Source organism: Vombatus ursinus, unplaced genomic scaffold, assembly GCF_900497805.2.
Source record: "Vombatus ursinus unplaced genomic scaffold, bare-nosed wombat genome assembly UNPS02014811.1, whole genome shotgun sequence".
NCBI lineage: Eukaryota > Metazoa > Chordata > Mammalia > Diprotodontia > Vombatidae > Vombatus > Vombatus ursinus.
This window is the reverse complement of record NW_020954589.1, coordinates 18,399,775-18,464,687: the sequence shown is the minus strand read 5'-3', so window position 1 is coordinate 18,464,687 and position 64,913 is coordinate 18,399,775. Positions and strand designations below refer to the sequence as shown.

Below are 64,913 nucleotides of genomic sequence, written 5' to 3'. Positions count from 1 at the left end.
AAGGAAGGAAGGAAGGAAGGAAGGAAGGAAGGAAGGAAGGAAGGAAGAAGGAAGGAGAAGGAAGTAAATATTTATTAAAGGTATACCATGTGCAAGGCAGTTATGCAAAGTGGATAGAGTGCCAGACATGGAATTAGGAAGACTCACCTTCATGAGTTCAAATCTAGTCTCAGGTACTTTCCAACTGTATGACTGTGGGCAAGTCACTTAACTCTGTTTGCCTCAGTTTCCTCATCTGTAAGATGAGCTGGAGAAGAAAATGGCAAACCACTCTAGTATCTTTGCAAAGAAAACCCCAAATGGGGTCAGGAAGAGAAGGACACAACTAAACAACAACAACAACAAGACTGCACAACTAAGTCAATGTCAAATTTTAAATCCAAGTCTGAAGACTTTCCACTATATTATGCTACTTCTGTTGTAATTACTACTATCCCTTCTAACTCTCAATCTATGACCCTACATTTTACTTCCTTCTCCTTCCTTCCTTCTTCCTTCCTTCCTTCCTTCTTCCTTCCTTCCTTCCTTCCTTCCTTCCTTCCTTCCTTTCTTCCTTCCCTAGGATATGACTGAAAAAATTGAACAACGACAAAATGTGCCAGGCACTGTGCTGAGTGCTTTACAAATATTATCTCATATATTTCCCCCACAACCCTGTGATGCATTTCTCCCCATTTTACAGTTGAAGAAACTGCAACAGACAGAGGTTAAGTGACCTGCCCAAGGTTACATATCTATTAAGTGTCTAAGGATGGGTTTGAATTCAGATCTTCCTGACTCCAGGCCCAACACTCTATGCACTGTGCCACCTAGATCGTCCTTAATGTTCCAACTCTGATAAGCAATGATCTGAGGATTCTCAGGTGCCATTTGTATAAAGTAAAGTTGGTGATAGTTGTCTAAGAAGCACATTTATAACCACAGGCAAGCAGTGAACGGTACACATTAATAAAGTGCCAATGGAATTCAAAGTAAAGGAAAGGTCATGATAGGATGGAGTTAATCAGGGCAGGCTGCTTGGCAGAAGTGAAACTAGATGAGCTTTGAATGAAGTTATAGGCAAGAAGCTCAACAGGAAGGAAAAATTCCTAACAGCTAGAACTATCTCAAGCAAAATGGGCTGCCTTGGAAGGTAGTGAGTTCCCCATCACTGAAAGTCTTTGAGGGGAGGCTGGACTGCCACCTGGGGATACTGTAGAGTGCTTTGGAGAGAGTTGAACTAAATGATTTCTCACATCTCTTTAATTTGTGTGGTACTATGATTCTATGGCTTCATGGAAAGGAGGAAAGACCTTTTTGGGCAAAAAGATAAAAGTTCTTGAACTATATACCAGTGGTGGCCAAGCCCTGGAAGGTCCTACCAACTGAAACAGATCAAGTCAAGTCAACATGTATTTATTAATCCCCTATGTACCAGGCACTATACCAAGTGCTGAGGATACAAAGAAAGACAAAAGGCAGTCCTTGCCCTCAAGAAGCTCACAGCCTAATGGGGGAAATAACATGTACAAATTATATATATATATATATATATATATATATATATACACACACACACACACACACACACACATATATATGTATATATGTATGTTTATATATATATATACATGAGTGTGTGTATATATATATATATGTGTGTGTATATATATATATATATATATATATATACAGGATAAATAGGAGATAACCGAAGAGAAAAGTTGCTCACAGCACATACAGACCCAACGATGGACGGCATGTCTAATATCCAAAAATAAGCCTTTCTAAGTGGCTTATCACCAGACAATTGGCCACCAAGTGATAAATTCTGGGTCATAGCAACTCAGAAAAAGTCTGCTAAAATATGGAGGGGTCATAACCTGCCTCAGTAGAGAAACACACTGACAAAATCACAAATTTTTGAACTATTAAATACAGTCATCACATTGTGCCCATTTGTTGTTATTCAGTAGCATCCAACTCTTCATGACTCCATTTGGGGTTTTCTTTGTAGAGATACTGGAGTGGTTTGCCATTTCTTTTTCCAGCTCATCTTACAGATGAGGAAACTGAGACAAACAGGGTTAATTGACTTACAAGGTAACACAGCTAGGAAGTGTCTGAGGCCGGATTTGAACTTAGGAAGAAGAGTCTTCCTGACTCCAGGCCCTGCACTCTATCCATTGTTCCACCTAGCTGCCCATTCTGCTCATGTCCTGCCTTAACATTTCTATCCAACCAGTTGCCTGTGGGTGAGGGTTATTGTGTCTGTCTATGGCTGAACCTCTAAGAGAGCAGTCCACTATGTCAGGGAGATTGTTTTTAGAGTGCCTAGCAAAGGACTGTGTACAATTGGGTACTTAATAAGAGATACTTCTTGATGGTAATAATGATAAAGAAAAGAATAATAGCTCCTATTTCCATAACATTTTTCTTATAACAAGTATAACAGAGCCTAGAACCAATTTCTCTTGACTTCAAATCTGAGACTCTTATGACAATACTAATACTATACAATCTCTCTAGAGATATAAAATTCTCTCTGGACATTGTGGACAGTGAGGTGGTTCAATGGATAGAGCACTGGGCTTGGAATCAGGAAGATAAACTCATCTTACAGAGTTCAAGTCTGACCTCAGATACTTACTAGTTGTGTGACCCTGGGCAAGTCACTTCACCCTGTTTGTCTCAGTTTCCTCATCTGTAAAATGAGCTGGAGAAAAAAATGGCAAGCCAATCCAGTATCTTTGCCAAGAAAACTCCAAATGGGGTCACGAAGAATCAGACCTGACTGAAAAAATGACTGAACCCTGGAAATTACACTGAGTGAGATATATAGTAGGACTCCTGTCCCTGGGGAGAAGGAGTTAATGTCTAAGAGAGACAGTCATAGTAGTAATGACCATGATTCCTGAACAGCTGGTTGAAAAGTTAAAATTTCAGTTGACAGGTTAATTGTTTACAAAGGTCTTTACAAACGTTAACTCATTTGACCTTTATAACAACCCTGGGAGGCAAGTGGTGTTACTAATCTGCATTTTAGATATCTCACAGCTAATAAGTATCTGAGGCTGGATTTGAACTTGAGGCTTCCTGACTCCAGGAAAACATTAATCCATTTGCCACTTAGCTGCCTCATTAGATAACCAATGGAGTGTGGGGGGGGGGGTGTTCAAGGAGGATTTGTGCCTCTTGTGTGAGGGCTTGCTGGGCCCTTTTCAGGGCTGCTCATAAAGCTTTGGTGACCACCTTTACGCCGCTCTCACCTGTTGCTCTAAGAAGCTGTAGTATGTGCAGTAGCCACACCCTGGTAAAAACCATCTTGGCTAAACCAGGTAGAAGGTAACTGACAGTCTTCAAAACTGTTGATGAGTTAGGAGGCTGTCTACCCCAAGCATGTGAAGGTTTTCCCCCCACCCCCACTGGAATGGGCAGATGAGAACAATTTATTCCGACAGCCATGAAGGTGCCTAAAGCAGGTGATGTGAAGTGCTTAGAACTTGGGCAGACATTGAAGACCCCAAAGTCATTTATTGCATCCTGGGCTATCGCCAGTCCTGACTTTTGTCTTGCCACTGGACTCAGTGACTCTGGAAGAGAGAAGCTGATGACTTTGCATAACTCTGCTTCACTTAAATCTAATTCATGTGCAAGTCAAGATAGCACCCCATGACATCATTGGTCCTCTTCAAAAACAGAGGGCAAACAACAACAGATAACCAATACTCTTGACTTTTTAAAAATCAAATTTCTAGTTATTTTTATAATGTTAATTGACATTTATAAAGCACTGAAATGTTTGCTATTATTGTTCAGTCATGTCCAACCCCATGGACTCTGCTCTATCCACTACTTTTTTTTGATAAAGATGCTAGAGTAGTTTGCCATTTCCTTCTCCAATGTGTCCCCATTTTACAGATGAGGAACTGAGACAAATAGGGGTAAGTAACTTGCCCAGGGTCACACAGCGGATAAGTGTCTGAGACCGGACTTGAACTTGTCTTCCTGACTCTAGGCCTGGTACTCTATCCACTGCACCATCTAGCTACCCCCACTTTAATGTTTACAAAGGATTTGGTACCCATTTCTTCACTTGAGCTGCTCAAAAACCCTATGAGGTAGTAGATGCTACTAGTAGCATAATCCCCATTTTACAGATGGTAAACTTGAGGCTTAGAAAGCCATTTAGTAGCTTGCTTCTTATCATGTGGCTAATGTGTCCAAGGCAGAATTTGAACCCAGTTTTTCCTGACTGCAAGTACACTGTTCTACTCACCATACGAGCAACCGTGTACCAACAAACCAAGTTAGTTCTCCATTATCTTTGCCTGGGTTATATCCTTTGTGGGTTCTAAAGGCAAATGTTTTCATTCAAAGCCATCTTTCCCCACCTCTCTCCTTTTCTGAGACATCTTTCCTCATCGTCTGTCTGTTGGTGTGTGCTAAGGGAATGCAGACTCATTTTAATATCAGCCTGAGCCTAATCTTGTTAGAGAGGTAATCTGGTTGTTCTTTAAATGCAAACAAACACACCAAACCTCCCAAAGAATCCATCAAGCCTATTCCAGCTCTAAACAGAAAAGAATTTTGGACTATTTTGTGTAAATTTTCTATGTTGGTGGCAGTCTTCTGGAGGACCATAGGATCACAGATGGAGAGTTCGATGAGACTCAAAAGCCATCTAGTTTGACGCCCTCGTAGCAGCTGACTAACCCTAATTATTTTTCTTTCCCTTCCAGGCACCAAGGCCCAAGTGACCAGACCATGGAGACCCTGCTCAGCAGCCTCCTGGCATTTGGCATGGCATTTGCTGTCGTTGATGCCTGCCCCAAGTACTGCGTCTGCCAGAATCTTTCTGAGTCCCTAGGGACACTGTGTCCCTCCAAGGGGCTTCTTTTTGTGCCACCAGACATCGACCGCCGGACGGTGGAGTTGCGCCTAGGTGGCAACTTCATTATCCACATAAGCCGCCAGGACTTTGCCAACATGACAGGGCTGGTGGACCTGACACTGTCCAGGAACACCATCAGCTACATCCAGCCCTTCTCCTTCTTGGACCTGGAGAGCCTCCGGTCACTGCACTTGGATAGTAACCGTTTGCCAAGCATCGGTGAGGATACCCTCCGTGGCCTGGTCAACCTTCAGCACCTCATTGTCAACAATAACCAGCTGGATAACATTGCCGATGACGCCTTTGAGGACTTCCTGCTGACCCTAGAGGATCTGGATCTCTCCTACAACAATCTCCGTGGGCTGCCCTGGGACTCAGTGCGACGCATGGTCAACCTTCATCAGCTCAGTCTGGACCATAACCTCCTAGACCACATTGCTGAGGGCACCTTTGCTGACCTCCAAAAGCTAGCCCGCCTGGACCTCACCTCCAACCGACTGCAGAAGCTGCCTCCAGACCCCATCTTTGCCCGCTCCCAGTCATCCAGTCTGACTGCCACACCCTTCACCCCACCCTTGTCTCTCAGTTTTGGGGGGAACCCACTGCATTGCAACTGTGAGCTGTTATGGCTGAGACGTCTAGATAGGGACGATGACCTGGAGACATGTGGCTCTCCAGCCAGCCTGAAGGGCCGATACTTCTGGCATGTGCGTGAAGAGGAGTTTATGTGTGAACCCCCTCTCATCACCCAGCATACCCACAAACTGCTGGTGCTAGAAGGCCAAGCTGCCACACTCAAGTGCAAGGCCATTGGAGACCCCAGTCCTCTAATCCACTGGGTGGCCCCAGATGACCGCCTCATTGGGAACACATCCCGAACTGCTGCCTATGACAATGGCACCCTGGACATCCTCATTACCACCTCACAAGATTATGGTGCCTTCACCTGCATCGCTGCCAATGCAGCCGGTGAAGCTACAGCCACTGTGGACGTATCTATTGTCCAGTTGCCTCACCTAAGCAATGGCACCAGCCGTACCACATCCCCCAAATCTCGCCTCTCTGACATCACCGGTTCCAGCAAGGCTGGCCGAGGGGGAGGAACTGGAGGTGGTGGTGGAGGAGCAGGGGGTGGGGAGGCCTCCAAGGGGCCCCCGGAGAGAGCTGTGCTTGTGTCCGATGTGACCACTACTTCAGCTCTGGTCAAGTGGTCAGTGAGCAAATCGGCTCCCCGGGTGAAGATGTATCAGCTACAGTACAATTGCTCAGATGATGAGGTATTAATCTACAGGTGAGCAAGGGGCTGGGAAGAGAACTGCAGGGGGGGAAAAAGGGGGAAAACAGGCTAGGAGGGCAATGGAAAGTCCATGAACCAGGACAAATCATGCTTTGTTTCCTCTTGTCTTCATCAGCAGTTTTTATAGCTAAAATCGGAGTAAAAAGAACACCAAAAGCAGTTTCCAAGAGCAAAAAAAAAAAAAAAATCATAAAAGAGCACCAGAGGAGAAGTTGTGGAAGGGGGAAGTAGCCCCGTCACATTGTCTGAGTGATTTGTGTAGAAAGGGAAAGGGAAGATGACTGTGTGAAGAAAAGATATTATGGGCTGAGTAGGTTCAAGGGAACTACAGACTCTTACTAATTCCTCCCTTCTCCCTGTATTCAGTTCAAATCTTCCCACTTTAACAACAGTCAATGACAAACTGTAATCTGTGGAGAGGAGGTAGGTGATCAAGATGGTGAAATCATTGGAGATCCCGCCATCTAAGGGTAAATCAACAGAACCTAGGATGTTCATGCCAGAATAGAGAAGACATGGAGTTGGGCATGACAGATGTCTTCAAATATCCGAAAGGTTATCTATCTCTCACAGAGAAAAGGGATTAGATTTGTTCTGTGTAGTCATTGGGAAGTGATAGCAATGAAAAGAAAAAATATGTAGTTACTAATCTCTTTGGAATGTCAGGTGTGGTTCTACTACTGGTTCCTAAATCATAGTTAATGTTTCAATGAAGCATAAAAACTCAAAATCATCTAATCTAACCCGCTTCAACACCTCCCTTGCCTTGCCAGGGTCAAATAGGATATTTGTAATATACTTAACATGGTGCCTGGCACATAATAGGCACTTAATAAATGCTTGTTCCCTTCTCTCTTTCCCTCACTCCCTCCCTCCCACCCTGTTGTGGAGGATTTGAAGTGTTTATTCAAAGTCATGCAATGAATTAATGGACTCTTTTATTGGAGGTAAGGAGGTCAAGACCTTGGGCAGCTAGGTGGCACAGTGGATAGAGTGTCAGATTTGGAGTCAGGATGACTCATCTATCTAAGTTCAAATCTGGCCTCACACACTTTCTAGCTATGTGACCCTGGGCAAGTCACTTAACCTTCTTTGCTTCAGTTCCCTCATCTATAAAATGAGCTGGAGAAGGAAATGGCAAACCACCGTAGTGTCTTTGTTGAGAAAACCCCAAATGGGGTCATGAAGAGTCAGATATAACTGAAACAACTAAACAGCAATGGACCTCGAGAGAAAAAAACAATCCCTGCTGCCCCTCCCCCATTCCCACCTGCTATCCAGGCCACACACACACACACACACACACACACAGAAAGAGGTACCTGTTACAACTATGGGATAGGGCTCTGCTGGTCAGATCTTATGTTGTTTTTCCCCCCCTGATACATCATATTCAATTACCTGCCAACCAGTTTATTAGTCATCTATGTGAAGTGTGTTCTCTCTTCTTATCCATCTCTTTCCAAAAGGAAGGAATCTGATTGTGAGAGTCTCTAGTTAAAGAGATGACTGGACCAAGAGAGAATAATTTTCCACAACAGTGAAAAGCATGTCTCAAGTGTGTATGTGTGTGTTTGTGTGTATGTATTTGTATGTATACACACGGATATATATGTATGTGTATATAGATTTGCATGTGTATGTGTATGTATAGATAGATATCTATATCTATAGAAAAAGAAAGAAATATAAAAAATATAGATGCAACTCTATAATGGTATGGTCTTAGGTCGCAGAGGATAGGAGCTAATGGGTAAGAGAAGATGGAATGGAAGTTGGGGAAGGAGGGATGATAGTTATTGAAAGTACAGGCCCCACTTAGATCACAGAATATTAGAATGTAAGTTCACTGCAAGTAGGGGCTGTTAATTTTTTTGTATCTGAACAGTGCTTGGCACATAGTAGGCAGTTAACAATTATTTATTGATTGACTGATTTCTAGAAATTCAGAATTGAAAGGAATTTGGAAATAATCTAGACCAGGGATGGGGAGCCTGTAGCCTCGAGGCCACTACTCCTCATCCAGACCAAGCTGGCATATTAGGAGTTAGAGTTAGAAGGGACTTTAGAGGTTATCTAACCTAATGGCTTCCAAACTATAGTGATGCCCTACTTTTCCTTCTTTCTTTCTTTCCTTCTTTCTTTCTCCTCCTTCCTTCCTTTGCTTTCTTTTGCTTTCTTTCTTTCTTTCCTTGTTTCTTTCTTTCTCCCTTCCTTCCTTCTGTCCTTTCTCTCTCTCTTTCTTAATTTTGTTTGTTTATGCTGAACTTGATTACCAAGTAGAATGAGCATTTTCATTCACATAGTAGAGCAGAAGAGGATGGTACTTGAAACTTCAAATCTCTGTTCTGTACAGCTGACTTTTCTTTTTAAGTATATAATAAATAAGCATGTAATGTTAAAAAGAAGAAATTGAAGAAAAGTTAGAGATAATTCCTGCAATACAGGCTCATTAGATAGTTCTCCGAGAGGGATATGGATACTCTATCTCCTTTGGTTAATGATGCAAAATCAATCAATACATATGTACATACATACATTTATCAAACAGGTAAATGTTAATATATAGGCGATTTGCAACCACTTAGAAAAAAAATGTGATAATCAATGTGAGCCAGAATGGATTCACTCAGAATAAAACATGACAAAAAATCTCATTTTCTTTTCTTGATCAAGGGAATATTACAGACTGAGTGTATTCTAAATTCAGGGAGGCATTTGACAAAGTCTCCTGATATCTTTGTGAATGAGATGGAGTGGCATGGACCAGATAATAAAATAATACACTTAGGTGTATTAAAATGGTTTATACCAACCTAAGAGGACATATCTGATGGGGCATTCTGTCATTGGCCTTGATTTTGTCAACATTTTTGTCAGTAACTTGGATAAAGATAGAACATGTTTATCAAATTCAGAGATGACAGAAATTCAGAGGGATGTGTAACATATTCATTGACAAAATCAAGAGCCAAGAAGACTTCAACAGGATTAAGTGATGGGTAGAATCATAGGAAGCAAGATGTAGTTTAAAGGTACTATTGTATAGGGAATAAATTGGTAGACATGGAGTCAGAAAGACTTAGGTTTGAATCCTATCTCAGACACTTAGCTGCTATGTAATCCTGTGCAAGTCACTTAACCTTTCTGAGCCTAAGTTTTCTTATCTGTAAAATGAAGCTCGACTCCACCACCTCTAAGGTAATTTCCCACTATAAAAGTATGATCTCATGATCCTAATAAGATGAATTTCAACAAGGATAAGTGTAAACTCTTCCATTTTGTTTGGGAAAAAATTACATGAGAATGGAGATAATAATAGTACCAACAGCTAGCATTCATTTTATTTATTTAATTATATTTATTTAATTTATTTATTTTATCCCTTTAAGGTTTGCAAAGCATTTTACAAATATTATCTCATTCAATCCTCACAACAACCCCAGTAGGTAGGAACTACTGTTATCCCCATTTTATAGATGAGGAAACTGAGGCAAATAGAGTTTCAGTGACTTGCTTGGGATCACACAGCTAGTAAAGTATCTGAGGATGTATTTCAACTCGTCTTCTTGACTCCAAGACTTTGTGCTACCTAGCTAGCTATTCAGATGGAGCTTGACCACAGTTGTGAATAAAACTAGTTGCTTTTAATTGACTGTGAACTCAAAATGAATCAATGGGGAGTGGACAGTAAAGTTAATGTTATCTAAAGCTCTGTTAACAGAAATAGAGCATCCAAGGTAAGAGATGATATCCCACTTAACTTCTGTGATCAGACGACACCTGCAATATCATGTTCAGTTCTGGGTTGCATATTTTAAGACGAGATTGACCGCCTAGAAAGTATCCAGAAGATAATTATCAGGTGAAGAGACACAAAACCATACTACATAATGAACACTTGAAAGCACCTTGGTACAGTAGGTGGGGCACTGGTTTGGGGGTCAGAAGACCATGGTTTCATTGCTGACATCATGCTTATTATCCATGAAAGCTTGAGCAAATGCCCACACATCTCTGAAATTCAGACTCCTGAGCCGCAGTGAGACAGTGTAGTACAGTGGAAAGAGTGAATCTTTAAACTCAGAAGACCGAGGTTCAAATGCTACCTCTGTCATTTACTACTTGCCTGATACTGGGTCACCACATATCATGCCTCTGACTCATATTGGCTGTGTGATCCTGATCAAGTCACTTTATGATCTTCTTTTCTGAAACTGCTCCAGACCGTCCGCGCTTTTATATCCCCAGCCCAATGAATGCCTTTTCCCGTGGGAGATGTCCCTATGACCCCTTCCTCTAGCTGACGTGAGTAAATGGTGAGTAAACGGGCCAGAACAGCAGGGTGGCAGACATTGCTTGAACCAAAGACCACACTTTCTCACAATTAGAGAGCCTCAACAATGTAATGTGCAGCTGTTTCATCAAGGAGTAGGTCCCTGTCACTGGGATGTATAAGCAGAGACTGGACCATCTGTCAGAGATGCTGCCAAGGGGATTCCTGCTCCGGGTGGAAGATGGAGCTCTATGACCTCTAAAGGCTCTTCCCACCTCTGAGATTCATAATTATATGATTCTTTCCCCACTCCTCAAACCTCTAACTCAGCTGCTTTCCTGATCTTGGACCCAGAAAGATCTGTGCTCAGGTCCTTCCTGAGACACATCCTGTCTATGTGACCCTGGGCAAGTCACTTAATCTCTTAATGCTTTAGGCAAATCTCTGAGAATATTAGTTGCAAAGAAAGTATCATTGGTAGAGGAAATTCATTGGACCAATGACATCACAGTATAATAATGCACTGTCTGCATCACAGGACTATTGAGAATAAAATGCTGGAGTGTGGAAATGTGGATTAACTCATGCAGTGCTCTCTTTCCCATGATTTCAAAAGAATTTTATTGTTACTGCAAATATTTTCAAACTCTACTGCCACATACTCTGGGGCTTTCATAGCATCCGCAGTCATTCTTGAGTTAAGAGGGGGCACCTCTTTTTTGCCTAGGTGTCCATCCATCTCCTCAAACTCACAGAAACCTGGTTGCTCCCAAAAGTCACTGGATAATAATAATAAGGTGGCATTTACATGGCAACTGTAAAGTTGGCAAAATGGGGGCAGCTAGGTGGTGCAGTGGATAGAGCACCGGCCCTGAAGTCAGGAGGACCTGAGTTCAAATCCGGCCTCAGACCAAACACTTGACACTTACTAGCTGTGTGACCTTGGGCAAGTCATTTAACTCCAACTGCCTAAGAAAAAAATATAAATAAATAAATAACGTTGGCAAAATGCCTTACAAATATTTCATTTGATCCTCCCAACAATCCTAGGGAATAGGTGCTATTATTATCTCCATTTTACAAATTAGGAAACTGAGGCAGACAGAAGTAACTTTCCCAGGGTCATACAGCAAGCGTCAGAGTCCGGATTTGGATTCAAGTATTCCTGACTCTAGGTTCAATGTTCTATTCACTGTCATCTTGCTGCATTCTAGCTCCATCCCTGGCTACCATCCCTGGTACTCTAGGTACCTACTCTAAAGCTCCAACTTGCCAGGCCAGGAAAGATAGGCATGCTTCTTGCTCCTCGCTACTGTTTCCAGACTCTCTCATTAATAATAATATTGTTATTATTAACAACAATAACAACTAGCATTTATACACTTAAAGGTTTGTAAAGTGCTTTACAAATGTTATTTAATTTGGTCATTACAACAACCCTGGGATGTAGATGGTATTATTATCCCCATTGTGCAATAGAGGAAACTGAGGTAGATTGAGGTTAAGTGACATATCCAGGGTCACATAGTAAGTATCCAAGACAGGATTCAAACTCAGATCTTTCTGACCCCACTGTGCCACCACTATAACAACAACAAACATTTATATAACACTTACTACCTGCCAGGCACTGTGCTAAGCACTTTATAATTATTATCTCATTGGGTTCTCACTAAAACTCCAGGAGATAAGTGCTATTATTATTATCCCAATGTTATAGATGAGGAAATTGAAGAAAATTGAGATTAAATGACTTGCCCAGGGTCTTACTTATGAGTAGTGTCTGAGTCCAGATTTGAACTCTAGTCTTTCTGACTCCAGGCCTAACACTGTGCTATTCCCACCATTACTCCATAACCTTTCCTTATTTCACTTTTTCCTCTCCCTCACTCACTCCATAATCAATCAGTTGCCAAGACTTTTCACTTCTAGCTTCACAACGTCTCTCGCACTTTCTCTCTACCTACATGACCACCACCCTACTTCAGCCCCTGATCGCCCATCACCCAAATTATTATAACAGAGACTCCCTGCTTCCAGTGTCTCCTTTGTCCAGCCCAAGCTCCTTTTGGCTGACAGATTGGTGTCTTGAGGCAAATCTCTGACCATGTTCTACTCCCTTGCTTAAGAAACCCCTGGATTGGGGCAGCTAGGTGGTGCAGTGGATAGAGCACTGGCCCTGGATTCAGGAGGATGTGAGTTCAAATCCAACCTCAGACACGTAACACTTACTAGCTGTGTGACCTTGGGCAAGTCACCTAACCTCCATTACCCCCCCCCAAAAAAAAACAACCTCTGGATTGCTCTAGGATCAAATATAAACCCTTCACAGTCTGGTTCTAAATTCTATTTCCAGTCAGACTGTACATTATTCCCCCTAAAACACTTCAAATTCCACCCAAACTAGTCTAGTTGTCCCTCATATGTGAATGGCATCAGGTTGTCCCCTAATGCCCGGGGTGCATCTCCTCCTCTCCACTTCTTGGAACCCCTTTAAAGGTTAGGGTTAAGGGTCAACCCAAGTGCCACCTTCTTCAAGTGGACTTTCTCATTTTCCTCAGTTGTCATGATCCCTAAATTATTTTGAATTTATTTTACATATGTCTAAGATTTATCTGTAAACGTGCTGTGCTCTCTCAGTATATAAACTCTTTGAGGACAAGGATTGCCTCACTTTTGTATTTGTACCCCCAGCTCTTAGCTTGCTTACTTCATTGCTTGATGGTTCACCCAGAAAGGGAGCAGTCAGGGGATCTGCTCAAGGTTGGAGATCTATTACTTTCTTCAAAATGTCTTTCCCCAGCCTTATTAATCTTATTACCTTTTCTCTAAGATTAACTCCAATTCATCCCATCTATAACTTCCTTTGTACATAATTCTTTGCGTGTTTTCTCCTCCATTAGACTGGAAACTCCCTGAGGGCAGGGGTTATTTTTTTGTCTTTCTTTGTATCTTCAGCATATGACACAGTGTGGGGCACAGAATAGGCATTTAATTCATGTTGTTGTTGTTGTTGACTTGACCATCACCAAAACATTCTCCCTGACCATGGAATATCCCATGATCCTTTGATGATTCAGTCTAGTAAAGGAAAGGAATGGCATACAATATCCCAAATCACAGAGAATATAAAAGTCATTTATATTTACCTTTGGAATTGCATAACATGATTTCTTTTCCTTCTTGTTTTGTTTTGCTTTTTGGCAGCTTTAACTCCTTAATTATCCATAGCTATGCCTGCTTTTTTGGATGATTTTACAATGAGCATAGCTTGCCAGGTCAGGGAAGAGGCAGGATAGAACTAGGGTGGAGGAAGGGTGTGGTTAAAAGTAGGGCAGGGAGGGTTCCCTACTGTGTCTGAACACTTGGTGTAGATCATCTACAAAATAAGTAATTTGGAGTTGGTCGCATAACAAGGAAGTGTCAGGGCCTGGACCTTTGATGCTGAGAACCATGCTGTGATGCTGGAGGACAACATCTGGAAAGACAGTAGTGTTGGAGGATGGATGGGAGGGGAACTCATCCAATCTTTCTGAGAGGGGAGGGGTGGGGCTCCATCCCTGATACACAGAGAAAGTCAAGTGAAGTGCCCGGTGTGTCATTATCAGCTTGAGTGATATTCACAAACACTTGTCTGTGAGAGCCTTCAAGAACATCTGTCACCAAGCACATTGCTAGAACGGGCCCCAGGAGAGCAGGGAGAATGAACAGCAAACGCATTTTAAAAGTACACTTTGGCATTAGCAGGGCTCAGCCTTTGTTGTCATCAACACTGAATATTGGGTGAGAATGTTATTCTCCAGGGAAAGAAGTGGAAGGTGAGGAATGATACTGGTCTGCCCATCATGACTCTGTCCCCCATGCTAGAAGGTAACACCAGATCACCCCTCTCTCTTCTTCCAGAAATGATCCTGAAATGTGTCTCACTCCAATTCTGGCAGGAAATCAGGCCACTGCTCTTCTGAATCTGCCTGGGAAAGGCAAATAGGGAAGGTTTGCCCTGAGCCGATGTCTTATTTCCTCCTGGTAGAGCTCAGCCCTCATCCGTTACCCCTTCCCACCTCCAGGGATCACACTGTTGATGCCACATTTGATGCTGACACCTGGTTGGCTTTAACTCTATTGTAACTTAGAAATCTCAAGCTCAAGTGAGACATAGCAACAGGAATTATAGGCATCTGCCCCTAGTATATAAGCTTTACAAAGTATGGCTTTCACACCAATAATGTAGCATAATCTTCATAACACCCTCATGAGGCCATCATGGTGTATGGCACATGACCCTATAGTCAAGAAGACCTGGGTTGAAATCCTGTCTCAGACACATTTTAGCTGTGAGACCCTGGGCAAGTCACTTGACCTCTCTAGGATGGAGTTTCCTCATCTGTAAAATGAAGGGGTTGAACTCTATGATCTCTAAGATCATTTACAACTCTAAATAGATATTATACCCATTTTATACATTAGAAAACTGAGGCTGAGGAAGGTTAGATAACTGTCCTAATGTCACACAATTAGTTAACAGAGTTAGAATGAGTGCTATTTCCAAGATACAGTACTCTTATACCATTAGTAATTAGCAACTAATGAGCTTCCTAGCTAACATGGGGCATGAGGCAGGTGAAGGATGGTTGGTGTACTCTGACCAGGGATTTACCTAATGGGAGAATCTCAGGGAGATTTTACAGCTTTCTTCTCTTTGATTCAACCTATTCCATCAGCACCAAAAATAGGGGGAAAACCAGGAATCTGTTTTGCAAACAGGGCCCAGCTGTGGGCCATGTAGCTGCCTTCCCATGAGAATACTATTTCATGCTCCCAGCAAAGAGGAAGGATGGGCACAGAGAGGATCTCAGAACACTACCCTGCCCTGGGGAAAAGAAAGGAATGTCTTTCATCAATGCATTGATAAGTCAGTGAGTTTGTATTTGGTAACCTCCTGTCTCCCTTTCTGTGCCTGGTTTCCTGAATACTGGGATCTGAATCTACCATCCACTTTCTTTTTTCTTCTTTTTCTTTTCTTTATTTCTTCCTTCTATCCTTTTATTCTTTCTTTCTTTCTTTCTTTCCTTTTCTGCCTTTTCTTCTTTCCTCTTCCCTCTCTCCTTTCTTTCTTCTTTTTTTCTTCCTTTCTCTATTCCCTCCCTCCCTCCTTCCTTCATTTCTTCCTTCCTTTCTCTCTCTCTTTCTCCTTCCTTCCTTCCTTCCCATACCATTCCAGCCTCATTCTCTCAGACCTGGCAAGGTAGGAAAATGTTTAATAAACTGATCCCTGCTATGGTATTAGCTGATGTTGAATCAAGAAACTTGAGATCTCAGGGCAGCTAGGTGGTGCAGTGGATAGAGCACCAGCCCTGGATTCAAGAGGACCTGAGTTCAAATGCGACCTCAGATACATAACACTTACTAGCTGTGTGACCCTGGGCAAGCCACTTAACCCTATTGCCTAGCCAAAAAAAAAAAAAAAAAAGAAACTTGAGATCTAATGTGCTACTAACTCCTTGATTCACTTTGGTCAAGTAACTTCGTCCATATGGGCTTGTGTTTCTTCTTCTCTAAAATGAAGGTCTTGGACGGGATGGTGATTCAAACATTCTTTGTTTTTTGGTTCCATTGTAAGGATTTAAGGTACTCATAATATTTAGAGTTGGAAAATACTTTAGAGTCTATCTAGCCTAACCTGGTCATTTTATAGATAAGGAAAGGGGGTCAGAGATGTTACTTGTCCAAGGATACACACCAGTAAATGGTAGAGCCAAGATTCTAATCCAGGTCTGCTGAATCCAAATTTCATTTCATGCTCTCAGAATGCTTCCAGGGACATTCACATTTCCATGGGGAACCCTGAAAGCCCCAAAGGTCAAAAGCTATTTGAAAACCCCAAAGGAATAAATTGCTAATAGTGAAATTTCAGGTACTGTGACTCAATTAGGTGAGGGATATTTTTGTAAAGGAGTCCTCTTCACATCAAAGAATAGATATCTTTCTGTCCTTCCTGATAAGGTCAATGCTACCAATTCAAAACCCTCATCAGCCACAAGAAGAGGGCCATCATTCAGTCATATATGACCTGGGTGTCAGTAAGGAGTGATTAATTTCCTGTGTCATTCTCTGTTTTGTTTTGTTTTTTTTTCCAAAAAGTTCTGGCTGGAGAAATAGCTGAAGATCAAAATAATTAGCAAGTGCAAAGACACAACAGAGTGACTGAAACCCTTTTCTTTTGAAAATGTTCTCCTCCCCCTCCTATCCCCAGGAATCAAGCACCAGCCTCTCATTAATTTTAAAATGTGTTTGATTAGTTTGGGGTTTTTGTTGTTGTTATTTATTTTACACTGGGAAAGTACCAAAGGAGTGTTTGCTGGCAGGAAGAGATTGGAACCAAAGGAATCTTTGAAGGGAGGATGGGTTAGGACCCAAGGAATGTTTGAAGACAAAGGTGGGGCTAGATCCCAAGGAATGTTTGATGACAAAATATCCTTGGAACTCAAGAAGTGTTTGGGAACTTAAGAGGTCAGTGATTGAGGGAAGGGGGCAGGGAAAAAGCAAGGGTTTGGGTTAGAATGATTATTCAGACTCAGCATGGTATAATGGGCAGGGGACACAGGTTCTTGTCCCAACTCCGCCATTAACTCATTATATGGCTCTGGGCAAGTGTCTACTCCCTTGGTCTCAGTTTTCTTCTAGATAAAATGAATGAGGTGGACTAGACAATCTCCAAGGTCCCTTCAAGCCTTAATGGTCTATGATTTAATAACCTCCTTCTCTGAAATGAGGGACATTAAGTAGATAATCTCTAAGATCCCTTCCAGCTGCAAGATTCTATGATTTTTTATTCTTTCTCTCTCTGCTCCCTTCTTTGTGGCTCCATGACAGACATCATTATCTCTTCCACATTGCAGGGGTTAGGGGCACTTGTGATCTGGAAAATTTGACCCTCCCTTCATAACAAAGAAAAAGTCTGAATTTTTTTCTTTTTCTTTTATGGGATGTTTACAATACCTTATTGTAAAATTTGGGTTAAGTATTTGGTCATGGGTTCTGTGCCATCCGGTGGCCTTTGAGTGTCATCTGTGGCTTCTGCAAAATTCCCAAAAAATTCCCATTTAATTTCTTATACTGACTCGAGATATATCAAAACTGTGATGGAGGAAAGACTCAATGTGGAAGAGATAATTGTACATTCATAGGATCATAGATTTAGAAGTGAAAGGGACCTGAAAATCCATGTAGTCCAACCCCCTCGTTTTATAGATAAGGAAACAGGAGCTCAGAAAGATTAAGCCCAAGACCACATAGCTCGTAAGTGGTAGAACTGAGATTCAAACCAAGGTGTTCCAACTCCATACTCAGCCCACTTTCCATTTCCCATTGCTTCTCTCCAGGAAGCACATTGTGAAATGATTTTCCTGTTATTACAATTAGAAATTCCTAAAATTTTAGTAATATAAGGGATCTTAGTGGTAATAAGAAGGCACCTGGCTGTCCGTGATAAAACCTAGCCACTAGTTCCCAATGAACAACAACCTTGGGTCCCAGGATTGTTAAGCCACTATCAGTGATATTTAAAAGATGGAAAATGGGAAAGGTACAAGATTAGAAAAGATTTTAAGGTGGGGAAAAAGGGAAGAGAACAGAATCTACAAACTACAAGCCAGTGAGCTTGACTTTTTTTTTTTTTTACTGAAATAATTCTCTAATAAATCATTAAAGTGATGGTTGTTGAACATGAAAATAGAGAAATGGTTACCAAGAGCCAGACTGTTTTCATCCAACACAGGTCATTCAAGACTAATCTCAGTTCTTTTTTTGTATTGGATTATTATTATTATTTTTTAATGAGGCAATTGGGGTTAAGTGACTTGCCCAGGGTCACACAGCTTGTAAGTGTCAAGTATTTGGTCTGAGGCTAGATTTAAACTCAGGTTCTCCTTACTTCAGGGCCAGTGCTCTATTCACTGTGCCACCTAGCTGCCCCTTGGATAGGATTATTAAACTTGTAGATGGTGGATGGGGAGGGAGACTACTATGGATATAGTTTACTTAGATTTTAGCAAAGCTTTATAGTATAGTACATAATATCTTTTACTATTCTATGGAGAAGATGGAGAAGTATGATTTAAACAAACAGTACATTCAGATAGATTCAAAACTAGTCAGATGAACTCAAAGAATAGAATTGTTAATGGTTTAATGACAGTATGACAGGAGCTTTCCAATGGAGTACCCCCAGCAAATTGTGCCATTTAACATCTTTAGTGATGACATGGATAAAAGTATAGATGATATGCTTATAAAATCTTCATGCAAGACAGTTCTAGGTAGGATAACTAACACATTGTGAATAGCCAAGCTCCAAAAGGATCTTCATAGGCTAGAACATTGGGTTGAATCGAATAAGATAAAATTCAATAAGGAGGAGGAAAGGTAATAAGGGAACACTTTCTAAATATTAAATTATTATAATATAATATACATATTATATAAATCAATATTAATATTACCATAGACTTGTTGGGTTCCTCCCCCCAAAAAAATGTTTCCTTCAAAAGCTGGCTAAACAAAATAATCACAAGTGGGAAATCTGAAATTGAAACTACTCCAGGAAAAACTTTAGACTTGTCTTTGACTCTTCCCTCTCCTTTACTTCCCACATACAAACAGTTGCCAGGCCCCTTAATTTTAGCCCTGTAGCATCCCTAAAATCCATCCTTTCTACTAACCTGACCACCACCCTAGTCCAGGTCCTTATCACCTCTCCCTTGGACCACTGGAACAACCTCCTCATTGGTCTCCCTGCCTCCCTTCTGTCTACAGCCATCTCTAATCTATCCAGTTACTTAAATAATATTCTTAAGGTGTAAATATGACCCTTGCCTAAAAGCCTTCAGTGAATCCCTATTGCCTCCAGAATGAAATATAGACTCAGCTGGGCATTTCAGGATCTTCAAAAAGTGCTTCCAACCTACAGCGTTCTTTCACTGGACCTCCCTTCATGGACTCAATGGTTTCCAACCAAATTGGATTACTTAGTATTCCCCTCCCAATTGTTCACCTCTACTCATTCATGTAAGTTTCCACCATGCCTGAAAAGTGCTTCCATCTCCTCCCTGACCCTGACCATACTTTTACTTCTTAAAATTATTTTTTTCCTTCAAGATCCAAATTGGAAACCACCTCTCCCATGAATCCTGCCCTGATTTTCCCAAGGGAAAGTAATTTTTCCCTCTCAATAGTTCTTAAATTATTCCATCTAATAACAATAAATTGCATTTATATGACACTTCATGATTTATATAGCGTTTTCTTCATAATAGACCCAGGAGTTGGGTGGTACAAATATTTTATTCTCATTTTAAAGATGAAGTAACTGAGGTTTGGTGACTTGTCACTCTTTACACAGCTAGCCTGTGAGAGGCAGGATTTGAAATTAAGTCCAGGTCGAGGGTTCTTTCAAGTCTATCATTTGAAACTTAATCATTGTTCAATTAAATTTAACTCTTAATTGAACTAGTAATTAAAGTAGAAAGGTAGGAAAGATCTCCTCGTAACTTATTAGTCAGGAAGTTAAACATGAAAGGAATCTTCTTGCCTTAACTTTTAACTAATGGCCTGAGTTAATTCTAGTGGCTGGATTCAGGAAGAAAAGGCAAGTGTGGACTGATGCAGCTGAAAGATGGCATCAAAGAGGAATTGGGATTTGTATTGGGCTTTGAAAAATAGGTAGACTTTGGAGAGGTAGAGAAGAGATTCATAGGGAGTAGCCCTTTGACTTCATTGACATAGGAAACTCTCTACCAATTCATTTCATAATCTTAGAGAGTTGCCCAGATCAGAGGTATATAAAATTATATTTTAATCTGGCTAGGGCCAATGGGCAAAGTGTCTGCAGGCCCATTGGCCCTAGCCAGATTAAAATATAATTGGGAAATAACTAATAAAATCAATAAAAATGCAATATAACATGTTGTTCTTATCTATCTATATATCTAGGTCTCACCTCTCTGTTGGGCTCATTTCCTGTTGTTGTTGTTTAGTTTTTTCAATCATGTCCAACTCTTCATGACCCTTTGGGGGGTTTTCTTAGCAGAGATACTGGAGTGGTTTGTCATTTCCTTCTCCAACTCGTTTTACAGATGATGAAACTGAGGCAAATTGAGTTAAGTGATTTACCCAGGGTCACACAGCTAAGTAAGTGTCTAAGGCCAAATTTGAACTCAGGAAGATGAGTTTTCCTGACTCCAGGTCCAACACTCTATCCACAGTACCATGTAGCTGCCCTACAACATAACATAGTTAATGTTAATATGTGGTTTTCTAAGTCATTATGCTGCCATACGGTTTGGGGCCTCCTTTCTCTTTGAGAACTGGCCTGGATAACTGAGAGGCTAAGTGACTTAGTCACACAGCCATTTTTTGTCCAAGGTAGGACATGAGCCTAAGTTTTCCTAGTTAGTTCTGAGGCTAGTTCTCAATCCACTATGCCATGGCTAGAGAGGAAAATGAAATCTAATGACCTTTTCTCTGATCTCTCTGCAGCATCTGATGCTATTAACCCCCATCCCCTAACTCCTAAGTACTTTCTCCTCCCAGAGTTTTGTGTCTCTCACAGCCTATCTGACCACTCTGTAGTCTTTTCTGTCTCAAAGTCTATGTCCTACTCCTCATCCATGAGTATCCACTTAGGTCTTCTTCTCTTCTCTCCTATCAGTTCTCTCAGTGACCTTATCAATTTCCATGGGTTCCATTATCACTTCTATGCATGGTGCAGTGGAAATGAAACTGATTCGAAGTCCCATGACCTAGGTTGGAATCCCAGCTACACCATCAGATCCCTAATTGATCTTGGACAATTTGCTTTCTCTTTCTGGACCTCACTTACTGCATGAGGAGGTTGGGCAAAATGAACTCTAAGGTCTCATCCAGCTCTAAACCTTCTCCTATCTATATATCGAGACTTTGTCTCTCTGTTGAGCTCAGCTTCTGTTGTTGAGTCATTTTTCAGTTGAGTCTGACTTTTTGTGACACCATTTGGGATTTTCTTGGCAGAGATATTACAGTGGATTTTCATTTCCCACTCCAGTTCACTTTACAGATGAGGAAACTGAGGAAAACAAGGTTAAATGACTTGCTCAGGGTCACACAGCTAGTAGGTATCTGAAGCTGGCATTTGAACTCAGAAAGATGAATATTCTTGACTCCAGACCCAGCACTCTATCCATTGTGCCACCCAGCTTCCCCAGTTCAATTTCTACACCAACAAATACTGTTTGCTATTTATATTTGGATGTCCCCTAGGCATTGTGAATCTAATATTTCCAATTATCTTCCTCCCTGAACCGTCCTCTCATTCATAATTTTGTATTTCAGTTGAGGATACCACAATGTTTTTAGTCATCCAGGTTCATAGCCTCAGAATCATTCTCCACTCTTTCCTCTTCCTCTGCCCCACTCCTCCCACCCCCACAGCCCTGCTACATTCAATCAGTTCCTAAGTCTCATTTATTCATTAATTTGTTTATTTATTATTCATTCATTTACTCATTTATGTTGCTCTACAACATATTTCACATCCATCCCTTCTTTTCTCTCTCACAGCCTCCCTCTTAGTTCACCCCCTCCTCACCCCAGCCCTGGACTCTTGAAGCAACTTCCTAATAGGAATCCCAGTTTTCTTTTCCAATTCATCCTCCATACAGCTGCCACTGACTTCTTATTGCCTCTAGGATAAAATACAAACTGTTCTGGCATTTAATTCCTTCATTATCTGGTTCCAACTGAACTTTGCAAGCTTATTGCTCATTACTTCACTCATTTCCTTAGTTATTAGTGCTTAAACAAATCCACTGCTGCCTCTAATTATCATGTATAAACTTATCATTTTAAATGTTGTATACCCCTAAGTAGAATGTGAACTCCTTCTGGGCACAGACTGTTTTTTTTTTTTCTATTTTGTCTGTGTATGTCCAGCCCCTAACATAGTCTGTCTTATAAGAAGCATTCATTGAATTGAATTAGATTGAGTTGATTAGGCTTTGAGAGCATTCTAAGGAGTGGCATGAGCAAAGACCCCTGAGGAGTAAGGATGGTGAGTTCAGGGGTGACACAGTGGATAGAGCACCGGGTTTGGAGTCAAGAAGACCTGAGTGCAAATCCAGTTTCAGAAACTTCCTAACCGTGTGACCTTGTGCAAATCACTTAACTGCCATTTGCCACTGGAGAAGGAAATAGTAAACCACTTCAGTATCTTTGCCAAGAATTGGATACAACTGAAACAAATGAACAACAACAACATGCAGAGTTCAAGAGAGAGAGATTTTTAGGAGAATAGAAGAAGACAAGACTAGTAGCTTAGGACTAGGTTGTGGGGGTCTTGAATGCCAAACTGAAGAATTTAAACTTGAGCCTGTTGATAATGGACGCCTAGTGTAAATTCTAGGGCAGCAGTGTGACCCAGCAAACGCTATGGTTTAGTAAAGTGAATTTGGCAGAGTTCTTGGGTCTTCTGATGCTTCACCTGTGAAATAGCTAGGAAGCTCCTTCCTAGGAGTATTAGGGAGGCCCTGGCTAAGTTATCTGACCTTGGACAAGTCACTTCACATCTCTAGTCATCAGTTTACTTCTCTGTAAAATGAGGAAGTTAGATTAGATGACTTCTAAGGTCCTTTTCAGTTCTCACATACTCTGTTCCCCAAGGCCCAGTAAAATATCCTTTCTTAGTAGCCAAGCAGGCAGCAGCTAGGAGAGAACAGTGAAAGAGTGATTTGCCTTAATTACCTTTCTCAAGCAAAATGCTGGGTCTGCAGGCAGCATCTTCTTAACAGCACAGTTATTATTCACCTCCTTTCCATCTCGTTCCCATCATCGCACCCTGATATTGCAGAATTATTTATGTTGTTGTTTAATTAGCTAATTATGCATGTGCCACAGTAGTCCTGAAAATAAATCACTTTATTTAGTTCCTCTTAAGTGGATTTTTGTTTAGGCCTAGATGTGAAGATTTATAAGGAGTTATTGGAGGTGGGAGGGGGAGCATGGAATATTTATGAGGTCTAGTGATTTGTGTTTATTCTCCCTGGACTTGTGTGGGCAGGCAGGTAGGGGTGAATTGGGGACATCACTGAGGCACTGGGCACAGAGGTAAGATCCTAGGGACAACCTGCCAGATGTATTCACCATCAAGCCAAGCTCTGCTGTGTGAAAGACCAAGCCAAGGGCTGGCTTTTTTCCTTTCCCCGAACAGCAGTTTGATTTACACTCCTAAGTAAGCTTGCATGGGCTAGAGGACTATAATATACCCTGAATCAGTTTGACTAGCACTTGCATACACGGCTTGGGGTAGAACCAGCTGCATAGTTCAGGGGGAAGCTGTGGAAAAGAAAAAAAAATGGATGCAATAATAAAGATAAAGATAGTGACAGACATATGATTTCATTGGTGTAGGGAAATCCCAGAAGAAGACACTTCCTCTACCAATGCAGATCAGGTTGCTTTGTTGTTTGTCCTTCGTTCTTGTGACACCAAGAAGATGATGCCGTGACATGCAAGTGAATTGGATTTAAGCGAGGGAGGGCTGTGCAAAGCCTTACTTTCTTCTTTGGAGCCATCTGGGTCCAGTGGCCAGATATAGATCAGAATGAGTAGATCAGCTTCATCTCTAAAACAGCCTCTATTCACATAGCAGACTGATTTTTTCTACAACTCATAGTCTTAAAGACTCCCCTAGACCAGCCAGTGAGAGGATAAGTAACTTGCCCAGGATCACAGTCACACAGCCAGAGTGTCTCAGAAGCAGGGATTGAATCCATGACATTCTAGCTTCCTATAATGCTTTAGGGTTTGCAAAGCACTTTAAATGTATACCTCATGTGATCATCACCACAATGCTGTGAAGTAGGGACTGTTATTAGCCTCATTTTACACATGAGGAAACTAAGGCTGAGAGTGATTTCCCCAGGGTCACACAATGTCTGAGGCAGAATTCAAACTCAGATCTTCCTAAGTATGAGCACTCTATTTTCTATGTGACTTTTGCCACAAGGGAAGATGTAGGGAAGCAAGGAGGATAAGATCCTATCTCTACCTCAGAATGACCAGAGTCTCCCCCAAACCCAAGGCTACCCACACATTTTGGAAGCCACTTTCTGTTGTAGCAAAAAAAAGTACTGGCCTATTTGTCAACTGACTTGGGTAACCCCTGTTTCACCCCTTTTCACCACTGGCAATTCTGTTAATCTCCCCACGTCTCATTTACTTCGTCAGCAGAATGGGAATAAGAATATTGAATATTTAAATATAACATTGTTATATTTAAAGAAGAATTGTTATATTTAAAGAGGAATTGTATTTAAACAAGAAGTTCTGCCTCTTATTACTTGAGTGACTTTAAAAAAGTTGCCTAAACTCCTGGGCTTCAGTTCCCCATCAGTAAAATGCAGGGACTTGAAGGCCTATTCCAGCTCTGTCTATGAATCTTGATGTTAGCTAATAGAAGACTTTAAGGTTATCAACATAATTCCATTTGATCCTCTAAACCATCTTGTGAAATAAATGTTCCAACTATTAGTGCCCCATTTAACAGATGAAGAAACCAGGTGTGGATAATGAGGGATTTGCCTGTGGGGCATTCATCTTGTAAGTGTAAGAGGCTGGATTTGAACCCAGTTCTCCTCTAGCTCTGAGTCCAGTACTCTTACCACTTACACTGAGCTCTAGAATGTGTTTTGCAAAGCAGAAAGTACTATTTAAATGTCACGTATTAGATTTGCTCCCAACCTCATGGGATTGTTGTAAGGAAAATGGTGTGTAGAATCTAACAGGCTATATAAATAAATGGCTGTTATTAACAGAATGAGCAAAAGCTGGAATGAATGTGGTGTGTTTGGGAAGATTTGTATCAGAAGGGGTCTTGGAGGAGGACAGAGGCCATTTTGTGTCTTAATTATGGATAGTGGGAAGAGAGATAGAACTCAGAAAGAAATTATGGGAAGAGGTAAGAAGACCAATTTTACCATCCTTGAAATTTTACCACACCTCTCTCCCCACCCCACCCCCTACCTCTTCTACAGCTCAGTGAGGAGAGGTTCAGACAGAGGGCAGAATATATATATATATATATATATATGAGGAGCCCAGCTGAACTGAGCCCCAACTAAAGCCAGTAGGAGAGGATTCCATATTTGTGGGGGTCAGGGAAAATGGTAATAAATAGAACAGCTCTTCAAGGAGCAAGAGTGGTCAGAGGAGCCTTAGATGGAAAGGAGGTATAGTTACCTGCACAAGCCATGGTCTGGAGACCTGGGTTCTAGTCTGAGCTCTGTCACTAACTCACAGTGTGACTTTGGGTAAATCAAGGCACCTCTATGGACCTCCATTTACCTATAAAATAATCCTTCTTATACTGCCCACCTGTCAAGGTTTCTAAGAAAAAGAAATGAAATGAAAGGTATGAAGCAAAAATTGATGTCATGAATTTAAGGTATCTTTCTTCAAGGTTAGGGACTAATACTGAGGGATAGTGACATGGGTTGCTTTGCATCAATTCATAATAAAGGTCCATTTCTCACCCCTCTTCAACACTCTCACTGCTACTAATAAATATGGACCCTTCAGCCCCTTGTCTTTTATTTTTTTTAGTCCCTTGTATTTCACAGACCTAAAGAAAAAGTATGATACTACTAGTTCTTTACCCCAAAGAGATCAAAGAAAGAAGAATAGGGTTCATATGTACAAAAGTATTCATAGTAGTTCTTTTTATAGTGGCAAAGAACTAGAAACAGGGTATACTCTCAATTGAGAGATGGCTGAACAGCTAAATATGTGATGAGATGCCACTGTCTTGTAAGAAATAATGAAGGGAATGATTCTAGAAAAACCTGGGAAGACTTACATGAACTGACACAAAGTGAAATGAGCAGAACCAGGAGAACAATTTATACAATGATAATAACATTGTAAAGATAAAAATCTTTCAAAGATTTAAAAACTCTGATCAACACAATGGAAACAAGTACAATTCCAGAAGACTCTGAAACATACCATCTACCTCCAGATAGAAAATTGATGGACTCAGAGCATATTATTTTTGGACATGGCTAATGTGGGAATTTGTTTTGCTTGACTATACATATTTGTAACGGGTTTTATTTTTTTATTTTTTTATTTCCCAATGGGAGGACAGGGACCAAATGGGAGGTAGAAAATTCAGAACGGAAAATAAAATAAAATAATTTAATTTAAAAAAGAAGAGGTATGGTGCAGTGCACCAGCACTGTTTCTGAACATCCAAGATCTGGGGTTATATTCCAGCTAAATCATTTTTAAAACCTTAAAGTGCTATATAAATGTAAATTGTTGTTGCTGTTTAGTATCCTTATGGCATTTGGATAAGTCAACTTTCTTCTCCAGTCCTCAGTTTCCTTATCTATAAAATCAGGGATGAGGAAGGAGGTTGAGATAATAATACTTATACTACCAACTTCAGAGGCTTTTTGGGAAGAAAGCTGTAAACCTTGAAGCATTACAGAAATACATCTGAAGATAATGATGTTGAGGAAGCTGATGCACACTTTCAGAAAATTGTGACCAAATTGTCACTTTTGCCAGCTGATTATCCAACAAGAAATGGATTGGTACCAAAGCAGGAAAGATTTAGGTTCCTTATGGGGAATTACTTCCAGACAATGAGGGGTATGAGATACTAAATATGGAGGGAAGCCATGAAATCTTTCCTAGAGAGCTTTGGAAATTGGAGGCATTTCTAGTTGCCTGGGATAACTTAATTGTGTTCCTCCCAGAAGGCAAGGATTCTCTGGGGAGAACTATAAGGATCTCTCCAGGTCCTTGCCAATTCAATTTAGCAAGTATTTTAAATAGATTTTTATTGATAGCTTTTGTTTTTATGTTTCCTAGATTTCCCTTGGTATCCTTCCCCATCTCCCCTCTCAGAGAACCACTCTTAGAAAAAAAAATTAAAAGGAAGAAAAACAAAAAAGAGAAACAAATATTCAGTAAAAACCGAACAAACCTCAAACAATTCTGACACTGTATGCAATGTACCCATGGACTCACCCTGCTTCACTGTGCCCCGCCCTCACCCCACATGCCTCTGCAAAAGCGTCAGGGGAGGTTTCTTCTCATCTCTCCCTCAGAGACAAGCTTTTTCTTTGTAATTTTGCAACATTCTTTTTCAAAATGTTAGGTGGTTGTTTTTCTTTCCATTTACAATGTTGTAGTTGTATGTATTGTTTTCTTGGCTCTCCTTAACGTCACTCTATATCAGTTCATCTAAGTCCATGCTTTTCTGTATTATTGCATTTGTCACATTTTACAGTATATATTCACCTATTGCCATTTTTTTAGCTATTCTGTAATCAAATGGACATCTACTTTGTTGCCAGCTCTTTGATGCCACCAAAGAATTAAGGCATTTATTAAATGCCTTATTTATTGAATGACTACCATGTGCCAGGCACTGTACTAAACACTTTACAAATATTGTAAAAACCCTGGAAGTTAGGGGCTATTATTATCCCCATTTTACAGATGAAGAAACTGAAGCAAACAGAAATTAGGTGGCTTACCCAAATTTGAACTCAGGTCTTCCTGACTTCAATTCCAGGGCTCTATCCACTGTGTCAATCAGCTGTGTCAACATGTACACTAAGTAAAATACAATGTAATAGGGGTGGTAGGGAAGTGCTAACAACTGAGAGGTTAAGGAAATGCCCCTCTTAGAAGTTGGGACTTGGGCTGAACCTTGAAGGGAAATGGAGATTGCAACAGGTGGATGAAGAACATTTCAGGCATGAGGGACAGCCTGAACAAATGTACAGAGTCAGGAAACAATGCCATGTATAGCAAACAGCAAATATGAAAGTTTGGCTACAATGTAAATTGTGTAAGGGGAAATAATGTGGAATTGATCCAAAAAGATGGGTTGAATCCAGGCTGTGAAGGGCTGTTCTGCCAAACAGACTAGCTTGTATTTTATCCTAGAAGCCATGGGAAAACACTGACATTTTTTGAGCAAGAGAATGACATGGTCAGAGCCGTGCATTAGGAATACCAGTTTGGCAGCTGTGTGGAGGACCCACAGGAGGTGATGACAGCTGCATGCAGGGATACCAATTTGGAGTCTACTGCAATATTCCTGGCAAAAGGTAGTGACATTCTGAAATAGAAAGGTGGGTTTGTGAGTGGCGAGAAGCAGAAAGGTACGAGAGATATAGAGGCAGACTCAACAAGGCTTGGCTGCTATTGGATATGAGGTGTGAAGAAAGGTAAAGAATGGGGTATGACTCTGAGGTTGTGAACCCAGGTAATTGGAATGGTTGTGGTGCCCTTGACAGAAATGGGGAAATTGGGGAAAGGCATGGGTTTAGGGGGGAAATGAGTTGGCCATGTTTAATTTGAAATGCTTATGGTACTTAATAGTTGAGATGTTTAGCAGGCATTTGGTGCTGCCAGATTGCTTTTAGGTAGAGTTCCAGAATTACAGAGATGAAAGAAACCTTATAAATTATTTCTTATGACCCCTGCCTTCTCCAGCCCCAGCCCCCTAGCCATTAAACAAATAAGAAGACAGAGATGGAGGAAAAATGACTTGTCTAAGCAAGATCAAACTAGAAGTTATTAACAAAGGTAGAATTAAAATTTAGGTTTCCTTCCTCTGGGCTGCTCCCAGGACTCATTTTATCTCTCACAAACGTAACATGTAGCACAAGCCAAAGAATTGTATTTACATGGACCAGGTTGAATCTGAACTTCGTCTCACTGAATATGTCTCTGGCTCATGTCCCCATACGTGGCCTCTTCTGGGGACATCAGGATATGGTTCATGTTTAGGTATCCACAAAAAGAAAAGGGCCTTTCGGGGTCATGCAAGTATTTAGGCTAGCAAATCAAGTACTTTTTTTTTGTTGTTGTTGAGTTGTTTCAGTTGTGTCTGACTCTCCATGACTCCATTTGGGGTTTTCTTAGCAGAGCTATAGGAGTGGTTTGCCATTTCCTTCTCCAGCTCATTTTACAGATGAGGAACTGAGGCAAATGGGGTTAAGTGACTGCCCAGAGTCACACAGCTAGTAGGTGTCTGAGGACAAATTTGAACCAAGAAAGATGAGTCGTCCTGACTCTAGACCTGGCACTCTATCCACTGCACTGCCTAGCTGCCCAATCATTTATTTAACCATACTAAAAATACAATGGACTCATACCTAAAAGTATGAACAGGTAGGATAACTCTTCTTTTCTCTTCAGCAAGTCCCATCCAAAGAACTTACACAACCCTTCAAACTTATTTTTTAAACCTTGTTTAGACTACTTTCCATAACAGGAAAACTCTTGGAGTTGCTACTTAGGGAATGCTCATCTTTTGAGGAAATGAAAGCCTAGGACAAAGGTCCAGTACCGGGAGATAGGGGTGGGCCTGGATGGGTATAGATTTATGAGTTTGTCTCTTGGTATAATAGCCAATCACTGCCCTTAGGCATTACTGTTGCTGACTGGAACTGAATTGAATCAATGGTCAGAGGCAGAGCTGCCAAAGGAGTGGGCAGGCAAGCTGGACTAGAGGATGGAGCTGTGTGGATCACTGACAGCTCTGGGACCTCCACAGCTCTGCAGGCCATTGGAGGTAGTGGGGAGCTGCCAATAGATCACAGCTCAGCTGCTGACCTTGAGTCTTAAGTAAAGTAGGGAATAAAAGGTCATATTTATTCCATCAGAGCCACACAGGAGTCATGAAATATTGGAGTATGGAGAAAGGCAGTCAATATATCATCCTCCACTACTCAGAATGTAGCTGATCTGTAACCAGGGCCCTGTGGCCTGCTGGGCTAGCCTGGAGCCCATTATCTGGTGACTATGGTGATGTAGGAGGGAAGATCAGAAAGGGAAGACTGGCAGGGAGCCCAGGACTTCATCCCACACATTGAATTTCAAAGAAGAAACATTATGCTGAGGATTCCTTGGTTTTGTTACATGGTGACCCTTATTGTTCTCTCCCCACATTTATTCATGATTTGGGTAAGTCACTTCCCCTCTATAGGCCTCAGTTTCCTCATCTGTAAAATGAAGGTGTCAGACTAAATCAGTGGTGTTAAACACTCAAATAGAAATGGGGCCTACAAGACCACACACAAGGATCCCTTGGGGCACATATTGACTTAGAAAACCACATATTAATATTGTCTTTGCTTTATTGTACTTATTTTATTAGCTATTTCCCTAGATAGCTAGGTGATATAGCAAATAGAGTGTGAGACTTAGAGTCAGGAAGGCCTGAGTTTGAATCTTGACTCAGACATTTACTAGCTGCATGCTCATAGGCAAGTTGCTTAACTTTCCAGTGGCTCAGTTTCCTCATCTGTAAAATGGGGATAATAATATTACCCACCTCACCAGGTTGTTGTGCAGATCAAATGAATTAACATATGAAAAGCACTTTTGCCACTCTTAAAATATAATATAAATGCTAGCTATTATTATTGTTAATAATGATGATGTAAATTTGTTAATATTATTATTTTGCATTAAGCACCTCTTCTAGGTTTGGTCGGGTTATCCCTCCCAGAAATTGCTTCACAATCTTATCCATGAGTAAGATGAACCTGGCATAGGGGATATAGAGTTGGCCTCATAGTCACTTCAAGTGCCATCTCTGATACGTATTGTCTGTGTGACCCAAGGCATGTCACTTGAATTCATCTCCCCCTTCCTCTCTCCCCCCCACCATGTCCTCACACTTTATAAGAGTATAAGTCAAAGAACAGGTACAGATAGGTCTGGATTGGCAGGGGGAGTCTTCTCCCTGGAGATTCTAGGCAAGTCAAGAAATCTCTCTGTGACTCAGTTTCTTCATCTGAAAACCAATGAAATCATAGGTCTGTTCAAAAAACAAAACAAAACAAAAAAACCAAGGCAGGGGGAAGGGGGAGGTTCCCTTTTCTGCTCTTGGACTTTGATTTTATAACTGCTTTGTCCCCAGTAGTCTTTACCATGGTCATTGGTGCCCTGATAGACAAAATCCCTTCCATCTAAGCCTCTGAGTTTCAGGTGACCCTAAGCTTGCAATCTTATTTCCCCAGCTGGTGGTGTAGTGGATATAGCAGTGGGCCTGGAGTGAGGAAATCTTGAGTTCAAATCCAGCCTCAGACACTTACTAGTTGTATGACCCTGGACAAGTCATTTAATCTCCTTCAGCCTCAGTTTCCTCATCTGTAAAAGAGGAATAATAGTACCTATTTTATAAGGTTGTTGTAAGGATCAAATGAGATAATAAATAATAATAATAAATATGATATAAAGCACTTAGCACAGTACCTAGCTCATAGTAAGTGCTTAATAAATGCTTCTAACTCTAGACCTAGCATCCTGTAATGTAAGTGACCTCCTTGGGCTCACACAGGTGCACTATGATCAGATCTAAGATTCAAACCAAGAACTTCTAACCCCAGCATTCATTCCACTGTCTCCCAATTAGCTAATGGACACCCACTCACGTCCATCCATCCTCATCCCATTTCATGGCATCTCTCAGGCTATCTATCCCTGCTGAGTCCTTCCTGCTCCCTTCCATTCCTGGGCTTTGTTAGTCTCCCCACCAAGTTCTTCTTTCCTGCTGATGATGCAGACATGGGCTTTTTCAAAAGGAGACTTCAATGGAGAAACAAAGAGAAAATAAACAAAGCACGAATGCTTGGAAAGGCCTAATTTGCCCATCTCTATAGACCTGGTTCTATTTAGACACCCAATGGCGATCTCTTAGCTGGTGCACCCAGTGGTAGGAGAAGAGCCAGACCAATTAGCCGATGGCATCTAAGACCAATTCACATCGATAAACAGTGCTGAATAGACTCCCAGGAAATTACAGGCATTGACATTTAAGAAGACCTTGTACAATCACATATTTGTAGCCCAGAGACATTGAAATGCATTTAACTGGATCTCTTCACTGCTAATTGTTCCCTGGAGGCTGGCTAGCCAGCCCCTAGGCTTGGAGAGGGGGTGGTGGAAGGGAATGATTATTAACGATACCTTCTTTATTCCTAATCACAATCAGAACACAACAGTCAAGTGCTAGGTCCCAATCTCAGAGAACCCAACTAAGCAAGGAAACCTTTTAATGAGCCTGGTAACCTGCCTTCCATGCTAGCAACCAGAATCATCCCTGAGATCACAAATTCCACTGACTGGGAGATCAGAGGCAAGGTGTGTGTGTGGGGGGTGGTGGGGCATGGTTGGGGAGAGGTATAGTTTATTATAATTAACAATAACTAGAATTTATGCAGCTCTTTAGAGGGTTGCAAAGCACTCTACATATGTCATCTTATTTGGTTCTCACAACAACCCTGTGAGGTAGGTACTGTTATAATAACCACATTTTACAGATGAAGAAAATGAGACAGATAAAGATTAAGTGACTTGGCCAGGATCACACAGCTATAAAGTATCTGATATAGGAATTATAACATCATAAATTTAAAGTTGGAAGGGACTTCAGAGTTCATCAAGTCCAAGACTCTCATTTTACAGGATGAGAAACTGAGGCACAGAGAGTTAAAAATGATTTGCCCAGAGTGCCCAGAGCTCTGCAGCTAGCAAGTGTCTTAGGTAGAATTTGAACTCAAGTCTTCTTGACTCCAAGCCCATACTCTATCCACTGGGCTACCTAGTTTTCCTAATTTGATTCATTATGCCACCTCACTGGTTCAGTAATTTAAATACACAGAGAAGCTGTACCTGTTTGGCTCCCATTTTAAGAGTCTCCAACAATGCTGTGAAAATAAGTAGCCAGAGACCCAGATTCAATGCCTCTATCCCAGAGTCCTACCAAATCTAAATATCCTTGTTATCCCATTGCCCTGGTCACCCCTTTCCTGAAGATTTTTTTTTCCACTGCTTGGTTGCCTTCTGAGATAGTCTTTCCCTTATGTTGGAAGCCTAGAACCATAGAATGACAGTTACAAGGGACATTAGTAGTCACTCACAGGCAGCAAGGGGGGAGCGAATGGTGTGCTGGTCTTAGAGTCAGGAAGACCTGGATTCAGGTCTCACTTTGGAGCTAGCTATGTCACCTTGGTCATTTAACTCCCCAAGCCTCAGGTTCTTCAGGTGTAAAATCCTTAAGATAGATACATAGGCAAGGGAAGTAGCACCTCACAGGATTGTAGGGAGACTCAAATGGGATATAATAAGGACAGGCACTAGACCTGTGTCTAGTGTCATTGTGTCATTAATTTAGGAAACTCCCAAATGAGGACACTCTCTTTACTAGTGTATGTTAGCACCTTCTCTGAAACTTGGAGTCTTAGAGGGTTGACTAGAACACTGAGAGATTAAGTTGTTTGCTCCTGGAGACACTGCCTTTCCCAATTTTAAGGCACTATGTAATATCAGATACTTCTTTCTAAACCAAATATGTCAAACACACAGGCTGCACTCAGCAAACAATACTCCTGAGTGAACCTGAATTATGTTAAAATGAAATTGAGAAATATTTAACAAAAGAAATAAAAATGTAATAAAACATAGATAATATTAATGTGTGACTTTCTAAGTCAATATGCAGCCCACAGGGATTTTTTTTTTTTTTTGGCTAGGCAGTTGGGGTTAAGTGACTTGACTAAAGTCACATAACTAGTGAGTGATGTGTTTAAGGCTGGATTTGAACTCAGGTCCTCCTGACTTCAGGGCCAATGCTCTGTCCACTGCTTCACCTAGCTGAACACCCCCCCCCTTTTTTTTTTGGCTAGGCAATCAGAGTTAAGTGACTTGCCCAGGGTCACACAGCTAGTGAGCATGTGTCTGAAACTGGATTTGAACTCAGGTCCTCCTGATTCCAGGACCGGTATTCTATCCACTGCACCACCTAGCTTTCCCTCCCCCATAGGGATCCTTACATTTTGAGTTGGGTGGCCTCCATTTCTATATGAGTTGGACACCACTGATGCTTGACACCACTCTTTATTTTAGAAATTGGGAAGCTGACGCCCCAAAAAAGGAAATGGCTTGCCCATCGTCATGTGAGTGATATAAGACAGACACTGGAACTCTTCTTGGTTAGAGATTGTCCTGGTATTTCCTCCACTCCCTTCCAGTGGTCCATGACTAAGTTTGTGGCTAAAACTGTGCATGGAGAGGGTAATTCCCTCCCCTCTGAACATGAGAAACTTGCTGCAGATATGCATTTTGTTTCCAAACTTAATGACTCCCTTCCCCTGTCTGCCTGGCTTCCTTGGAGTGTCAGAGAATTGATAAGCAGATACAGAGAGCAGAGAAATGCTGAATGTTTTCCTCCTGTCCACCAGGGAGAAGGGGGAGTGTCTACTTTGGGGGCAGGAGTGGCAGTCAGGAGCAACTCTGCATCTTTGGAAATTGAATATGCAACTCTTCTTTCTTCCTTTTCTTTTTTGGAATCTGGTCCTTTTGAAACTCAGCCAGAAGATCCTTAATAAAGGATGGTGTGGTTTAAACTTAGCTCATGGTGTAAGCATAGTGGAAATGCTATCCAAGGAAGATGGAGGCAGTCTGTCATTTCATGAGCAATATGTACTGTGTACCTACTATGTGCCAAGTCTTTGCACTGATCACTTAGGGATGGTCCCAGTGTGATGGAGGAGACACCGACCCTGCTTTGGGAAGCTCTAAAAATGAGGGAATTTGAAAGGTCCATGTTCTCAGGGAGGCCCCAGTCTGATTGGAAGGGCTCGGATCATCTCCTTAGTAAATGCCTAGAATGATGAGAGGCATATTTTCTGCCCTCCAGGAGCTTCCAGCTGATAAGAGGCATAACAAGACGCTCGCGAGTGCACGTGCACACACACGTGCAAACACACAAAGTGACTAAAAAGCATTTTCAATACAATATGTCATCAAGATTAGGAGAACAGAGTTTGAATCCAACGTAATCCAAGAGATCTTGGCTTCACGATGCTCATCATCACTCCCTGTCCTCCTTCACCAGTCAACTAATCAATCAAGAAGTATTTATTAAGTACCTATCATGTACCAGGACCTATACCAGGTATTGGAGATACAAATCCAAACACCAAAATCATCCCAACTTCCATAAGCTTACATCCTAATAGGAGACAACAGTATATATAGAAGTATATAATCAATGTGTCCATACATACATTCATACATATGCTGAGTGTACAGGGTGTTAAGGGAGGACTAACACCTCTGGCGTGGGCCCTGCTAAGCCCTTTTCAGGGTTGCTCATCTACCTTTGGTGTCCAACTGGTCATTCAGCTCTCACCTTCTCCGGGAAGCTGTAGTATGCACAGTGGCCACACCCCAGGAAAACTGTCTCGACAGTCAGGCTAAACCAGGTTGAGGGAAAGTGATGGGCCTCAAATCCTTCAGTGATATAGAGGGATGTCTACCCCAAGTGTGTGAAGACTTCCCCCAAGTGGAATGGGCTGATGAGAACAATTTGCAGCTGAAGCAAGCGCTGTGGAGCTGTGGAGGTCATCCACTGCCTCCTGAGCCATCGCCAGTCATCCTGACTTTTGTCTCGCCACTGGACTTTATGACTCTGGAAGAGAGAGTTAAGACTGATGACTTTGTACAACTCTGCTTCGTTTAAATCCAGTTCACACTGGAGTCAAGACATCACCCCTTCAAAAATGAAGGACAGATAATAAGAACACACACACTAACAAACACACCAAAGTAATTAAATACAAGGCATTTTGAGAAGGTAGAACACTAGTAGTTGGAGTGGAGTGGGGGCTGGGGAAGCCAGGAAAGAGTCCACCCAGAAGATGATGCCAGAGACATCTCAAATGAAACAAAAGACTCTAAACTGAAGATTCAACACATGCTTGATCTGGTACTGTGTTCTATCAAATGTTCTGTCTCTAACTTTCATGGACTTAAGAGTCTAATGCAGGTAATATTCATATGACTAGATAATCAGAAGGTGTTACTGCAATATGAAAGCCGGGGCAGCTGAGCTATGGAAATGGCAAAGTAGTAGCTGCTATCAATAGGCTTGATAAACACCTCCCCCACCCCCATGCTAAAGTTACCTGTAGCTTCCACATTTAAAAAAAAAAACCAGAGGAAGAGGGAGGCCGTGCTGGCAAGCTTGGCCCACTACACTTATTATTTCTTTTTTTTGGCACACCTTGAGGTCAGTCCATAACTGTTGCTCACACAAAATGTCCTTCCTGCATTGCCTCTGAGCCCTGGCACCCCAGAACTAGGAGGAGAGGAAACTGTATCATGCACCAGGAAAATAGGACCAGGAACTCATGTTCTGTTACCCCAAGAAAATGTGGAACTTCATCACTTTGATGAATTACTGCCCGTGCAGTTGTCTGCTCCATGAACAAGACCACTGCATCTCTTCGCTTCGGACATTTTCTCTGGCTGTCCCCTATATCTACAATGTTATCTCTCCTCTACTATGCCTACTGACCTCTCTGGCTTCCTTTAAGTCCCAACTAAAATCCCATCTTTTACTGGAAGCCTTCCCAACCCCTTTTAATTCTAGTGCATCCCCTCAGTTAATTATTTCCTATTTATCCAGCATATAGATTGTTTTGCGTACAAGTGTTGTCTCTCCCATTAGATTATGAGCTCTTTGAGGGCAGGGACTACTTTTTGCCTCATTTTGTATCCCCAGCATTTGGCCCAGTGCTTGGTATATAGTAGGTACTTAATAAATATTGATTAATTGATAGAGACCGTGGGACCAAAGGCCTGAGTCTCTATAGGCAGGCATAGTCCTCTTTCCTCACCAACTAAACCCAACTCTGCTGAGGTGCTGACAAGGGCTCCCTTGCTATTTCTAGACTCATTCTGGTATAATTTCCAATGATCTCCATGATCACTCAGCTGGATGTTAACTAACATTCTTGTCATTTGTCTTGTAAAGATTCTTGCAAAAGAGAAAGTGGAAGGGATAGAGGAAAGGAGGAGAGAAGCATCTCACTCCGATGGTTAGAATGTAGGAATCCCCTCCCTCCCATCCATAGCACCCAGAGGGAATGAGAATCATAGAATTCCAGAGTGGGAATCCTCCACTGTAAGGTACCTAACAAGGGGTCATCCAGCCTGTACCTGAAGACTTCTGATGAGGAGAAAACACTACACATTCTCAGACAGCCCGGCCACTTTGGGACAATTCTAATTGTTAGACAGTTTTTTTGCTGACATAAAGCCTCAATCTTCTGCCTGATGGGACCAAACCAAATAAATCCAGTCTCTCTGCTACATGACAGTCTGCCAAATACTCAGAAATAGCTATCATATCCCATACCCCCAAATCTTCTCTTTCCCTAGTTCTTTCAACTGATACTCATATGACATGGACTTGAGACCCTTTATCATTCTATGTGCTGTCCTCTGGATCCTATCCAATTTATCAATGACCTTCCTAAACTTTAGGGCCCAGTACAGAAAATAATGGGCAAGTAGGTGGCATAGTAGATGGAGTGCCAGACCAGGAGTCAGGAAAATCTGAGTTCAAATCTGGCCTCAGATACTTACTAGCTGTGTGACCCTGGGCAAGTCACTTCATCCTGTTTGCCTCAGCTTCCTCATCTGTAAAATGAGTGGGAGAAGGAAATGGCAGAAAACCCTTAAATGGGGTTACAAAAGAGTCAGAAACAACTAAAATGACTGAACAACAACAACACAGAAGATAATACTCCAGATGAGGCCTGGGCCAGGTCAGCGTACAAAGGGACTGTTACCTCCTTGTTCCTGGATATTGTGTCTCTCAATACACCCCCAGATCAAATTAGTTTTTGATTATCCTATCTAGGAATGTGCTGAAACCACCAGCTTAAGCCACTTTATGAGAGCCAGTTGTTAATTTTTCAGTGTGAACATTTACACCTTGGAAATAAGCAAACATTTAGTGTTTTGTTGAATAGCTAGACTTAAGAAACGTGATGGGAAAAATGTTAATAATGCATCTTAAACTTTAAAATGTGTCATACATACATACATACATAAATACACACATAAAAAGTATGTATCTATATATACACATGTGTACATGTATGTATATATGCGCATATATACATATATATATATGTGCACACACATGTATACACACCCTTTTTCCCCCCTGGAGAGTCAGTTGTTGAACATTCATCAGCATACCCCTGGATACATATATTGTTGACTCACATTAAGCTTGCAGTCCACTAAAAATCCCAGATTTTTTTTTCAAATGAAATACTGTCTAAACATATTTCCCTGTCCTATACTTATAAAAGTAAGTTTTTGTACCTAATTGTAAGATTTTATATTTTCCCCTATTCATCTCAGTTAAACAACAAATATTCATTAAGCACTTACTGTATTCTAGGCACTATGCTCTAGCCTATTAGAATCTTTTAAATCTTTCCTGTCATCCAGTATATTAATTTCCCAGACCAGGTTCATGCCACCTGTAGATCTGACAAACATGCTATCTTTACCTTTATCCAAATCATTGATAAAAATGTTGAAAAGCATAAAGCCAAGCAGAGATACTTGGGGCACTGCACTAGAGACCTCCTGCCAAATATAAGTCACAAATATAAGTCAAGCTCACTCATCCATGATTTTCAGATTCTATTCCTTCTCGTTAAAAAAAAAAAAAAAGGAGGGGACAGTATTTGCTTTTGTCTGGTCCTGCAGACCTCTCTCACTGTCCAGAATCTTTTAGGTATTATCAGCTACACTTCATTAATCACATCTGCCAATTATTTCAGAGATTGAGGTTGTGGTTTATGTGGACAAAGTGACCTGAATTTATCTAGGGCAGCTAGATGCCCTCTTCTTTTCTTTATACTTATCCTGAACATCAACTCCCATGTTAGCCATTTTGATTTTCTCACTTCCAATATGATAATCATTCTCCTTAGCAGAGAAAATAGAAGCAAAATAAAAATTGAACCTCTCTGCCTTCTCAGTTGTCATGATCTCATACATCCCAAGCAATGGTACCAGCCCTTGCTTGATCAATCATCTTTTCCTCAATTTGTATTTTTTTCCCTGACTTCCCTTGATAGCCTCTACTCATTCTGATTTTTATTATTCCTGAAGCCACATTTACTTACAGGACTCTTTAATATTTACCCTCTATTTCATGCTATTTTTTTTTAATCTTTCAGACTTATCTTTTAAAAATCTTAAGTTGTTTGGAAGATCTCTGCATATCTATTTCAGTCTCTTAAAATTCTACAAGATCCAATCAGTCTTAGTACTCATATCTCATCAATACCTCTCTAATTGGACAGTAGAACTGTGAGCCCCCAAACCTCCATTTAAGGAGAGGGCCCAGGCCCACCATCTTTTCATTTCCCACCTGACTCCACCCTTTTGGATTTCATTAGACTTCTCTATCATGCCCCCATGTAGGTATCTTCTCCATCCCATACACAATTTTCAGCTTCCTTTCATTCATTAGCATTCCCCATTATATTGTAATCTCCTTGAGGGATGCAACTATCTTTTTATTTGCATTTGTATTCCTAGCACTTAGCACAGTTCCAGGCACATAGTAGGAGCTTAATAAATGTTTATTGACTGACAGCTGCCATTTCCTCTCTTCAGTGGAATTATTTCCCTTAGTGCTTGCAGGGTTCTGAACCTGGGTCCCATGAACTTTTCATATTAATATCTTGATGACTCACTTTGGATTTCTTGTTTTCTCTGCCATACCCCCCCCTCCGGCCACACACACCCTACTCTTTAAAGTTTTCTTTTGTTTGTTGTCTTCCCCTATTAAATTGTAATTTCCTTGAGGGGAGGGACTGTCTTTTACCTTTCACTGAATCCCTAGTGCCTAGTACAAAGTAAGTGTTTAACAAATGTTTCTTAACTATTGACTATGTCAGGCTATGTCCAGCTTTCCTCTTCTTTATTATAAAATCCAGGAGGAATCGGTCACTTCTCTCCATAATGTTCCTATCATTTCCACTTCAGCAACTGATTTCCCCTTGTAATTGTGAATCGGATCCAAAATAGAATTCCCCCTTGCTGGTTTCTCCACCTTTTGAAGGATGAAATTTGCATTAAGGCAAGTCAAGAAAATATGAGCAATTCTGCTTTTGGCAGATGTCTGGATAGCTGAAGTTGCCCATCATTACCATATAACACCTCTGTGGGCAGTCTCTCAAACTACTTATCTGTTCCCTTTCTGACCAGGATTCTGTCCAAGAACACATCTCTGACTAGGATGAACTTTGAGGGTTCTCCTGGTTCTGATGAAGCCTATGGACCCCTTCTCAGAACACCTGAAATAAAATAAACATGAATACAAAGAAAAGCAAAGGTTGGTGAAAATAAAGATGTATCTCTTTGCCCCCATCAAAGTTCACAGACCCTCTGAAATCTACCCATAGAGTCTTTGGGGGTCCATAAATCTTAAGTTTGAATTCCTGACCTAAAATATCTCTTCCAATGATGACTGAAATTTCACCAGAGGAAAAATAAAATTCCCCATTTGTCCCAGGTCTCCTTTCACAATGAGAGACTCCTTTCACTGAGTTGAATATTGCAATGTGGGCGAGTGTAAAGTGCCATGGATTCAGTCAGAAGACCTGGATTCTAATCCCAGCTCCAACATTACCCAGCTGAGTGACAGTAGGCAAGGTAATCAACCCCTCTGAACCTCAGTTTCCTCACCTACAGTGATCCCTGAAGTCCTTTACAATTCCAAATCTATGATTCATTACTCTATCTGGATTCTTTTAAAGGGTCAAATCATTAAGACATGGTGGTACATACCTGTAGTTTTTGCTACTGGGGAAGCTGAAGCTGGTGAATCACTTGAGTTGTGGAGTTCTGAGCTGAAGGAGGCTAAGTCAATGCCATGCCAATGTCCATGCCAAGTCCAGCAGCAATATGGTGAGTCCCTAAGGAAAGGAGGGCCACCAGGCTGTGTGAAAGGGGGCAAAATGGTCCATATTAGAAATAGGACAGATCAATGCTTCTGTGTTAATCAGCAGTGGGGTCAGGCTTCTGCTGGAGAGAGAGAGAGAGAGACAGAGAGACAGAGACAGAGACAGAGACAGAGACAGAGAGAGAGAGAGAGACAGAGACAGAGAGAGAGAGAAAAGAAGAAGAAGAAGAAAAGGGAGAGGAGGAAAGGAAGGAAAGGAAGAAAGAGAGAAAGGGAGGAAGAAAGGAAGGAAAGAAGGAGGGAGAGAGGGAGGGAAGGAGAAAGGGAGGGAAACAGGGAGGAAGGAAGGAAGAAAGGAAGAGAGGAAGGAAAGAAGGAAGAAAGATCACAGAATGGTAACCCAGAAAGTCTCTAACACCTTACTGTGAATGAATTTTATCTGGATCATTTTCTCAGAGGATACTGGGTAGTAGGAGAGTTGTGGGAGGACTGGGAGTTTTCTTACTTCTTCCCTTGTTGTCATAAATAAGAAGCAAAAATAGAAGATGCCTCAGAGCTACTCAGAACTGGGTCAACTTGGCCTAATCAACTTCCCCTTGTATTTTCTTGGGCTCAGATCAGCTTCCCAGGTCTCTAACACTACTCACAGACAGAGAGTCATAGATACCCATACAAGATATCCCTATTCTCCCAGGAATGCACAAACCCAAACCTGAATGAGTGGGTTCCAAGGGAGACACACTTTGAGTCATATAAATGGGCACTAGGGACTGGTATTCTAGTGCAGCAAATGAGGAGCTCTCCGAAAACATCTCAGTTGTGGAGCACAACATACTGAATCCAACAATAACTTTACCTGCTAAAGCAAAAAAAAACAAGTATCAGAACAAATCATCAGCATGACCTTGGGTGTTGGCAGCTCCCTGCTGTCAAATTGATGATGTATCAACTGATGAATTACCTGTCCTAGTTGCATGAATGCAACTGCATTTCCCATTTATGATCAACATCCCTGTCTCAGAAATGGGCATCCTAGAGTGAGCCCTAAGCATCCATAGTCTTATTTCTCACCAGTCAAGTATCCTTGAAGCTTTATTGAAGGTTTGGCAGCTGTAAGTGGATAATAATGACGGGGTTGGAGGCAAGGGTGGAAGGCAAGGTAGAGGGAGGGATCAGGACCGAAAGAGAAAGTTTTTTTTTTAATTTTTTTTTCTTTTTTTAAATTTTTATTCATTTTGAATTTAAATACAAAAAGACAAAAAAGCAACATTTCCATGTACACAGCACAACACAAAAAGAGGATTCAATATAAAACCATGAATTTCCATTTCATACTGTTTACTTTAAAAAAAAGAACTACATAATAAGTATTACACATTGTTTTCAAAGCTACCCTGCTTTTCTGTGCTTCCTTCTGTCTTCTTTTGTTCTCTGCTGTGCACTTTTTCCCCCCTCACACCCCACCCTGCCCTAGAGAAAACTATCATTAGAGATAAAGATGTACATATAAATATAGATATATAGATACAGATGTAAAACCAGAGAAAGTTTTAAACTCCCCCCTTTGCTGGGGCAAGAATGCAGACTCTGACCAAGTTTTATCTTCTAGCACTACCACCCATCAGTCATTCAATTGTCAGTAAGTGCTGTTATTCCAGATACCCTGCTAGGCACTGAAACTGAGACTGAGTGGGGAGTAGAGGGACACTTGGAATCTATGGTTACAGACACGAATAATGGTAAGACCGTAGGCTGTTAAAACTGGAAGAAACACTAGAGATCATTTAGTCCCAATCTTTCCCATTTTATGAAGGAGGAAACTGAGTATCAGAGGGAGAAGTGACTTGCTCAATGTCACACAATAAGTGGCAGATCAGAAACTATACCTCAGGTCTTCTACCCCCATCGCCAATGCAATAAGCCTTCTACTACACATTACCTGCTCCATTTGTTGTGGTTAGTCTCTGTTTCAACCTGGTCTGCCCATCTATAGGCTTCAAAATAGAATGCTAGGTGGTGGAGTAGATACAGTGCCGAGCTCGGAGTCAAGAAGACACTTATTAGCTGTGGGACCCTGGGCAAGTCATTTCACCCTGTTTGCCTCATTTTCTTCATCTATAAAATGATCTAGGGAAGAAAATGGCAAACCACTCCATTATCTTTGACAAGAAAACTCCAAAATGGGGTCATGAAGAGTACGAAACAACTCAATAACAGCAAAGGCCTCAAAATACAAAGGGAGGAGTGATGGACTGGGAATCTGAAGATGTAGATTCTAACCCTAGCTCTATCAATCACTGTGTGACCTTGGTCAAGGTCCCAGTCTCAGTTTCTTCCTCTGTAAAAATAAGGGGAGTGGATTAGATGATTTCTAAATTCATATCCTGCTCAAAGATTCCATGTGTCTTTCCCCTAACCTTCCCTGCTCCCACACTTCCAACTTTCTGCATAGGTCTTTCTTTGATAACCTGGGGGTCAGGATGTTATTTCCTATACATTCTAGATACATAACCTACCTACGTGGGCTGATACGCAAAGGATCAGGAGTCAACGGAGTGTGGCCGGTGGAACTGATATATCCAATAAGGGAAAAGACAGCAGTTAGTAAAAAAAGAAGGAGAGGAGAGGAATGAGTAGGTGAGTGGGGAGACTTGTGGAGAAGAAGACCAAGCTAACCTTGCATCCTACAGAGTCAGAGGAAGTTGCCTGAAAAGAGGCTTCGGTGTGAACCAAGGGCTAGGTTCAGGAGAGCCATTAAGAAAAAAAAAACTAGCTTTTTAGCTTGAACTGAGGGGAGAAGCAGGGTACAATTAAATGAAAGAAAAAAAAAACAGGAACCTGGGACAAAAGAATAGGAGCTTGGATGAGACCTCTAGGACTAAGGGAACACTAAAACAAAGCATATAAATCATTAGACCTATTAGGGACCTTAGAGATCATCTTTTGTTGGACCCTCTCATTTTTTAGAGGAGAAGAAGGGAGGAGGAAACTAAAACATAGATAAGGGAAGTGAGCTGCCCAATACTGACATTTATTAAGTGCCTATGGTGTGCAGTTAGGTGGCCTAATGGATAGAAAACTAGGGCTTAGAATCAGAAGATTTGAGTTCAAATCCGGACTCCGACACTTACAAGCTCCATTAGATTGTAACTTCCTTGAGGGCAGGGACTGTCTTTTGCCTCTTTTTTGTATCCTCAGTACTTAGTACAATGCCTGGCTCAGACATAGTAGGTGATTAATAAATATTGATTGATTGTATGACCCTGGACAAGCCACTTAACCTCTGTCTGCTTCAATTTCCTCAACTGTAAATGGGGATCATAATAGCATCTACCTCCCAAGGTTGCTGTGAGGATCAAATGAGATGATATCTGTAAAGTGCTTAGCATAATTGCAATGCTTGTTTTATTAATTTTATTCATTTATTCATTTACAGAGTATTGTGGTAGAAACTAAGGGAGATAGAAAGTCTGGATAAGACTCAGACTCTACCCTCATGGATCTTACCATCTATTTTTTTAAAAGATCACTGGGTTTGGAGTCAGTTTAATAGAAAAATCATAAGATCTGGAATCAGAAAACCTAGTTTACATTCTATTTATGACACTTGACTAGTTACAGAACTATGGACAACTCACTTCTTCTCTCTGAGCCTCAGTTTCTTTGCTTGTAAAATGAGTGACTTGTAATTTATGAAGTCTCATGTCTGAACAGCTTTTGATTTAGGTGCTATGATATTATACTCCTATGATATAGAGGTACTTATGTATATACAGAGCACAGTGTGATGTTACATGGAGAATAGAGTAGAGGTAATAAGTCAGAGGGAGGATGATTTCAAAGCCTTAGGAAGTCCACAAGTTTTCCATTAGTGAAAGCCAAAGTGATGATAATGGCAGGGTGCCCTGGTGCTCTGACATAGTCCTGGAATCAATAATTTGTCTGAAAAGCCTTGGAATCCTTATTAAGCCACCATAGTCATCTATGGCTCTTAGCAGACCTCCTCCAACCAGGACAGAAGAGCTCACTTTTTTGACAGCACAGAATGAAATCTCCATAACTCCAACTATCTCAGCTCTTCTTGCTCTGCATAAGATGGGGAATTCAAAAAAGGTGACTGTTAAAGCCAAGATGTGGCAGCCTATGACCTTGGCAGTGAGGAGCCCTTAAAGCTAATGCAGCTAATACCCTCTCAGCTACCACCACCTTTAACCTGAGCATTTCTTTTCTTCCTTTTCTTTTATCTTTCTCCCTTCCTTTTCAGTCCCATCTTTTTTTGTCTTCTCCTCTCTCCTTTCTTTTATCTTCCCTTCCCTTTCTTTTATTTCTTCCTTCTCCCCAAATTCCTTTCTTTGATATGCTTCTTCCTTCTCTGCTCTTTTTCCTTTCTCTTTTACTATCCTTTTCCTCCCTTTCACTCTCTCCCAATTTTTCTTTCCGATTCTACATCCTTGCCTCTGCTCTAGTCTCAACCCTTGACGGAGATCCTCAGGCCCAAAGGGCTTCCTTCCCCTGCTGAGGAAGATTTTGAGGGAGAAGTGCCATCACTTGTCATGATAAAAATCTGTAATAAGAGAAACTGAAGCACAAAGTTCTGAGAATGATCAGTTTATTAGTATGACTAACAAATACCAATAAATTGGACCCCTCAATTGTTAAGGATGCATCTGACAGTCAGAGCAGCTCTTTTATACAGTTAAAAAGGTAGCAGATTATATAAGGTACAAAAATAGGCCAATGATGCAAATTGCATCTATGACTGTGATTGGTCTGATAAAAAGATGGAGAGTGAGCTATGCTTGGCTTGACCTAGAGGCAGAATTTCCACAACAGAAAAAAAAAAAACACAGAGTTGACTAATACCCTCTGGAAAGTCTTGTGGTAGGCAATCATCTTACCTTAAGATTCTCATTGTTTAGTTGTTCAGTCATGTCTGACTCTTCATGACTCCATGGACCATAGTATGCCAATACAGTCCGTAGGGTTTTCTTGGCAAAGATACTGGAGTGGTTTGCATTTCCTTCTCTAGTAGATTAAGGCAAATGGAGATCAAACGACTTGCCCAGGGTCACAGACCTAGTAAGTGTCTGAGGCCAGATTTGAACTCAGGTCTTCTTGATTCCAGGCCCAGTGCCTGAGCCACCTGGTTACCTCCTATCTTAAGACCCCCTCCCACCCAATATTTAAACCTAATTTTAAAAAATTAAAAAAATTAAGACACCCCCCATATTTAATTGGGTTTAACTAGGACAATAAGCCTTGTCCTACCTTCTACAGCTAAAGGACACCCCCAATGTCCCTTAATTCTTCCAAAAACAAGTTTGAATCAGCTTGAAGAACTTCCCAGCTTTGGTTTTGGGAGACAAATGAGAAGCTAAGATATATAACCCAGGCAGGCCTTCTGGTTTCTTGGTAAGAGCCCTGACCTGGAAGTCGGGAGTGGTGACTCATAGTCTCAGCTCTACCAATAATTTACTGGGTGGCTTGGGGCAAATAACCCCACTTCTCTGAGCCTCAGTTGCCTCATCTGTAGAATAGGGATAATAATAGCCTCTTCTACCAGTATCATATGGTTGTCTTGAAGAACAAATGAAATGATGGTTTTAACTATTACTTTCCCGGAAGCAAATAGTTTTCAGGAATGTTTATGAGTTGATGTTATCACTCACCGTGCTATCACTTCCCTCACTAGATGCTCTGTGAGCTTCTACAGATATCCAGTCGTCCTGATCCACATCTGGCCACAGGACCCAGATGACTCTGGAGGAGAAAGTGAGGCTGGTGACTTTGCACAGCCCTCTCTCAAATCAAATTCAACTGGAAGTCATATTTTCATCTCTCTGATGCCATGGTCCTCTTCTAGAACAAGGACAAACCACAACCACAACAGATAGGGGACTGTGTCCCCTACAGCGTGCTATAAAATCCTTCGAGATCTGTCCAGAGTCAAAGACCCTTTTGACTTGGAGTGAGACGGATAAGAAATGGGAGGTGATGGCTGAATGGACTACAGTCTAAGGAAGCTTTTTTTTTTTAAACCAGGTTCTGAGCCCCAGATGCCAACTGGAGAGCTGGGATTTTTCCCGATTCGCTTGATAACAATACAAGAGTAGCTAGGAAAGCTAAGCTGAGTGGTAAAGCTTGAAACGATCTCTAGGCATGGCTAGTGCCGGCATAATCAAACACCCATCAGTATTACAGACAGGAGAATAGATCTCACAGCCTTGATGGGAAGGGTGGGTTCTCATCAGCATTCGAGGGGTGAATTGAAGGAGCTCTGTGTGTATGGGGAGGAGGGGAAAAAGGAGAGGAAGGCTGACAGCAGGGAAGAAAGAACACAGAGACAACAGATTTGTTAGTCGCTTCTCTCTACTGGAAACTTTTTAGAAAACAAGATGCTAGACCTCTTATATACACAGTAACAATGCTTACGCCCACAGCCCTGCGCTCACTCACACAAACGAATTCACACCCCTTTAGCCTCCTACACATTTACAAATACGTACAGCCCCTTCACACAACGGCCAGTCCTGGGTGGAGGTGGAGTAGGTAGTGCGATTTCAGGAAGGATGAGGGGGTGCAGAAAGAATACCTCCCATTGTCAGACGCCTGGGTGACTACAATGCTTTAGCGAAGAACGAAGCCTTCTTCTTTTCAGAAGTTTAGGAATCAGTCACCACTATGTCTGAGAGGAGGCATGGAGAGGCTTTCACTTTCAACCTGAGAGGCAATGCGCTTAACTGCTAAGAGTGATAGATTTGGAGTCAAAAGGGCTGAGTTCAAAGTTTGGCTCTGATACTGCCCACTGGTATGACTTTAGGCAGGTCACTTAACCCCCTTGGGCCTCAGTTTCCTCATCTGTAGAATGAGGGGACTGGACAATATAGTCCTTTAACGTAAGGCTCCTTCCAGGTTTAAAGCTTTTAAGTGATGTCAGACTCTTTCTTGAAAGCAAATTTCAGGCGGTGGGGGCTGAGGGAACAAGAAGGCTCTGAACAGCTGCTGAGAGGAGGAAGGCTTCTAGAAGTTAAGAAAATAGAGGCTGAGGGCAGCGAAGAGAAGTTTATTCTACTTGACATTTTCCCCCCTGAGGTTCCATACTATCTAAACACATATTCATGTACATATGGACTTTTTGTTGTTGTTCAGTTGTTTCAGTAGTGTCTGACTCTTCATGACCCCAGTTGGTGTTTTCTTGGCCAAGATACTAGAGTGGTTTGCCATTTCCTACTTCAGCTCATTTTACAGATGAGGAAACTGAGGCAAACAGGATTATGTGACTTGCCTAGGGTTACACAGCTAGTAAGTGTCTGAGGCCACATTTGAACTCAGGAAGATGAGTCTTCCTAATTCCAGGGCTGGCACTCTATCTATGTCACCACCCAGCTAGTCCTACACATCTATATTCACCATCCCACAACTCTCTCTGTCTCTGTCTCTGTCTCTGTCTCTGTCTCTGTCTCTCTCTGTCTCTCTGTCTCTCTCTCTCTCTCTCTCTCACACACACACACACACACACAAACCGACACACACACCCCACTCACATAACTATATTGATACAATTACACATAACCTTACACATGCAGTACCTTAATTCTTCCACATAAGGACATACGCTCATGCACTTTACACGTCCATATGCTCCTGGTAGATATGTCAGTCAGTCAATAAGCATTTATTAACAGCTTCCTGTGTATGCTCCAGGCACTATGTTAAATGCTGGGGTTACAAAGAAAGGTAGATAGTAGGTAGGGTAGAGGGCTTTACCTCTTTAAATTAGTTGAGTGGGGGGGGGGGCAGCTAGGTAGCACAGTGGATAGAGTGCTGGCCCTGAAATCAGGAAGATCTGAGTTCAAATTCGACCTCAGACCAAACACTTGACACTTACTAGCTGTGTGACCCTGGGCAAATCACTTAACTCCATTGCCTAAAAAAACAAAAAAACAAAAAAAAGGAAATTAGTTGAGTGAGGGGCTCTGAGAAAAGTGGCTTCTCCCAAATAGCTCTCCCACCACTGGCTCTGTTTCTAAAATTATTGTATTAGGGAGCATTTCCTTCATAATTAAAGCACTGCCTCTACCAGCTGTTTCTTTTAAAAGACAGGTATCCTTATAAAGCTTTCAATTCAATTCAGCATGTATTAAGTATTGGCTATGTTCAAGGCATTGGGTGGATAAGAGAGGATAGAGCACAGGGCCTAGAGTCAGGAAAATTCACCTTCCTGAATTCAAATTTGGCCTCAGAAATTTACAAGCTGTTTGACTGTGGTAAATGAATTCATTTGCCTCAGTTTCTTCATCTGTAAAAAGAGCTGGAGAAGGAAATGGCAAACCACTCCAGTACCCTTGCCAAGAAAACCTCATATGGGGTCACAAAGAGCCAGACACAACTGAAAAAACGACTGAACAAAAACAAATGTACAAGATGTTGTATTGGATCCTAGAGATAAAAAGATGAAAAATAAAGGATCCCTGTCTTCAAACAAATTTGTTTAATAGTTCAGTGTTAAGAACACTTACTTTGATCCTTGGATGATTGTGGGATTCCATCAATGTGGGTATTTTTGACATCAGTGTAGGTCACAATCCGTCTATGCCTGACCCCTGACTACTCTTGTGCATGTCTCTGAATTAGTTTGTTCCAGTAAGACCACCCAATATGGTAGGGGCCTTCCTTAAGTTCTTCTACCAACTCAAGGATATCAATGAAGCCCATGGACTATTTATCAGCTATTCCTCATTCTTGGTCAGCCTATCTTCTTTTCTGAATATCCAGTTCTTTGATAAACTCCTTTACTTTTTGTGCATAATTCTTTCTTTGGATGTGTTGCAGCCACTTATGCCCCACCATGACCCTCTTTCTTGCTCTATGACGTTTTTTTTTTCTTGAGGCCTGTGCTCTCTAATAACATATTCATGTCCATATGGGCCTACACATACATATTTACTAATCTTGTTTCCTCAATCATAAAATACAGATAAAAAGTACCTACCTCCCAGAGTTGTTGAGAAGATCAAATGAAATACTATTTGTTAAGAGTTCAGTATAGTGATGGGGCAGGTAGGTGGTGCAGTGGATAGAGCTCAGGGCTTGGAGTCAGGAGGACCTGAGTTCAAATAGGAACTCAGACACTTGACACTTACTAGCTGTGTGACCCTGGGCAAGTCACTTAACCCCATTGCTTCACCATAAAGCAAAAAAAAAAAAAAGTTCAGTACAGTGCCTGGAACACGGCAGGCACTTGATAGATGCTTGCTTCCTTCCTTCCTTATTTTCCCTTTGGAAGACCCTCAACTTCCATTCTTTTGCCACTGTAGTGTCCTGACTTGCATGTATACAACAGCACCAGGAAAAAATATTGATCTTTAAAAGGTGGGCTTTATTTCAGGCAGAACTTTGCAATCTCCCAAGATGAGCCAGCCCACTTGCCTTTTCCAGTTCAATTTTGTCCCCTGTCCATTTGCATCTTCTATACAAGATGAATATTGATCCACAAGCTCTATAAGTTGTCTATCCAGATGCATATTATAGTCTGTAATAATAGGCATTCTTTATTCACTTTTTTTTTTCTTCCTGTGTGTATTGTTAGGCTAAACTCTTTAGAGTGATTATTTATCTATAGTAATGATCTTGGACCTGATACATTCAGTACCATGTCATTTCCTTAAATTCTGTGCTGTATCTTCTTCATAACAATGGTCAGCCTTTTGCAAACTTATTTCTCCCAGTTTTACCTTTCAAAGTGATCAGAAAGTCACTGAACAAGGTTATCTCTGTTGTCATATCTTTCAAGTAATTTTGCAGAATTCTGACAAATGCACTGTTGGAGGAAAGTCTTTGAGAGTGTATTTTATTCTATGAAATCAAATGCTTTTTTATAGTTGACAAACAAGTGAGATTTTGGATTCTCTACATCTTTCTTAAAAATTAAGACTGAGTTGTCCTATCTTATCTAGACTGGAAAGTACAATGGCTACTCACAGGCCCAGTCCCATTCTGATTGGTGCAGAAACTTTGACCCACTCCTTTTCCAACCTCTACCTGTTCACCCCTCCTTAGCCAAGCCAATGGTTCTCTGCTCCCTGGGGTTCACTATGTTCGTGCCAGACTTAGTACGGACATGTGAAGGCTTAGCCTACTAAACTTCAGAACTCCTAAGCTCAAGAGATTCACCAGCCTTACCTTCTCTGGTAGCTGGGATTCCAGGAGTACACCAGGATACCTGGTTCATCTATATTTCTCAGTTAATTGAGTGATGGGGAAAAAATGTGGTCAATTATAGAATATTGTTTATGATAGGCCACCTATCCCTTTCTAATACTGTCAGCAAGGAAGACCTCAATGTAAGTACAAATTATTCTCATAATAATTTTATATAGAAAGATAAAGTAGACATAAGATTTATGGTCACTTTTTTGGATAATAGTGAAATCCAAGATATCTTTTTCCATTCCTCTAATATCTTCCCCTGCTTCAGATACTTTGAAAATCTGTCAATGCCCTCAAAATGGTGTCACCTCTAACAAAGACCTCCTCTCTGAATATTTGGCTGAGTCTGGCTGCTTTCTTTTCTTTGTTCTCTTTAGTGGAATTTCTGCTTTCTCTATAAGCACATCCAAGACCATGATGTTTGAATCTAAGTGCTTTGGTTCCACAGTCCTCGATGTTGAAAAGTTCCTTGTGAAATCTTTGAAGATCTTTCTCATCTTGTATTTGGACTTTGTCCTCCTAGTGTTATACCTAAATGGCCTCTGGATGATTCTGCTTAGTTAGATTTTTCAAACTTTATTTAAACTGGTTTTTTTTTCCTTTTACTGTTTCTTTGTATTTTGTGAGGTTTTTCTACTCCTAATTTTTCAGTGTTCTGCTTAGTAGGAATTTTAAAATGAGTTTATATTCTAAACTAGTGTTCTCCTTCACTGCCATACAAATCTTTGCTTGGGAAATAGGTCAAGAGTTTGTTGACTAAGGTGGTTTTTAGCTTCTTCTGGTCTCATTATGATAATTTACATTGATTAAACTTCTGTATGAACTCGTCAAAAATGGTGTCAATGTCCTTTCCTCCATCCATTTTCCATTTGAGGGAGGCACCAATATCTTATTTAAATGGGTCAAGCTGAAGTTATTTTAATTGCATGCCATATCTGTTCTCATGTTTGTTCTTTCTTCTAGCTGTGTATCAACCCATATCTTTGCTTTAACAAATCAGGGATTTGACTACACATAAATAGCTGATTCATGAATGACTCAGGCTGTAGTCCTGACTGTTAAAAATCTAATTATTTCATTTTTATGATGTTATTTGGTGCTCACCATGTCTTGCACCTTCCAATTACTTTCTTGGAGGAAATATTAATGGTATATAGGAGTGAGTCTTCTGTGTCATCAATAAATCTTTGGCCTCTCATTGTTTGCTCTTGAACCATATTTCCTAACTATTTTTGCTGTCCTCACCTTTGCACTGAAGTTACCAAGTGTTAAGGTATACATTGATTTAATGTGGAAGGTTTTATCAAGTTTTTCAGAGAATTTGTTTTATTTCTTTATCCTCTGTAACATATGCTGGAACAAAAGCTGAAATGATCTTTGTGATTTTCTTTTTGCACATAGTCATTATGAGCACTATAGTCTGAGATGACAAAATGTCCCATGAAATGATCTTTCTTGTGGATGGGTAGCTAGGTGATGTAGTGGAACAAGTGCCAGGCCTCGAGTCAGGAAGACTCCTCTTTGTGAGTTCCAATCTGGCCTCAAACACTGTGTGTCCAGCTGTGTGACCCTGGACATGTCACTTAACCCTGTTTGCCTCAGTTTCTTCATCTGTAAAATGAGCTAGAGGAAGAAATGACAAACTATTCCAGTATCTTTGCCAAGAAAACCCCCAAAAGGGGTCATGAAGAGTCAGGCATGACTGGAAAACAATTGAAAACAATTGCCAATGGAGGCACAGTGAAAACAAACTCCACCACTTTATTTTCTTCAACAAGAAGAGCCTGTGAGTCATCCTATTAACCAGTAAATTCCTTTTGTCTTTTGGTTTCCTTTATAGAGAGCATGTCAAAACTGACACGACTGACTTCCTTCACTAATATGTTTCCTTGGTCCTTGGCCAAGGGTCTGACATTTAGAAAGCCAGCAACCAAGTTAATGTTTATAGATGGTCTAATAACTATGATTCTTGGAACCTTCTACCACCACCCCTCCTTTTCTGACACCATTACTGCTGAAGTACAGACCCAATATTCTATAATTTTATATTTTATATTTTCCTTTGTATAATGGTTTGTCAAAGAATTTCTCATCACGCAGTCAGCCTATTGGTTAATACAGAACCTCTCTACTAGATTGGTCCTCAGAAAACAGAAAAATATCTATGGTTCAAATCATAGTTGAAATCTTTTTAGCATGTTAGAATCTGCCAGAGTACCAAGTCCTTCAAGAATCTAGACCCTGCCTCACCTCCAACTCACAATAAAGCATCTGAGTAGGAATTTGTGTGGAATCCCTACTATCCACACAGTAAAAACCAAGTGGATGATGAATGCTAGTTGTCCAGATTTTGATATGCAGTTGGATAGACTGCTTATAGAGTTAATCCATCAGTAGATATCTTTCAGACACACACTACAAATGGACGGTGAGCTGGGCCCAGAATTGAACAGGAGGAGGAGAGTGAACTGCGTTGTCTATCTTTCAAGTAATCTTGTTTAATTTTGACACAATGATATCAGACAGCCATCTTAATGACCCTAAACTTCTCCCTGAAACAAAGAACCATCATTTGAATATGACTGTTCTTCTGGTTATATTGTATGACTGCAAATCGTGGGATACTATAGTTTTACAAAAATTTAAATTAAGGGACACTTAGAAAGGGATGCTCCATTTATGCATATACACATAACACAAAGTAGAATGTGATAGGGGGCAAAAAGAAATGGGGAAATTTGAGGAGGAAGACAGCACTTTTACCTAGGGCAAGGGTGGGGAACCTGTGGCCTCCAGGCCACATGTGGCCTATTTGGTCTTCCAGTGTGGCCTTTTGATTGAGTCCAAGTTTTACAGAACAAATTTTTTTTATTAAGGGGATTTTCTCTGTGAAGTTTGGATTCAGTCAAAGAGCTATAAGTTGAGGACCTACAGGTTCCCCATTCCTGACCTAGAGAGATCCTAGAAAACTTCACGGAAGACATGGTGCCTAAGCTGGGCCTTAGAGAAATAAAAGGATTTCAACATCTAGAGATGTGGAGGAAATGCATTCTGGACATGGTGGGTAACCCATTAAAATGCACAAAAGCAGAAAAAGACAGAGGAGATCAAGGAACAAGTAATATTTTTAGGGGGCAAGGATATAGTGTACTTACAAGGCAATAGTGTGAAAAAAAGGTGATAAAGGCAAGCTGGAGCCAAATTTTGGAGGATCTTAAATATGAGGCAGAAGAGTTTGTATTTTAGGCAATAGGGATCCACTGAAGATTCTTGAACTAGGGAAACGACATGGTCAAACCTAGGTGGTGAGAGATGTGATATTTATACCATAGTATAGCCTAACCTATAATACTTTTGTCAAGAGATATAGAGCCTAAATGTGGGCAGTAAAGGAATGGAAATCTTGTTAAAGAAAGAAGGGAGGAAGAGAAGAGAATTTTAGATCAGCTGCCTTTTCCCTCTGCCCCTTTATCCCATTGGTGAATTTCTCCCCTCCATTTTGGGGAAGATTCCAGACCAGTCTAGACCAACCATCCTTCTTACTCTGGACTTTACCATCATGCCTACACTGGTTCCTTCCCTTTCCTCTCACTTACACTCCCCACCTGTGAGTTTGTATTGATATAGCACAGTTCTTGACACATACTAAGCTCCTAATTAATGCTGCTTCACTTAACTTGATCACAGGGACTGTCCGGGAGGCGAAGCCTAGTGAGGTAATGAACTGGTCATTATGAGGGCTCTGGTGGCCCCCAGAATAGATGAAAAGCAAGAGATACAGAAAGGGAGGTGACTGAAAAGGAAGCATGGCCCTTTGCCAACTTTACCATTTTGCAAAAGGATCACCCAGCCCACTACAACCATGCTGTGTACACAGTTATTTCCTAGCACTCTCTACACAAGGCCACCATTGTCACTAATAGACTTTTTTCTTTCCAGTGCTTCCTGGATAGCAATTCCTTTCTCCAGGCTCTTCTGATAGGCCAATTATCATCAGAATCTGAATTCTCCTGCCTTTCAGGGCTTGATCCCTCATCACTTGCATGCCCAGCCACCCCATGGATAATTGGCTGCAGCAGATTACACCTCCCATTAGCAGCTCAGCATAATTATGTCTTGATCTGATTACCCTCTTTCCTGAACTTGGGTAATGGAGAGGTGGAGAGGGTGAGAGAGAGGGAGAGAGGAATAGAGGCCAGATGTGCTGTTCACACCCTGAAAAGGATAGATGTCTGTCAGGTGGGCCGTCAGGTGAAGCCCCCATCCTGATCTCCCATGAAGTTCTCTGATGTAGGTTATTTGGAGAGACCTAGCTCCCATAAGACTGCTAGGTCAGTTGATGGAATGATTCCCAAGATCAAACTAACGCTATCACCTGAGTTCCTTCCTGGCTTTTACCCCTCAAAACCTTTAAAAATAATAATAGTTAGCATTTATGTAGCCTATGTGCCATGCACTGTGCTGAGCACTTTCCAATCATTATCTCATTTGATCTTCACAACAACCCTGTGAGGTAGGTGATATTATTGTACCCATGTTATGATTAAGGAAGCCGAGACAAGCAGAGGTTAAGTGACTTACTTGGGCTAATATAGCTAGTAAGTGTCTGAGGCTGGATTTGAACTCAAGGTTTCCAGACTCTAGGCCCAGTGTTCTATCCACTATTACACTAAAATCAGGGTGACCTGGGTCATATCCCACCTCTGACATATATTGGCTTTGACCCTAGACAAATCTCTAGAATCACAAGTTGCAGAGAAGATACCAATCTGAATTGGTAGAGAGGTACCTGTACAAATTGTCTCCAAAGTGAAGGCCGAATCTAGAGGGTGGGAGGGGGGCATTGAAGGCATGACCTCAAGAGTTCCATGATCAATCAATCAGATTGAAAGAAGGTGGGCTGCAGCCCAAACTTTCTGATCGATTAAGGACCTTGTTTGTAATATAACCACACCCTCACCTTCAGTCATTATCTACACATTACTCTCCCACTCCACCTCCTCCAATGGCTGTGTAAGTTCTCAATCTGTCCACTTCTGTCCCAGGGTAGGCCCTTCAGGGCAATTGTAACCTAAACCCAACTCAGGAGCCCATATCACCAGCTGTACCAAGTTGGGATTTAAAAAAAGAGACCTTCCCCCAGTATACCTACATCTTGTCCCCCAGATCACCTCATAACTTACAATAGACACCCTTTAGCTAGCTTTATACTCCTTGATTGGCTCTGCTTTCTGTGTCAGGTAAGAGCCCCACCCCTTCCTCACCTGCTAACCCCACTTTGTTTTTGTTGGGATAGAATAAGTCCCACTGGCTGAGCAGGTACAGCTAGGTTGTATCCTACAGAATAATATCTTCTCACCCCATTTCCTACTTTCCCTATTTCTCTTGATGGAATCATCATCATCCTTCCAGGTGGAAGATATGACTTGAAATATGGATCCAACACTCCCTAGCTCTGTTATCTTGGGCACAACAGGTTCACAATCACAGTTTCATCCCCAATTCCTCATCCTCAATCATCCCACATACTCAAATACTTGCTAAATCTCATCTCTGCCTCTATAACTTCTCGTGTACCTGCCCCTTTCTCTCTACTCGGATAGTTACAACTCAAGTGCAGGCACTCATCACCTCTCACCTGAACTATTGCAATAGCCTCTAGAAAGGTCTCCAGGCTTCAAGCTTTTTCTCTCCTCTAATCCTTCTCCCACACAGCTGCCAAAGTGGTTTTCCTAATGGATAGGTCTTCCCACATCACTCCCCTGTTCAATAAATTTCAGTGGCTCCGCACTGCCCATAGGAAGAAATATTATATCTGTAGCTCAACCTTTTAAATTTCTACTTTGTACAAGTTTTATACTGCACATAATTATTAGCATAGTAGTACATGAATGTTGCTTAAATAAGTATATGGATGTATTTCTATTTTTTACTAGTAGTTTGGAGACCTTCACTATACTGGTGAAATCACAGGATCACAGGTTCTGTCTGAAAGGTTTACAAGCTACTTTCCTTGAAATAATCCTATAAGGCAGTAGCTGCTAGTATTTTTTTCTTTTTACTCAACTTGTGATTTCACCTGTGTAGGCAATTTCCAGTGAGGAAACTTCCTCTACGAATGTTCAAGGTTGGATGGCTTACCAAGAGTCATATAGCAAGTACTAGGACCCAAGTCTTCCTAACTTCAAGGTCACTTTCATCCATCACACTGCTATATTACCAGTATTATTGCCTTTCCATTTTACAGATAAGGAACTGAGATTCAGAGGCTAAGGACTCACCTCACATCACACAGCTAGTAAGTGTTGGAGACGGGCCTTGAACTTACAAGTTTGGGTTCTTTAAACTGATGCCTTTACTATACCACATGGTTCCCTTTGTCTGGGATCCCCTCCCAGCTATACAAGTCTTATACCTCCTGCCAAACCCTGTTCAAATTCCACTTACTTAATGAAGATATCTGGGACCATTGTAGACCTCTCCTATGAGATCTTACAGCATCTGTAGTGTGCACTACACTATTTAGCACATACTCTTATATTCTCCCACTCTCACCCCACAAGGTGCCTAGCACACAGTTAAGGTCTTGAGAAACTGACAATGTGATGGGTCTATCAAGGATGGATGACATTAGGGTGTCTTTCATAAGCTACACATGTGGTTATCAAGCATATTTTCATGGATAACAATGTGGTCCATTGGAATGAATGGATGAATGAATAGTTGGATGAGTAAATGGATGGATGAATGGATAAATAGATGGATGAATACATAGATGAATGAATGAATTAATTAATGAGCAATCATTTGTTAAGTGCTTACTGTATGGCAGGTACTATGGAAACAGTAGTAACCCAAGCAGGTTTTTCAGTGAGATGGCAAAACCATCTCATGTCAGTAAAGCAGCACTATCACTCTGCCTTATTTCCCCACCTGTGGCCTTCTCTCAACCAGCACCAAACCCTACTTCAGAGGCAACATGGAGCACAGAAGCCAAGCTCCTATGTGTTCTCCTCTAGCCATGGGCCTAGCTACCCTGGGTGACCTGAGAGAGCAGATAAGTAGGCAAGACCTGTGCTCAGAGCTCTGGGCTGCAGCAGCTAAGACTGACGGGTTGTCAAGAGCTGCCTGTCAGCTACAAACCTCCACCCCAGCTCCCATGTGAAACTTTTCAGGCTTCAGAATTCATATTTGATATCTCAATTTTGCCTCTTGACTCTGGGTTTGGGGGGAGGAGGGATTGACAGGAGTTGATGGGGCCCTTTCCTTTCTTAGAGCACAGGGGAAAGAGCATGTTTCTATATCCTGGCTGCTGCTTTGAGGATTAAAATTCACCAGGCAGGCAGATCTAGGTATGGAAGATTAGCATTCCCCACTCCGGAACACAGGTTCAACAGGGACTAGGAGACATTTCACAAAGACCCAGACAGGTCAGAAATGCTCAAAGTTTGATTATACTGGATTGACTTCAAATAAGAGAATTCCTACAGTTTAAAACAAGATAAAGAAAGTGGGGGTAGGAGACATAGGTCATTATACTTGTATATCCTACATCCTGGAGCCATTAGGATCATAGATTTAGCACCAGAAGGGGTTTCAGGGGTCATCTAATCCAATTCCCTCCTTTTTTCTAGGCCCGGGGAGATTGATTGCCGCAGGTCACCCAGGTAGTGAGTGACAAAGGTGCTCTTTGATCAGAGGGAGGGAGATGGAGAGAGGTTACAGCTGGGTGTCAGTTGTCTGAGGTGTCAGTCAGAGGAGCTTTAGATGTGATGAAGTTCAGGACACCAACAGGAAGAGGAAGTGAGACCAGTTATGGTCCACTGCAGAGGCTCTCCATGAACTTAGAACACCAGGTCTTTACCGCTCTACCTCTTAGAAGTGACAGACACCTGGTCTTTTTCTTCCCATAAAACAGAGCAGCTCAGCCCCTGCATGTGGTCTTATTTTGTTTTTTTGTACCCATCCTCACCTTCCCCTTTTGGGTGTTAGATATGAAGACACACTTACCAGGGGCCAATAAGTTTTTGGTCCTCACCTCTGATTTCATCATTGGGAGAGAACAGTTTTCAGTAAGTTAACATAGACAGAAGTTAAGAGCAATATCAAAAGAGTAGGACCTTTTGAGGTAATCACAAAGGGGCACAGAGGTTAACTTGGGTAAGGACCAGCATAGTGGAGCATGCTGCTGGGAGGATCCAGTGCTCTTGAGTTCAGGAGGAGTTCTGAGCTGCAGTGGGCTAAGCAGATCATGTGACCAAACTAAGTTTGGCGTTAATACAGTCAGGCTCTGGGAGCAGAAGGCCGCCGGATTGCCTAAGGAGAGGAAAACCCTCCTGGTTCAGAAGCAGAGCAGGTCAAAGGTCTTGTGTTGATCAGTAGTTAATTGGTCCCTATATCAACAGCCTGGGTAAGGTAGGGAAACCCAATCTTAAAAAAAAAAAAAAAAACATGGAAAGTGATAAGCAATGTCTGCATTTCTGTCAGCAGAAACCAGAGGTCACCTCAAGAGCTTAACTAGGCATTAGGGATCAGTCAGGAGATAATGGGATCTTTTGAAGATTTAAAAAGTTAGAGGATCAGGTTTGTCTACAAACAGTTAGTGTGATGATGTCAGAAGAAGACTGATAGGCAAGAGACCTGGGATACTTCTTGGCTCTGACACTTGGGCATTACTTCACCTTTCCAACACTCAGTGTCTTCATCTGTAAAATAGGGGACTAACTAGACCACATCTAAGGATCCTCTAGAATACCTCATTCATGAGATCATTTTAACCCTTTGAGAGATAAGGAGACTAGAAACAATTCCTAGGCAAGGACTTGCACATTTTTCTCTATATCCCCCTACAGAGACAAACATGGTGCCAGTAGAGTAGAAGGGCCTAAATAAAAGTCTAAACCACTAAAGCAACTGAATATAGGTTGGAGCCTTGGGGGAACTGGGTAAATTAGTGGCAGAGGAAGGCATAGGATGACAATTTGGTCCTCCTCAGCTCTGTAAGTAATCCTGCTTTGGTATACTGAGGTCCGAGATGGGGGTTGGGTCCCCCAGAATCCTAAACAGCTTTGCAGCTGGGTGGTACAGTGAATAGAACACTGGGCCTGGAGTCAGAGAGATCTGAGTTCAAATCCAGCCTCAGACAGTGACCAGCTGTGTGGCTCTCAGCAAGTCATTAAACCTCTGTCTGCCTCAATTTCATCATCTATAAAAATGGGAATAATAATTGCACCTAATTCCCAGGATTGCTGTGAGGATTAAGTGAGATATTTGTAAAGCACTTTGCAAACAAAGTGCTATAAATAATGCTAACTATTGTAATTACAAATAATAATAAAAATGCATACTAGTAGGCAGCAGTGCATGAAGCTAAAGCACATCTGCTCTAACCACCTTTCCCCAGTGGCTGTTCTAGGAGATGGGGGTGTAGGATTAGGGAGTGGACATTGGGTAGACTGAGCCTGAACTAAGCGTAGGACTTACAGGTCCCTGAGGCTTCTCTCTCCACCTTTGCCCCCTTGCCCCTCTTCCCACAGTCAGGGCAGCTCTCAGCAGTACCTTCCTCCTCAACTGAGCTTCTATCTCCCACCTCCATCTCCTCCTCCAGGGTGAAAGAGGATTTGTCTCAGATAAGTGGGAAAGCTTCATTTTTATTGATGCTTCTCTCCAGCACCCTGAGGGGAAGAGCAATGGTTTGGAACATGTATGGACTAGAATACCTCTTTAACCTCTCTCTCCTTTGTCTTACCCCTTCCCCTTCTGTCACATCCTCTCTGTGTCTCTCCCTTTTTCTTTTTCTGTTCATCTCCCTTTCTGTCCTGCCTCATCTCTGTTTTCATCTCTCTGTATGTTGTGGCTTTTTTTGGTAACACCATGTTGGATTCTCTTCTCCCCATTTGCCCTCCTGTTCTGCTCCTCTCTTCCTGTCACTTTTTCTCTATCCTTCTGTCTGTCTCTTCTGCCCAATCTGTTCATCTCTACCTCTTTTTCTCTCTTAACCATATCTTTCTGTCCCTTGGTCTCTCTCTCCATCTCTGGCTCTTTTCCCTGGTCCTATGTCCTTACACTCGCTGCTTCATCTGCTATCTCCTGTCTTCCCCTTGCTTCCTCCACTCATTTTCTCCTTCTGCTCTCCCGCTCTTTGTCTCTCTGTCGTGCATCTATCTCTGCCTCCTGCCTCTTTCTCTCCCACTCCTTCCCTTTCTCTCTGCTCTTTTTCTCTCTCTCTCTTATTGTCTTCGTCTCTGCCCTTCACTCAACCTACCCTCTGTGTGTCTCCCTCCCCCCACACGCACCCCTAGGATGATCCCAGCTTCCAACAAGGCCTTCGTGGTGAACAATCTGGTGTCGGGGACCGGCTATGACCTGTGCGTGTTGGCGATGTGGGATGACACAGCCACCACACTCACAGCCACCAACATCGTGGGCTGCGCCCAGTTCTCCACCAAGGCTGACTATCCGCAGTGCCAGTCCATGCACAGTCAGATACTGGGAGGCACAATGATCCTGGTCATCGGGGGCATCATCGTGGCCACGCTGCTGGTCTTCATCGTCATCCTCATGGTGCGCTATAAGGTGTGCAATCACCAGGGCCCTGGGAAGATGAATGCTGCGGCTGTCAGCAATGTCTACTCCCAGACCAACGGGGCGCAGCCGCCACCGCCGCCGCCACCATCTAACGCGGTACAAAACGGGGCGCCACCGCAAGTGCACCCCAAGGCGTCCATGAGGAACGAGCACTTTGGAAGCGGCAGCGGGGCGTCTGGGGCAGGGGGGGCAGGGGGGGCTGGGGCCAGAGGTGGCGGTGGCGGCTTGGGGCGCAGCAGCGGCTCCTCTTCGTCCTCCAGCTCCTTGGGCAGCACGGACGGGGCGGGTGGCCGGGGCCCCTGGAGGCTCCCTCCGCCCGGCGCCCGCCCCAAGCCCAACCTCGACCGCCTCATGGGGGCCTTCGCCTCGCTGGACCTCAAGTGCCAGAGGAAAGAGGAGCCTCTAGACTCCAGGACTCCGGCCGGGGCCGGGGCTATGGGACGTCACTCGGACCGCGAGCCACTGCTGGGGCCACCGGCGGCACGGGCCCGGAGCCTCCTGCCGCTGCCTCTGGAGTGCAAGGCTCGCCGCAGCCACTCCTTCGACATGGGAGACTTCGCTGCGGCGGGGACGGCATCTGGGGCGTCTGGGGGGGCCGCGGCACAGGAAGGCTACAGCCCGCCGCGGAGAGTGACGAACATCTGGACCAGGCGCAGCCTCTCGGTCAATGGCATGCTCCTGCAGTTCGAGGACAGTGACCTCGCGGGGCCCAGGGGCACTTATGGCAGCTCCGAGTGGGTGATGGAGAGCACGGTGTAGATGGCGGTGGCGTCCAGAGAGCGCCCCGCACCCCTTTCTACCTCCCTCTCCTGCCCCTTCCTCTCTCATGTCAATTCCGAACCCCCTCCCCCAACTCCCACCCTACTCCGCCCGTCGGTGGGATGGATGCTGGCAACTAGGTGGAAGAAATCATTCCTTTTTTATATATATATCAAGTCTACACTCGATTATCTGCGTGCACTTTGTGGGTTATCCGAGGGCGGCGTTTACACATGGGACCACCATCCCCTGTCCTTTCCCCTCCCTATGCCACCCGCCTCACCACCACTTCCATCTCAAGTTCAGGTCCCCTTTCCCCACCGCTCAGCCGGTGCCCTCAGGGAATGCACTGCAATTTGGCCCAAGCCCTATATTAGGGAAAAAGAGCTCTCTAATTACAAATGCCAAGGATAGGAAGCTTTGGGATGAACTGTTGTTTGTGGGGAAGCTTTTATTTTTAATCTATTCCCTAAAGACACAGCCATACAGATAATAAAGAGATCACCACGTATTAGAAATTTTGTGCCCACGGGGCTAAGCCAGTGAGGGCCAAAGCAAAGCCACGATAGGAGAATGACTGGAAGTTCGTCTCTGTTTCTAGGGGAAGGTTCTTGAATTCCCCAACACCCAAATAGTCGCATTAACTTCTTCCTCTCACCGGGAGCCGAGTGGCTTCCTGCTCCCTAACCCCAGTAACTTTTCCCACGCATCCCACTCTCAAATATCATATCAAGTTAAACCCAGTTTGACACTGAATTTAAGTGGGGTAATTTTTAGGGAATGGAGGGGAGATGAGCGTTCTATTTGGTGGTGAGAATTTTTTTTTCTGTTTTTCAGTTAGGTGGAGCAGAGAGAGCTCCCCAGAACAAGAGGTAGAGTCCTCTGAACAGCTATATGGATTCCACCTAAATAATCTGAGAGTTATTGGAGAAGGAGTGTTGAGATAAATGACCATGTATGAAGGGGCATAAAGGAGTTTGGGGAGAAATCTGAGCCATTTTAGAATCACAGAACCATCCTGGAAGGGACCTTATAAATCATCCAAGAGATAATCTATCAGGTGAGGAAATGGAATCACAGGTAAAGATCACATAGGCAATTAGTAGAAAAGCTAGATTTAGAACTCAGGCTTCCCAATTCTTCGGAATAAAGTTTCTGTGTTGTTTCTGCCCTCCCTACTCCTACCCACAAATCATGCCAGAGACTTTTTTTTACAGAGCTACACAGTTGGTTGTGTATTGGGTGACCCAGCTTGGAACTCCCTGAGAAATGGAGCCTAAGGTGATGCTCTACTTTCTGTCTTTCCCAGGGAGGACCTCTGTCCATGCACTTAGGGTGGAAATGAGAAAAGAAATACTGGGGCTTATTGAAATCCATGTTTTTCTTCCCGTATTCCTAGACAAAGATAGACATTCCATGTAGAAAAAGAAGGGTGACAGAGAGGATACAACTTCAGGAAACTGATTTAATATGACTGGGCTTTGGACAAAATGACTTTTCCACACCTTCTCTGTCTTTTATCTGCCTCTTATCCATGTTCTTTTCCCTCTCCTCCACCTTCCTCTCTCCCTCTCTCCAGCCTCCTCCCCCTTTAACACTTTCCTTTCTTTTCTCTATATAATTCTTCCTGCCAGTGATCCTCTTTTTCCTCCTTTCTTCTATTGGTTGAACTGAGATCATCATAAAACTTGGAGGTTATTTTTGTTACAACAAAAGGTATTGGTTACTTGCTGAGGTATGGTGGAATATTCCAGTCATCCTAGTAAAACCCATGGAGGGGTAGATTTCTTGGATGGCTTGAGAATGGAGGAAATCTATGAAAGGCTGCCTTGTGGATCCAATGTTGGCATCTAAATGGAATACCCTTGCTCAATCTATAACATTATCCCTATTTGCTCTTCCCTCCTTTCCCTCCCTTTCTTCCCTTTCATTCCTTCTCCAATCCTTTCCTCTCCCCTCCTGTCTTCTCTCACCTTCCCTCTTTCTTTTTCTCTCCTCCCTTTCTCCAATCCTTACAAGGTCATTCACAGCAAAGACTGGTTGCTCTATGATCAGCCACTTG

At 42.0% G+C, this 64,913-nt stretch overlaps 1 protein-coding gene across 2 annotated transcripts; it reads left to right on the top strand.

Annotated features, from left to right (window-relative positions):
* The first annotated feature begins 4,746 nt into the window (after nt 1-4,746).
* LOC114053644 (leucine-rich repeat and fibronectin type-III domain-containing protein 2) lies at nt 4,747-62,851 on the top strand. Of its 2 annotated transcripts, XM_027876757.1 has the most exons (3): nt 4,747-6,164; nt 61,807-62,265; nt 62,329-62,851. In XM_027876757.1, the coding sequence occupies exons 1-3, from the start codon at nt 4,747-4,749 to the stop codon at nt 62,849-62,851; spliced, it is 2,400 nt and encodes a 799-aa protein (XP_027732558.1). The 2 variants fall into 2 exon arrangements, with proteins under 2 accessions (XP_027732558.1, XP_027732557.1); XM_027876756.1 differs by having other exon boundaries at nt 61,807-62,851.
* Nucleotides 62,852-64,913: the final 2,062 nt, after the last annotated feature.

What these genes read in the sequence shown, in the direction of transcription:
- LOC114053644 (XM_027876756.1), top strand. Translation starts at nt 4,747, where the DNA reads ATGGAGACCCTGCTCAGCAGCCTCCTGGCATTTGGCATGGCATTTGCT. An exon ending in GATGAGGTATTAATCTACAG is followed by an intron (nt 6,165 to 61,806) that starts GTGAGCAAGGGG and finishes ACGCACCCCTAG; the next exon opens with GATGATCCCAGCTTCCAACA.